The 72089-nt window shown below is 43.8% G+C and overlaps 1 protein-coding gene across 1 annotated transcript; it reads left to right on the top strand.

The window, feature by feature from the left end:
• The first annotated feature begins 37943 nt into the window (after positions 1-37943).
• c1ql1 (complement C1q like 1) lies at positions 37944-40079 on the top strand. The gene is given in 2 exon segments (NM_001386265.1): positions 37944-38469; positions 39792-40079. Coding segments are annotated over 2 exon segments (636 nt in total). The 5' UTR covers positions 37944-38010; the 3' UTR covers positions 39969-40079.
• Positions 40080-72089: the final 32010 nt, after the last annotated feature.

The following is a 72089-nucleotide window of genomic DNA, read 5'->3' as shown; positions in this document are numbered from 1 at the left end:
CAAAGGCGTGGGCGGAGGGAACCGCGACTGCGGATTATAAACTGGGAAAAGCTGGTGGCTGGTAACCTAAGCTACACTAAAACGGAGAAAGGCCCGTAGCCGACACTGGTAATGAATTGTGTGCGTACTCCACCCAAGGGAGCTGCTGACTCCAAGAGGAGGGATTCTGGGAAACCAAACAACGTAACATGCGCTCGAGATCTTGGTTGGCCCTTTCTGTTTGTCCGTTACTCTGAGGATGAAAACCAGAAGAAAGACTTACAGTCGCTCCCAATAAATGACAAAATTCTCTCCAAAATTTAGAGACAAACTGGGGCCCCCTGTCAGAAACCACGTCCATCGGAAGGCCATGAATGCGAAAGACGTGATTAATGACAGCATCCGCTGTCTCTCTGGCTGAGGGTAATTTGGGCAGAGGAATAAAATGAGTAGCCTTCGAAAACCGGTCCACAACGGTCAAAACAGCCATATTGCCACCACATGGCAGGAGACCGGTGACGAAATCTAGCGAAATGTGCGACCAGGGTCTCGAAGGCACTGACAGCGGCTGAAGGAGTCCGGCAGGAGGGCGATTAGAAGTCTTAGAAACAGCACAAACAGAACAGGCCAAAACAAACTCGCGTATGTCCCGTGCCATAGCTGGCCACCAGTTTAACTAAAAATAATGTACGACTCAACCCTGGATGACAAGCCACTTTGGAGGAATGTCCCCATCGAATGACGTCAGACCGAATCCCCTCAGGCACAAACAATCGACTGGGTGGGCATCCGACCGGGGGGCGTTACCCCGTCCAGGGCTGTGCGGACCCTGCTCTCGATCTCCCATGTCACTGCAGAAATACAAATCCTCTGGGGAACGATGGGCTCAAGAGACGTATTGCGCTCGGAAGAATCAAAAAGACGGGATAACGCGTCGGGTTTGATGTTTTTGGAACCCGGCCGAAAAGAGATGGTAAAGTCGAAATGTCCGAAAAATAATGCCCACCGAGCCTGCCTGGAGCTGAGTCGTTTGGCGGACCTGATGTATTCGAGGTTCTTATGATCAGTCCAAACGATAAAGGGAACCCTCCAACCAATGACGCCACTCCTCCAAAGCGAGTTTGACAGCCAACAACTCCCTATTACCAATGTCGTAGTTTCGTTCTGCGGGAGATAATCGGTGAGAGAAAAACGCGCACGGATGAATTCTGTCATCCGAGGCGGCGTGCTGGGAGAGGATAGCGCCCACCCCCACCTCTGACGCGTCAACCTCCACCACAAACTGCCGAGAGGGATCAGGTGTCACTAGAATGGGAATCTGAAACAAAGCGGCTCTTCAGTTTGGAGAATGCAGCCTGTGCTGTGCTCGACCACCTGAAGGAAGTTTTGGAGGAGATTAAGGACGTCAGAGGAGCGACGAGCTGGCTGAAATTGCGAATAAAACGCCGGTAAAAATTGCCAAAGCCCAGAAATCTCTGCAGGGCCTTACGAGACTCCGGAATTGGCCAATTTACCACAGCCTTAACCTTCTCTGGATCCATGCGCACCCCCTCGACTGACACAATGTGGCCTAAAAAGGGAACAGACTTTGCATGGAACACGCATTTCTCCGCCTTGACAAAAAGCCCATTCTCTAGCAGCCGCTGAAGCACTCGCCTGACGTGTTGCACATGTTCCTGGAGAGAACGAGAAAAAATCAGGATGTCATCCAGGTAGACATAAATAAACTGATCTATCATGTCTCGCAACACGTCATTTACGAGTGCTTGGAAAACCGCAGGAGCATTAGAAAGCCCAAAAGGAAGAACACAATATTCAAAATGCCCCCTGGGGGTCAAGAACGCAGTTTTCCACTCATGACCCTGCTTCATGCGAACCAAATGATTTGCGTTGCGGAGATCTAATTTTGTGAAAAACAAAGCCCCCTGCAGACGCTCAAACGCTGAAGACATCAGCGGCAAAGGATACGTATTCTTCACCGTGATGCTGTTCAGCCCTCGATAGTCTATGCAAGGTCCAAGAGACCCATCCTTCTTTTTCACGAAAAAGAACCCCACCCCCGCCGGTGAAGAAGAGGGCCGGATGATCTTGGCCGCTAGAGAATCAGAAATATATTTCTCCATGGCCTCCCTCTCAGGAATAGAAAGAGAGTATAACTTGCCTTTAGGCGGAGAGGTACCTGGCAATAAGTCTATTGCACAGTCATAGGGACGATGAGGAGGCAGAGAAGCAGCTCGAGACTTACTGAACACTTTCTTTAGGTCGAGGTACTCACTGGGCACGTTTGACAGGTCCATGCGCTCCTCCTGAAACACAGAACAAGAAACAGCAGAACGAGCAGACGTAAGACAAGACTCATAACAGTTCTCACTCCATGAAAATATTGTATTAAGACCCCAGTTAATATGAGGCTTCTGGAGAATCAACCAAGGATGACCTAAAACCACTGGTGTGTTAGAACAGTCTGTTAAAAAAAATGAAAAGTGTTCAACATGATTTCCAGATGTGATAAGTTTTATGGGTTTGATGGAGTGAGTGATAGTGGGAAGGGAAAGTCCGCTGAGGGTGCGTACTGCAATGGGTTGTGATGGAGCGATAACTGGAAGTTTAAAACTGAAAGCGAAACTAGAGTCAATGAAGTTTCCCTCTGCCCCGGAATCGACGAGCGCCTGTGTGTTTTGAGTTCCAGAACCCCATGATAAGGTGACGGGCAGTAATGTAGCAGACGTAGAGGATTTGTCCAAATTAATTTCACCCATCAGTAACCTCTTACCTACTGATGGGTGTTGTCTTTTACGGGAGTCCACCCGGATGGCCAAATCCACCAACTTGTCGAGAGTTTTGGGCAGATCTAGGGAGTAGATCTCGTCCTGGAGACGATCAGAAAGGCCATGAAGGAACATATCCTATTGAGCCTCCGCGTTCCAGCCGGATTCAGCAGCCAAAGTGCGGAACTCAATAGAATAGTTTGCCACTCTCCGATTCCCCTGGCGGAGCTCAGCAAGGACTCGAGCGGCTTCTCTCCCAGAAGCAGCCCGATCAAAGACCTTCTTGAGTTCCTTAGAGAACAGGTCGAATGAGGAACAACATGGTAATTTTCTTTTCCCATGCTGTGGTTCCCCATTGAGCCGCCCTTCCCGAAAGGAGGGTGATGACAAACGCCACCTTGGACTGTTCTGTAGAGAACAAAGACGGCTGCAGGGAGAAGTACAGAGAGCATTTGGACAAGAAGGACCGACATAAGTGAGGCTCTCCAGCATAGCAGGTCGGTGGAGGAAGGCGAGGCTCAACTGAGCGACCAATGCTAACATTAGTAGTCACTGGCGCAGGCATCACCTCCGGGGCTGTTGCAGGCTCCGCTTGTGCTGCTCCGGAAACCAGCTGTTGGACCTGTGTAGTCAGTAGTGATACCTGACCAACCAAGGCCTGAATCGCCTGTGCTGTCGTTGCCAAGTCTCATCCTGGCGATCGATCCTGGCGTTGCTGGTTGTCAGGAACTCTGAGATCTGCGACGCACTCGCTGGATCCATGTAAAGGTCAGTTCGTTTTGTCACACGTAAATAATGTTCTGGTGAATCCAAGTGCGAGTGATACAAATAATAATTTATTAACAAGGTCAAAACAAAAGCAAGGAATGATACGGTGCTAGAACTAGGAGAAACAGGGCAGGAATCAGGCAGGAAACAGGATCCAGTGAAAACTCCTCAGGTCCCGAGCACAGACAAGAAGCACCATAAGCACACGTAACGAACTGACAATGAACACTGAACACATAGCAAATATATAGGCACAATAATGAGTATCAGCTGGCGAACAATCAATCCAGCTGAGTACCTGTCATGACATGTAACCAAAACAAATACACGTGGGCCACAAAAACAAAACAAACCCACATGATCAAACAGACACTCCGGAAGAGCGCACAAACCTGCAACCGTGACAATAATGCTGCGCTTTATTGACAGTAACAGTAATGCCGTTGTAATGGGAAACAGTGATTTGATAAATAAAATTCCGTAAGTAACAGTGTGTATTTATAATGCTGTTATTCCCATCACTGGTTACAAATATTCATATTAATCACAGACATACTGAAATAACTGTTTATAGTAGAGGGGAAACAATCACTGATGTCTACAAAAGTGATCAAAATCACTATCTGTGATCAACTTGAAGGTTTAAATGAAGGTTGCAATTGCATTATTTTGGTTTGTTCAAGTACTATGTTCAAGAGATGTGTTCAAAAATAATAATTCATCCAGTAATGATGATGTGAAGTCTTTATGAGTAAGTTATTTAATGCTGATGCCTCAATGCATGATTGCCAGCTGGTGGATAAACTAATTACTGTGAATGTTAAATACACGTAAATAATAGCGAAGGTTGTAGCGGTTACATTATTTTGCTTTGTTCAAGTTTGTTCAACATGCTTCTTCAAGTAATGATAATGTGACGTCTTTATGAGTAAGTTATTGAAAACTGTTTACCCCAATACTGATGGATAAACTAATTACTGCAAATATTAAACACATGTCAATATTAGCATAACATGCACTGTAGGTTTTGTCAAAATTTGCCAATTAAAGTGGTTTGAAGCCAAATATCCTAATAGTCCTTTTTCAACAGCATTTAGTGTAGTTTTGCTTCTATCAGAGGAGAACCTAAAGCAGTTGCTCTACATTTTGTTCTTCATTATCTTGGGTGAGATTATTTCATAATATTAGTTATCCCTCAGAAACACTATATTCATGAAATGGTGCATACATTTCGTACATAGACTATTTTGGAGTTAAAAAGTCTGAGCAGAGAGCCTTTATTTTTTTTCTAGAATCTTTTCATTTCTTTGTGTCTTCTGCCACATTTTCCTCTGGATGCTTTAGTGAATGTTAAAAGCACCTTCTTCAAGCTCTTAATGAGATCCTTTGGGGATATAAAATAGCAGAAAACTCTTCCTCGCTAAAGATCTATTTTGTTAAAATGATCATGTTTAATTCGCTATTCCTAAAGCAGTCTTTAGACAAATGGCCTTAATTGATGGCATCTAATTAAATCTTTTGGGGAAAATTCTGCTGAAAGATAAAAGTAACATGGTGATTGTTAAATGTACAGTATTATAGAGATTCTCTGTGATGGCACTGTATAGCATTTATTCAATGTAGCTGGAGTGAAAAATAAAAGAAAATGTGTGCACTCTTACAGGGCCTTGCAGAGCTGTTTTCAAACAGGTTTATAATGTGAAGTTGCTTTACTAGAATGTTTTAACATTACAGAACTGAAACCATGAGGGTTTTGGGGAAATGGGAAATAACATGTAAAAGTCAATGCATTCTGATAATGCACAACATTTTGTTTTTCAGTAAGTCAGTAAGTTTCAGTTTTTCATGTGAGTCAAGGTTTCCTCATTATCCTGACAGAAGGAACAAGTGTCTGCAATATCAGTAAATTTTGAGATAAATGCATTGACGGTATATTTTGTAGTCACAATCACCAGCGACCTTTAACAACCAGAGGTCGCTGAAAAACATTCTCTCATTCTAACTACATATCCGCCAGTTTATGGACTACAACTGCATACATGCACTTCACCCAGACACACATGCTTCCACATATAGACTGAAAGATTCTGATAGACATGAGGATTGTCAGAGACTGATTGCACACACTATTTACAGTTTTTTTGGATTGCTTAAGCACGATTTTCAAAACAGGGCCCGTGTTTTCAAAACAGTACACACAATTAGCACAACCACACACCCAATTAGCAAAACATTACAGATCCTTTGCATAATTAAACACTCTTATAAAAACTATAGACTTATGTTTAAAAACACTTTTTTACCATAAGAAACACACATTTTCACATTTACTATACTCTGTTTGCACGAGTTACACTCTGCTGTGATAAACCTAAAACACTTTTAGCACTTCTGCTTCCCTATGATTAGAGTAAGCTACCATCAACAAAGCACAAATATAAAGTAAATTCACCAAACACTACTCAAGAACAATGCTGCACACCGAAGAAACTCATTTATTCCTCAACATGTCCAACATGTTGGCATAAAGATTCAAAGTACTGTAACATGTCACTTTACGTATTGAACTGTAAGTTAGACATTGTCTCTTCGCCTAGCTGAATCTGGCATGAGAATTATCAACATTGCAATGTTGTCCTTAGCAAGACACCTCGGAAAGAAATGTCTTGAATGTAAAATCTTGTATTGCTGCTATCTCCATTTGGTCACAGGCCTCCTCCATTGCTTGGATGAGGGGTACCTCAGCCTGAAGACGGAGATCATATACCATCCACCACTATGCCGAGAAAAACTCTTCTATAGTGTTGAGGAATGGAGAGAATGGTGGAAGATATAGGACGGTGAAATGTGGATGTTGCTGAATCCAGTTCTGAACCAGAGCAGAACGGTGGAAAGACACATTGTCCCAGACAACAATGTATTGCGTATGATCGATTTAATTTGCTGCTGTTATGTTGTGCAATTGGTCCAAGAATGTAAGTATATGTGCTGTGTTGTAACGGCCCATATGGTCATGGCAGTGGAGGACCCCATTCTTTGTAATGGCGGCACAGAGTGTTACTGTATATTTCCCCCATGTTGCACTGAGACATTGACTATAGCTCTGTGGCCAATGATTTCTTCTACTCTGTGTTATCATCAGGTTGAGCACACCATCATCTACGTAAGCAAACTCATGCTAGATCTCCTCTCCATCCATTCGTAAAACTACCTGAAGAACAGTGTCAGGTGAAACTGAAGTAAGACATATTCCATCAAGACATACTTTAAATTGTGTAGTTCAGTTTAGAGTAAAAGATAATGAGACAGAATGCCAGATCACACTGCTAAAGTGAATACATACCTCTGCATAATAATGCAACAGTCTTTTCACCCTTTCAAAATTGTGCTGGAAAGGCACTCCATAAAATTACTTCATGTAAATATTTTAATTTTTTTTTATGGTGTGTGCCAGAGTTATTATTGAGACCTGATGATTTTCATTGAAACTGGCATTTTATAGTGCTTAAACACCTGATTGTTGTGTCTACAAATAATCAAACAAGTGTTTGCACACCTGTCAACTGTGTTGAACAAGTTGGTTGGACGGTGCAGTAATTTGACAGTCAGTGCTTTGGTATTGCAAGGAAGTGACTTCATAATAGATTTTAGTGTATAATGTATGTTAAGTGTGTTTATTGTTTTGCAAATCACTGTGTGTAGAGATTTGCAACAAGTGTGAGGTTGACAATGTGCTTATAGTAGTGCAAATATGGGCTGATGTTTTGATACTTGTGTGTAAGGTTTTGCTAATAGTGTACTACTTTTAATTTTAGTGTGTATGCAATCCAAAAAAACTGTAAGCTGCACACCCATTCACTTTGCCGAGTCTTGTTATCTACCACAGTGACACTATAACGCGGTTTCCTAGCCTTGTTTCCGGAGTACTTGCCTAGCCTTTTTTATTTAGTTATCCCTGTCTGCCGCCTGCCTTTTGACCTCTCACTTATTATATTGACTACGATTCTGGATTTTTCTTTATAAATCTGTTTGCACCTGTGTAGACCATTACTTGCCTGACCACTGAATAAACCTGCATGTGGATCCAACCTCAGTTGTATGTGTCACTTCCCCGAGGTTACATTTGTGTAGAACTTAAAAATGGATTTCCTTTGCTTTGTTTGGGATTACATATTTATATGGGAGAAGCCATGTTCTTTTCCAATCAATATCTTCTGTTAACACTGAGAAGGTCGCTGGCGTTTCTGTGTGGAGTTTGCATGTTCTCCCTGCCTTGGCGTGGGTTTCCTCCGGGTGCTCTGGTTTCCCACACAGTCCAAAGACATGCGGTACAGGTGAATTGGGTAGGCTAAATTGTCCGTAGTGTATAAGTGTGTGTGTGTGTGTGTGGATGTTTCCCAGAGATGGGTTGCGGCTGGAAGGGCATACACTGCTTAAAAACTTGCTGGATAAGTTGGCGGTTTATTCCACTGTGGCGATCCCAGATTAATAAAGGGACTAAGCTGACGAGAAAATGTATGAATGAATGAATGTTGGAGAATTCAAAGAATAAGTTTGTTGTTGCATTTCTTATCATATACACTAATTTATACATGAAATGGGAATTTTTGTTAGTAGTAATAATTATTTTGGGATAGTATTTACAATAATGTTAAATTTCTTAAATGGGATAGGAAATTGATGAATTTTGATTAATTGTTCATAAGATAACAAGTTCCCCAAATCATCAAAAAAGGAAAATAAATGTAATATATCCCTGTCGTACCAATTAGAAAAAAAAAATAAGGACTAATTCTTAACTGTAATATCAGTGTTGTTCCATAAAAATGTTTTATGTGGAGAAAAGTTATGGAAATAACATTTTACAAGCCAGTAATGGTAAAAGTAATGGTAAAAGTTGGTTAATTCTAAAGAGTTTATTTAGAGCAAAATTACATTTTAAAATAAAAGGGAGAACGCCAATTTTATTACAGTTTTTTACAATGGCTATGACACTTTTTTCAAAACATTTAACAAGTTTGCTAAACTCTTAACGCAGCAACACACCTAAAATACACAATTGGCAAAACAGTTATTTTATGCTCAAAATCACACATTATAAACGAAACCTCTAAACTACTTTTCAAAATACAATAATAAACGAACACGCTACACCATGTCTAACAAAACACTGCAATCATGTTTCAAAATGAAATTATTGTTCAAAACACTAACACATGTTCTCTTCCAACATAAACATTCAGTCAATCAGAACACACTGACAATAAAAACACTATCATCAGCTGACATTACAGAAACTCCATTAGTTTATGTGTCAGCTCTGCCCTTATATTTGAAGTCTCGTTACAGTTTTGTTTCATTGGGTTAAGTAAATGCATGCATTTTCTTTCGTTTACGGCAAAAATTCTATACAAAACGAAGAAAAAAAATTGCTTCATAAAATTTACAGTTTATGTAAAAAAAAAATACAGACACAGAATTTCTGCAGTACAGACATTTTTTGCAGAAGGACATCACTGCAAACAGAAAAAGCACCACAATTATAATAAAATAACAAAGTAATCTTCTATACTGCCCGGTCTTTTGCCACATGTTCTCATCCACATTATACTTGATATCTTCTGTGGCCCGGCACAGTAACTGTGGCCCTTTGGCCTAATATGTTTTTCCTACGGCGACATCCCCAGCCTTGTCAACATTGAAAATTTCATGTGGTACTTGATTGGCCTCTAACTTCATGACTCTCTGAAAGTAATTAGACACAGTGTATGCAAATGCTGTACTGTATATGTACTGTATGTACTATTAAAGTCCAGGTTTAAAGAGTAGTTTACTGCAAAACACACTGTGTATAGTACAGTAATGACTGTATTGCATAATCTTACATGAACGTATTGGTGACAGAGTTCTTTGATGTGCTCACTGTTCCTTTTAAAAACCTCAAGAGTCCTCTATTAGAACATATGATCATGTGATTGGAAAAACCAAAACAAGACATAAGTGTGCTTTCTAGATGGGAATCAGCTGTCAGATATATAAATATATATATATATATATATATATATATATATATATATATATATATATATATATATATGTGGCCAATAACACCCTACTTTTATCAGGGAAATAACACAGCCAAAACATCTATAAGAAAAATGGATTCTTTTATTCTGGACTGAGCCTCAAGGAGACACAGCATTAACTTACTTTGTTTGGGAAATAAGCAGCAAGCTTTAAAACAGGTCCAATCAATAAACAAAGTTGGCTTTATGACAAAATAAAAAAGGTCAGCAACAGGAAAAATAAATGTATATATAACTATAAGAATAAATTCTTTGACAGTATTCAAAACATCCAATTCAAAATCCCTATGTGACTTAAAGTAGTTCAAAACCACGTTAATAAACTATTTAATATGTGCAAAACAACGGCAGTGGCTTATCTATGCCTAATAAAGCAAACAAAAACAGAATAAATGAGCAATCAGCACATTCCACTGCATACAATACATCACACATATGATAATTCACATAAAAAGGCATTTTTTACATAACGTAATGTGTTCAGGACCCACACATAAGTTTACATGTTACACTGAGAACAAAACTTTCATGTCTTACACATAATCACACTCCATTAAAATAAAATGAGCAAACTCACTCGTTCTGATTCTCTGAAGCACACGTGCGATTAGCAGTTAGCACCTGTGTGATCTTGTTTACTGCTCTTCTCCCCTCTAACACAGCATAAGGAATAACAGTTATTGTATCAACAGCTTATATAGAGAATAAACAGCGTTATCAAACATTTTGGAACATTATCAAACTCTTAAAACATTTATTAAGTTAACTCACGCTCAATCTCCACTAGCGTGCTCTGAATTCTCCTTCCTCACCGAGATTTCTCACATGCAGGAACAATGATCAGCTGAGCAGCAAATTAAGCCAGCAGATATACAAACTCACACCACCTGCATCTGCTACCTGCTCCCAAGTTAACACAAAACTGCAAACTTTCTCTCTTAAACAGTTGTATCAACTTTCTTTCCCCCTGTCTGTAACTGCTTCACACCGCGCTCTCTGTATCTGACGTGCACCTTTTTTTCCGCGTTTGTGTGTGCGTGAACTCTTAAAGGGGCAGCGCTTAAAAACAAACAAAACTAAATATGGTTGTATAACTGGGGAAATTAATTAAATTTCAAATGAATATTACCCCGGTTACACTCTCCCCTGCCAACTGTCAACGTCCTCGATGACTTCAAACCCCCTTAATCATCTACTTCTTGAAGTTTCTCAGATGTGTACAGGAGTATACCTGCTAAAACCTTGGACAGAATATCAGGGCTGAGGCTCACAGCATTGCAAACTGACTTTGGCAATTTATTTGGATTACTATGAACACCAGCAGTTGACCGCTGAGTTCTGCGTGGTGATGGACAAGGTGCATCAACATGAGTACTCTCTGTCTTAGGCTTTCTGGGAACTGGCACTGGTCTAGCACTCACCGTTTCTATCGGTGAACCAGTTCTTTCAGGGTTAGGCAGAGAAAGCTCTTCAATTGCGCTTACTTCATTAATCACTCGATCCTTACTTCTCTCTTGTGCTTCCTCCATCTCATCCATAGCACCACTATCTGGATCCAAGTCCAGCTGACTCTGCACTGACTCCTCCCGTACTGGATTTGCTGAGCCACTTTCATGCAATCGGGTGTTCTCCACAACCACACACTCTGCATCCAATGAAGGCATACCTTTTATGGAGGTAGGTACTTCTTCCACTGATTTAATTTTTCTCCGTGGCATTGGGACTGGTCCCGGACAGGGTCTAATGTCAGACCTATGTACTCGTCTTGCCGGGCCACCTCCCACTGGCTCCACAGTGTAGGTTGTTCCATGCACCTCGATCACCTTATAGGCTGTGGGTGCCCAAGCATCCTGTATCTTGTTCCGTCCCAGGGGACGATGCCGTAAGTACACATGTTGACCAACTGCAACTTCTGGACAGTATAACTCATTATGGCGCTTAGCAACTCGATCTGCTGCCTTCTTCTCAGCGTACTCACGTGCACGTGTGTGAGCCTCCTGGAGTCGCTCTTTATGGACTGACAACCAGGCTGGCTCCTTCTCACTCATGGGTTCCTGACCCAACAAAGCATCCACTGGTAAATGCGGTTGTGTACCAAAGAGCATATAATGAGGGGAGAACCCGGTGGAGGAATGAGGAGTGACATTATAGGCGTACACTAGCTCAGGTAGGTACTCGGGCCACCTTCGTTTTTTGTCAGGCGGTAGGGAGCGTAAAAGATCATGCAAGGTTCGGTTGAACCTTTCACACTGTGCATTTCCCTGTGGGTGATGTGGTGTAGTGTGAGACTTCCTTACCCCATATAGCTTACAGAGCTCTGCAACAACAGCACTCTCAAAGTTCCTCCCTTGGTCTGAATGGAGACGCTGGGGAACACCATACTTGAGGAACCATTCTTTAAGTATGATCTTGGCTGTTGTATCTGCCTTCTGATCACGAGTAGGGAATGCCTGGCTGAACTTAGTGAATACATCGGTCACCACCAAGACATTCTCTCGCCCATCTGATGCAGGCTCCAGTGTGGTGAAATCCATCGCAACCACCTCCAATGGATGAGAAGCTAAGAATGGGGTCCAGGGTGCCTTTATTTTGGGCTGCGGCATTTTTGATAGCACACACCGCTGGCACTTTTTCACCCACTGATCCACAGCATTATACATTCCAACCCAGTAACAGCGCTGTCTGAGCAGACCCAAAGTCCTTTCTACCCCCTGATGCCCCATGTTGTCATGGACACTTTGTAGGACCCGTTCAACCAGACAAGCTGGAAGCAGCAGCTGTTGACATTCCCCATTGAATACATCATCAATGATCCTGTACAGCAGTCCATCTTTCTCTTGTATTCTGTCCCACTGTTTTAACAATGCCAGAACTGATCGGGACAAGCTCACTCTCTCATTTTTTGTGGGTTTCCTTTTTTGGTTCCAGAAATGTCTAAACAAGCTAATAACGGGATCTGCCTTTTGGAACTGGCAAAGCTCATCCTTGGTGTACCCAGGCAATGTTGGAGTGTTCTCCAGAAAGTGTTCATCCTCCATAGCTTCCTGTAGCTGCCCTGTTCCTTCCTCTCTAGATCCTGCCACTTGTTCTGCAATGCTGGCCTCCACTAAAGTCCCTACCCGAAGCTCACTGCAAACAGCCACACAGCCATCGTACTCTGAATCCTCAGTCACTACCTCCATACCTTCCATTCCTGGTCGGCGAGATAGGGCATCCGCTGCAGTGTTGCTCCGCCCAGGGCGGTACTACACTTCAAAATCGAATATTGCCAACTGTGCGGCCCACCTCTGTTCAACAGCACCTAGCTTAGCTGTGTTGAGGTGGCAGAGGGGATTGTTATCCGTTAAGACAGTAAACTTGGAACCAAGCAGGTAACTCCTAAACTTTTCCACTACAGCCCATTTGAGTGCCAGGAGCTCCAGCTTCATACTACTGTAGTTCCTGTCATTCCGCTCTGCACCCCTCAACCTCCGGCTTGCATAGGCTATCACAGTCTTATGTCCCCTTTGCTGTTGGTATAGCACAGCACCTAATCCAAGGTTACTGGCGTCTGTCTCTAACACAAAAGGTATGGTAAAGTCTGCGTATCCCAATGTAGGAGCACAGGTAAGCTTCTCTTTGAGCTTCTCAAAGGCTTGCTGGCACTCCATGGTCCAGGAGTCCTTGAACAACTTGTTGGCCTGAGCAACACTTTTCTGGTGAACGCATGTGTTGACAATATCATGAAGCGGACCTGCAACTCTGGAGAAACCCTCAATAAAACGTCGATAGTAGCTGCAAAATCCTAAAAAGGATCGCAGCTCTTTTAGAGTGTTAGGGACTGGCCACTGGTTCACTGCACTCACTTTTTCCGGATCTGTAGACACTCCTTGAGCAGACACAACTTGCCCTAAGAACCTCACCTCAGATTGCAAAAAGTGACATTTGTCCACCTTAATCTTAAGTCCTGCCTCCCTCAACCTCTGTAACACAGTCTCAAGTCGCACTAAGTGTTCCTCAAATGTACTCGAGTACACAAGCAAATCGTCCAAATATACAAGTACCATTTGAAAGACCAGGTCACTCATTATGGTCTGCATGAGACGCTGGAATGTCGCTGGCGCATTACATAGGCCAAACGGCATACGCTGGTACTCATACAGGCCAAATGGTGTAATGAAAGCTGTTTTGTGGCGATCTTTCTCATGAACTGCAACCTGGTGATAGCCGCTCGCAAGGTCAATGGACGAGAACACCTGTGCCCTACCCAAAGCATCCAAACTTTCATCTATTCGTGGCAATGGGAACGCATCCCGTCTAGTTTTACAATTTAACTTCCGGTAGTCAACGCATAAACGAAGACTCCCGTCGGTCTTTCGAACTAACACCACTGGAGATGCAAACGAACTGGAGCTTTCTTGGATGATACGCTTTTTGAGCAATCCAGCTATATGGTCCTTTACTTCCTGAAACTGATTTGGAGGTATTCGCCGGTACGACTGTGAGACAGGGAATTCGTCATTTAAAGGGATCTCATGCTTCACTAGTTCAGTGTAACCTAGGTCTTCCTCAGTGACTGCAAATACATCTAAATACCTTCTGAGAAGTGACTTCAACTCTGCCTGTTGTGCCTGGGTACCACCAATCTGTACTCTTTCTAAGGGACATTGCAGATCTCCACTAACTCCCTTCATTGACCTCTGATTAACCATCACCTCCTCATGATCAACAGAAATTTGGTGGAATCTAACTTCACAGGAGCTACTCTCGACATGACCACCATGGCCAAGTACACCTAGCTTCACTTTGGGTGGCAACCATGCGCCTTCAGGGGATAGATTTACTACCTGTATCGGGAAGACCCGCTTTGCAGGTGATACCAAGGTAGGGATCAAAACCAAACCACCTGGCAATGAAGACTGGCCTGGCTCAAACAAACATAAGTCTTTACTCTCAGGTAGTATTTTAGGTGTTCTGGCCTGAACTGTAGCCACAGAAGCTGCAGGTATATACAATTTATGTGTGCTGGCTACCCGGACCAAAGAGTTTGCTTCTACTGCGGCAGCTTCTTGTACTTTGTTGAGGGCAGCTCTCCATTCAGCATCCAAATGCCCCTTCAAAGCATTGTCAAACTCAGCTAAAATTAATTGTTTACAACGCTGTGCTATATTCATACCAAGTATGCCTGGGGGCGCTGAGTCAATCTCCCCTTCCTTCTGGTCTCGTATCACTAAGAACCCACACCCAGGTAAAGTCAAACCCATAACCTGGATATCAAGTTCAATGTACCCCTGGTAGGGAAGAGGCAACCCGTTAGCGGCAGTAATCTTTAACCACTTGCTTGTGCAGTGCATATCTTTGTCTTCCCCGTGAAGATGTTCTTTAAAAAAGCTCTCTGTTAAAGTGCTCACATTACTGCCAGTGTCTAACAGGCACCGGATTGCAACTCCCCCAGCATGAATTTCCACTTCTGGGCACTTGCCCACTGCGCGCTCCAGAAACTGCTCTTTTGTGAGGGTACCAGTCTTTGAGCCATCTGTGCCACCTCTCACTGCTCGGCTCTTCGCAATGGAGGTGCACCGTTTCCCGCAATCAGTGACTCAGACGTAGTAGGTACAGGGTTTTCCTGGGAGCGCTGCCCAGTGCAATGCCTGGCTATGTGCCCAACACTCTCACATCTCAAACAAATGGGTTGGCCACCCCGGGTGTATCTCGGCTTAAACTTGGGCTTATTCGATTTCTCAAGAGCTGAGTCAGACCTCTGAATTGTCAAATCACGCACAGCATTGGTAAGCTCCCCGATTGCTTTCCCTTGTTGTGTAATTACTTTAATTACGTCTTGTAGGGCTAGTGTTAAGTCATTTGTTACAGTGGCTGTCATCTGTGCATTTTCAGCACTTTCTTTCACACTCACTAGATTTCTGTTTCGGGCTACATTTGTTGAACGAGGCCTCTCTTCTGAGCACCACAAAAGGGCTTCCTCACGGACTTCAAATAATGTAGCATCAGGTCGCTCTCTAACCACTTTACGGAGCTCCCTGCGGAGTGCTAAATCCCTCACCCCCTCAATAAACTGGTCCCTTAGTGCCCGTTGCACATTTGGAACACATTGTGGTGCTTGTTGCAGAGCAGCATTTAACATCAATGACAGTGCGTGTGAAAAATCACGAAAATCCTCACTGTCTAATTGTTTGCGTGCATAAAATGTGTGCAGTAACTGAGAGGTGCTACGCTTTTCCCTAAAAGCTGCCCTCAAATATGAGAACATGTCTTCAGCTGACTTATCCTCACCCCCCATGCACAACTTGACTTCATCGAGAGCTGAACCCCTTAAGTGCGAGAGGATAAAATCTACCTGATCCTCGGAGTTTAAACCTCTAACCCTGATTACCCTTTCCAGCTCCTCAATGAATTCATCAACATTCTGGCAGTCTTTACCTAGATCCCCACTAAAAGGTACAATCTGTTTTTCCCTTGGGATATACACATAGGATCTAGTATGGACATTGGTCATGTTAGATAGAGCTGACATGACTTGATCATGCCTACGTCCCAACTCCAGGATCTGGGACTGAAGCTCTGAAATGGGATTACCTCCTTCAGCGTCCACTCCTGGTGCCGCAGCACCTGCACCTTCAATGTCCTCTGCCATTGCGTCAGCATTGTCCATGTCCCTCTCAGCATCCATTACCTTGTATCAGAGTTTCAAAATGTCTCGACCAGCCCACAACAGTCAGATCGACGAGCACTGTCCTTCTCAAAGTCCTTGCAGACAGCAGTCCTGGTGCGCTGGCCCCTTTATCCTGCAGCTGCTTCCGTCAGAATGGCACTGCAGGTCCTTCCAGCACTCAGTCGTGTGTCACCACTACCGTTGTTTGCACTCTTTGATTTTTTTTTTTTAGTTATTTATTTTTATTTTTAGCCCCAAACAAACAGAATCCCACGTCTGACACCAAAATTAGATGTGGCCAATAACACCCTACTTTTATCAGGGAAATAACACAGCCAAAACATCTATAAGAAAAATGGATTCTTTTATTCTGGACTGAGCCTCAAGGAGACACAGCATTAACTTACTTTGTTTGGGAAATAAGCAGCAAGCTTTAAAACAGGTCCAATCAATAAACAAAGTTGGCTTTATGACAAAATAAAAAAGGTCAGCAACAGGAAAAATAAATGTATATATAACTATAAGAATAAATTCTTTGACAGTATTCAAAACATCCAATTCAAAATCCCTATGTGACTTAAAGTAGTTCAAAACCACGTTAATAAACTATTTAATATGTGCAAAACAACGGCAGTGGCTTATCTATGCCTAATAAAGCAAACAAAAACAGAATAAATGAGCAATCAGCACATTCCACTGCATACAATACATCACACATATGATAATTCACATAAAAAGGCATTTTTTACATAACGTAATGTGTTCAGGACCCACACATAAGTTTACATGTTACACTGAGAACAAAACTTTCATGTCTTACACATAATCACACTCCATTAAAATAAAATGAGCAAACTCACTCGTTCTGATTCTCTGAAGCACACGTGCGATTAGCAGTTAGCACCTGTGTGATCTTGTTTACTGCTCTTCTCCCCTCTAACACAGCATAAGGAATAACAGTTATTGTATCAACAGCTTATATAGAGAATAAACAGCGTTATCAAACATTTTGGAACATTATCAAACTCTTAAAACATTTATTAAGTTAACTCACGCTCAATCTCCACTAGCGTGCTCTGAATTCTCCTTCCTCACCGAGATTTCTCACATGCAGGAACAATGATCAGCTGAGCAGCAAATTAAGCCAGCAGATATACAAACTCACACCACCTGCATCTGCTACCTGCTCCCAAGTTAACACAAAACTGCAAACTTTCTCTCTTAAACAGTTGTATCAACTTTCTTTCCCCCTGTCTGTAACTGCTTCACACCGCGCTCTCTGTATCTGACGTGCACCTTTTTTTCCGCGTTTGTGTGTGCGTGAACTCTTAAAGGGGCAGCGCTTAAAAACAAACAAAACTAAATATGGTTGTATAACTGGGGAAATTAATTAAATTTCAAATGAATATTACCCCGGTTACACATATATATATATATATATATATATATATATATATAAATATATATATATATATATATATATATATATATATATATATATATATATATATATATATATATATCAATTTATTTATTTATTTATATAACCGCAATATGCTGATTCTCATTGGCAATTGAATAAAATACAGGGAATAAACTTGTGTTTCAATTCACAATTAGAAAAGCTGTTCACTTTGACTTTATCCTATATAATTTCTGTTTAGAACATGGTGTTATCTGTTCTGACATATTGTGTTAAAGCATTTGTAAATTTGACTGTAAAATTACAATGTTTTGTTCTTGGTTGTGCTTGTGTGTAAAAGAAGTTAAAGCATTTTTAATTTGTGTTAACTGGATGCATTTTGTGTCAAAACAACAAGAAATGTGTTAATTGTATAGCCCACGAAGACGGATGTTGTGCTAATTGTGTTAAGAGTTAGGGAAACTTGTTAAATGTATTGATAAAAGTGTCATAGCAATTGTAAAAAACTGTAAACCAATAATTTGGAATAAATAAACCATACTGAATTTGAACTGTTTATACATATTTTAATCCAATTGCCCCTGAAAGCATTTATAGAATTTGTTACCTTAGAATTATAAGGTTCAATCTGCATTCTGAAAGATTTTGAGATATTAAGCTTCAAAGTTATTGCATTCCATAGCAAACAGTGTGTGTGTAACAATTTTTTTAAATAACAAGTTTTAAAAGGCAAACAACTTAAAAAAAAAAAAAAAACATATCATAATGTAAATAAGTTGTCATTTAAAAATATGACATTATTATGAGGCCTATTTTTCCAAAAAAAATTTAAAAAAAATATTTATTTATATTTTTCTTTATTATATAAGAATTCTACCATATGGATAGATCCCTCTGCAGCCATAGATTGAGGATATTCAGAGTTTTTTCATTCTAGAAGAAAAATGTAGTTTTTGCCTTTCTAAGTTATTTTTATTAATATATATATACCCAAATATTTAACAGTTTTTGCTTTTTTTACTAGAATACCATTTAACAGCAAGCCATTGCAGTCATACAGCGTTAAGATTTCACATTTATACAAGTTAAAATGAAGACCTGAAGCATCCAAAAATGTTTTTATTGATTTTATGGCTTCGGTAATTTAAGAACAGTCTTGTAAAAATAAAGTGGTGTCATCCGCCAGTTGAGAAATTGTTATTTCTCTTTCAAAAATATCTATGCCTTTAAAGTTTTGGTAATTAATAAGAGATATAGAGAGTAATACTGTAATTAAAATAAATAAAAAATAGGGAAATAGGGCAACCCTGGCGGACACCTCTTTCTAATGTAAATCTTTGAGTCGTAAACAGGTTAATAATAACCAAACTTGATATATCTTTACAAGACATCTCTATTATATTAATGAATGTTGAGCCAAAGCCAATCTTTTTGAGAGAGTGGAAAAGAAATGTATGTTATATTGTATCAAACGCTTTGTAGAACTCAAGAAAAAAAAAAAAAAAAAAAAAATATATATATCTTTAGATTTAATAAAATTTGCATAATCAATTAGATCCAAGACCAATCCTATATTGTTAATAATGCCGACTATTTAAGAAGCCAGACTGTGATTCTGTAATCATGTGATTTAATTTAGTTTTTAATTTATGAGAAAATACCAATGCTAATATCTTATAATCTACTGTTAATAATGTAATAGATCTGCAGTTGTAGATTAAAAGTGAGTGCTTTTCTGGTTTTGGAATTACCGATATGATTCCTTGTTTCATAGTAGTTGTTATTTCTTTTACAGTAATACATTCAATACAAAGCATTAATGATATGTCTTGTATTAAGTATCAGAAGTGGGTATAAAATTCTACCGAGAAACAATCAATGCCTGGGGATTTTTTTTAAATGTTTTTCATTGAGCATATAGCAATTTGTATTTCCTTTTTAGTTAAATCATCATCACAAAATTTGGCAAAATCTTTATCAATCACAGGTATGTGTGTACCACATACCTGTGTGTTAAAAAATTCTTCGCATTTATGAACATAAAATTTTGATGAGTAAAGTTTTTTATAAAACGCTGACACGAAAGATGAGATTTTACAAGGATTTGTACAGGTTGAGCTTTCAATATTAAGAGCAGTAAGCAAATTTATTGTATAATTTCTTTTCTCTGGCGCAATAAATAAATAAATAAATAAATAACTTAAGTTAGATTCACCATCTGTAAGCAATTTAGCCCTTGATCTGATTAAAAAAAAAACCTTTAGCTAGGTCTAAGAAAGCATTATCTAATTGGGCGTTTAAACCTTTTAAGAGCAAATCTTCATTAGGGGTCAACATTTTTTGCAACAGTGAATTTACTTTGTCTGAAAGATTTTGAATGTTTTTAATTTTATTTATTTTTAAGGTCTTCTTTTAATTGCCATTCGCTAGAATGGCAATTAAACTAAAGAGAAACTCAAGAGAGTTCAACTAAAGAGAAACTCACTTCTCATTGTCCCCGCCCCTATCATGTAGCTGACGGACATGTCGCAAAGTATACAAATCGTCTGGCGGTCAGCCATTACAGCACCTCCTCCAAGAGTGAAAGTAAAGCAGGAAGAGTTTCGAGCCTGTGCGCTGGTCGAGGCATCAAACAAACACTCACGTGCGAGCAGTTAGGCGTCAGCATGTACACAAAGGCGTCCCGTCTTGAAGGATGAAGGCATCCACTCCACACAGTCACCTAACGAGTCACTCAGCCACGCAGTATATATAACCAACAGTACCGGATATAACCAACAGTCAAAAGCGTGACCACTCCAAACAACCTGCTGCACACTGGAGGTGCTCTCAGCAAACCCCCAATGCTGTTAGAGAAACAATGAGGTTGGTTTTAGAGCTCACATTACACTTGCACTATGCTGCTAAACAGAGAGGGAACATACCTTTATGGATACTAGTGATGGGTCGTTCAAGAACGATTCGTTCATTTTGAACGAATCTTCAATATTCATTTATCCACGCGTGGTATCATTAATTTCAAGTCTTTTGAGTTGTTCATCGCGGATAGTCCTCAGGTTTGAGTCATTCTGTCACATGATGAACGAATGACTCCAGAACCAGAAGACTTGAAAGGTGAACTAATTATCACGGATTCTATCGACTCAGACTGTGTACATTGGTTAAGATTATATGTGACTTTCAGACATGAACGAACCACTGACATTTGAAGACATGAAGAGGTGAGCTGAGCACAGAGACAACAAAACCTTCATAGACAAAAGAGAAGGTAAACATTGAGTTATTATTTTCTACTTCTACTATAGTATTTTATTTAAGACTTATTTGTCGTGTGATCGACATTTTGGGCTAGTTGTAGATGTGTTTGGAAGCAATTCGTAACATTTTAATAATATTTTGGCAAATTGAACCAGATGAACGAAATGACTTGAAAAAAAGATTAATTCATCTCGATGAACAACACTCAAAGATTCGAGTCAGTAAAATGATCTAAACTTCCCATCACTAATGGATACTATAAGCTTTACGCAATTACTCACTTCCTTGGTTACATGCACAATTTCTCCAGTCTCTTTGTCCACACTGAGAACACAGAAAGCCTCAACAAATGCAGCCCAACTATTAACAATAATGCACACTAGTAAACAACTCCTACCTGTCTTTAGACCAAACGATACGCTGAACAACGTCCCGCGAGGTTCCCCTGGACGTATGGTTCAAAGCTTAAAGCAACGTCAGTTTATATGCTTCAAAAGTAATGAAAGGGGTACACCCCCTAATCTCGCAACACGTGTGGCGAATAACCACATATTTTTGCTTCTCACATGCAGGGACCTATAGCCCTGGGGCTATAGCAAATCCAAGGGGCCCCCCTTCTAATTTTTTTTTTACCCCACAAATGCGTATATATATATATATATATATATATATATATATATATATATATATATATATATATATATATATATATATATATACAGTATGTCACAAATTAAGTACCCCTTCCTACTTCTGCAAATATTTATTCATAACTTTTCATAGGACAACACCCTTCGGAGAGGCGCGCAACCATAGAGACCGAATCCAGCTCCGGCCCGAGATAAGAGATTCTCTGCACAGGGCAAAGTTTGCTCTTCTCTCGGTTGACCTAAAACCCCAACTGGTTGAGGTGCCGAAGCACTTTGTCTTTGTTTATAAACAGCTGTCGCGATAGTTTAGTATGCGGATGCCCACAAGGCGCAGGGGCGCTAGGGCACCCTCCGCAAGCTTGGTGAAAACCCGCGGAGACAGAGAGCTCGAAGGGGAGGACTTTGTATTGTCACACTCATCCTTCGAACACAAACCGGAGAAAAGGGCGGTGGCGTGGAAGAATGGACACGTAAAAACATGCGTCCTTCAGACCTATGGCTGCAAACCAATCCTGTGGACGGACGCTCTGAATCAAGTGTTTCTGCGTGAGCATTCTGAAAGGCATTTTGTATAAATGATAGTTCAGTCTGCACACAGTTAGGATTGGCCTTAACCACCCGCTCTTTTTGGGCACGATGAAATACGGGCTGTAAAACCCGGACCTCATCTCGGCTGGAGGGACCTGCTCGATTGTACCTTTCACCAGGAGGACAGCAATGTCTTCTTGCAAGACAGGGGCACTCTCGGGGATTCCCCTCGTGAAAAGGACACCCGTGAACTTGGGAGGGCGAAAAGCGAACTGAATCGCATAGTCAAGTCTGACAGTCCGTATGAGCCACCGCAACGCGCTGAGCGGCGCTAACCAAGCCAGCAGAGCGCGCGCTAATGGCACCATCGGAGCGATCGCTGATGTGCCAGCGGAGGGGTAGCTTGGGATGGGAGTGCTCATCCCGGGAAGCAGTGTGTCCCGAGGAAGAGCTGAAAATAAGAGAATTTCTCTTACCTTCCTCCCTGGATCCCACGGTGAGGCCGGAGTGAGAGAATGGAGTCCTTTCTGCTGCACTCTGAGGGCCTGAGGCGAGGGGTCCCGGCGTTGCGAGCTGGAAGGCAGAGCATCCCAGACTGACAGTGCTCGGGTTTGCGAATCCGGAGAGAGAGGGAACTGCTCTTTAGGAAATTTGGTTGCCGTTGGCCCGGATACCAGCAGCGATGAGTTTAGAGTCGCAGTGGACGGATGTAATAATCCTCTGCCCCCACCGAGGAAAGAGCAGGTCCCCTCTTCTCCGAATGGCCCCTCCCAGAAATGATTCGCGGTCCGTTTACCAGACTTAACGGCGCCCTGGGGCGGTGGCGTCGCAGTTCCGCGGGAGGTTCGGCGTTGCCGCATGGCCGGTGGAGCAGGCAGCAGAAGTGGAGCGGATGTTGAAGCCGTGGGTGGATGCCCTCGGCGAGGAGCTGCCACAGCGGAAGGGGCAGCGGGAGGAGCAGTTTTCCGAGCCTGCTGATAAATTACATTACCCATCGCCTTGGACTGCTCTTTCACCATGGAGAATTCCTGGGTGAACTCCCCAACAGTGTTGCCGAACAGGCCAGCCTGGGATATGGAAGCGTTAAGAAAGCGATCTTTGTCAACGTCACTCATATCAGCCAAGCCCAGCCAAAGGTGGCATTTCTGGACCACTAATGTGGCCATCGTCTTTCCCAAGGCACGAGCAGCTGATTTGGTGGTCATGAGAGCAAAATCGGTTGCCGTGCGGAGCTCATGCAGCAAGCCTGGGGGAGAACCTCCAGCTTCTTGGCTTGGTAGCGTGGATAGGTGGCCGGATCTTCCTCAGAGCATGTCATCCCGCCCTACGATGCAGCAATGGACGTCACGCCCCCGGTGTCATCTAATGAAAGTGCAGCCAGCCTGGAGGATGAACCAGCGCTCACACTCGAAGCAGAAACAGAGAGCACTGGTGAGGAGCAAGGGGTCCGCAGGCTCGAAGGCGACGGATTAGCCCCCACTGTAACCCTCAGGCCTGCCCGAGTGCTAACCGCTTGGGGGGGAGCAGCAGGGGTGACTTGGCCTAATAAAAGAGCTCGCCGCAACCTCAGTTTTAGAGTGTAGGCTATCGTTTTATAGCCTAGGCCATCTTTATGTAAGGCAACAATTTGTTTTTCAGGTTTTCTAAGAGTTGTTTGCCATGAGGGGCAATGTCGAACTTTCAGTGGCCTGGTTGAGAGAGTGAAAGAGCTTTTATACCAAATTTAACTCCCCTTCTATCTGTGGATACCCGAGACAGTGTAACACTGATGTAGCCCTTATTAAAAAAGAGCTTACTTAAACCCACTTGCACCTAAAAGCAGAGCATATTATATTTTTATACATAGAAATATACAGATTATAATTATATTTTTCATATTATGGTAATCTAATAGATATATAATATTAACAGACCACTATTCTGTTAAGAAAATGTATTTTTAGTATGCATACTATTATAGGACTTATATGGTATGTTTCCCTTTAAGTAACTCGTTCGCTACATTTCAGTGTTTGGTTGATTTGCACTTGGGTGAAAATGTGCTTTTTGCTATCAAGTTTGTGTGTTAATACCTGATTGGGTCTATACCAATTAGTCCCCGCCTCTCTTATAGGTGAATAAACTATTATTGGTTTATCGTGAGAGCTGATGGGAAGATCGAGAGAACGAGACCGCAGAGGCTTGTCTCTGAGAGAAACTTAAGTATTATAACTGCAAATCGTGAGTTATATACAGTTTATATTGATTTAAAGTGTTCTAAAGTTGTTTAAGAACTGTAGTGTATGCATTAAGTGTTATAATTGCGAGTATATTGAGACCGTTTGCGAGCTGAAGACCTTGACGCTCGTGTGAGATCATATCCTCGTGTTTTAGCCGTCTGCTACACTAGACTGACGCAGTGTTTTAGCGAGTGAATGCGCCAGGATGTCAGAACTGAGGGGGCATTTTAAATCCACAGGGGGGCACTAGACCTGGTGACTGATTTTAGTCTTTTGTTCCTTTCATTTAGGCTATTTATTCACAATTACTATTTATTACTTTGCATTACTGCCTAAGTTACTGACCTAAGGCAGTAATATAGGTTTTAATAGTAATAATAATATGCACAGTTTCGCTATTACTGATTTTATTAATGACGGGAATTCAACGATACCGCTTAATGCAGACGGATCATGGCTTTAGTGCCAAACGAGTGCTTTAAATCATATGTTATTCTCCCTATTTATTTCCGTTTTATTTCAAATAACAGGCCTATGAATGTTTACAATTTAGGAAAAAGACGTCAAATTATGCCTACACATGCAAACTGACCCACGATCAGACTATTCGTAACCGGTAAATAAATATAGTGAAATCAGCTTAACCGAGTCATCCCGCTTCACATAGCCTATTACCCAACCAACATCATTGTTAGGGAAAAGCTAAATGTTACAATCTAATGACATTTAAAACAATTACTTAGTTACATTTTAAGGCATTAGTTTAACCAGAAAAATACCTTAAAAAGATACCTAAATTCACAGTTATTACCGTGAAAATTGATTAAATTTTGGCACGGATAACCAAAAGGCTATAACTTTTTCATCATTTTTAATGTAAAAAATAAAGATTTATCTTAGGCTATCATAAGTGTGCTTTTTTCTTGATATTGTCTGGTTGTTGTTTGTAAACCATCATAAACCATTAAGCTAGGCCTACCCGTCATTTTATTTATTTATTTTAATAACTTGTTTTCAGGTTATATTCATTTTAGGGCCATGAGGCATGAGCTACAAGTCAAAACAAACTTGATATGCTGACTGTATTTTAGCTCTTAAAATAGATCTACAATATATTTTATGTTGTTTAATTTTGCATGAACAAATAGCAGTATAGCCTAAATTACATATTTTTAAAAGATTATCATTCAGCCTACCTGCACCATGTGAGAGGTTTCTCGGTTGATCCGCGGTAAATCCACTTAAGCACTATATTCCATTTATAACACTGCAAACTTGACTTCGCAGGCATCATTAAACGCAAAAGGCATTTATTAAGTGTTATACCTTGAATGCTGCTGCATAATGGGATGTTTCTCTACACAACTGTAAAAGTGCGCTTTTTAGCAAATGAAAGCAAACATTCAAAGGGTTCTGCGTTTTGTCAATTTTAGCTTAAATGTAGGCTAATAATAATAATAATAATAATAATGTTAATGAATAAATTTAAATATTATTTATAGTGTAGCCTGCTGTGGGACTGTGCAGTGAACTATTTTTTTTTATTAAAACATTTTTGTTAGACTACATCTTCCCGAATAACCAATGTGAAAATAACTTGCAGTTGATTCTCTGTTAAAATTAAATTAACAGCAAATTTCTTCTGCGTTTTTTTTTCCTTTTAGAGCTCAAGAGAGTTGTGTTTAAAGAATTAGTTAACCAAAACATGTTATGAATTAAGCTGCTCCTCTCATGTCACTCACTTTTCTCCCTTGAGAGTAGAGTGCGCCTCCATCGCCCTGTGCGTGTTTTAAAGGCTATTTACGGGCGCACCTGACCTGACGCGGGACCGGATCTCTGGACTAGGACTATAGCTTTAATCTCACAATTTTCATAATTTAATTGCTATGTCATATATTTTAAAATATTGAAGGTTGGAACGACGGGAGTGTTAGTAATTAATGACAGAAGGAATTTTCAGTTTTGAGTGAACAATCCTTTATAAAAACTGGGGGGGCACAAATTCTTTCTGAGGGGGCATTGCCCCCCTTTGCCCCCCCGTAGCGCCGGGCCTGGAGTGAACTGTTAAGAGAGTGAAGCTCGTTCAGGAGGACAGATTCATTGCATCGGCGGGAGTGTTCATGCTGTGTGCTGACGCTGCATCGGACTGACGGTTCGCGGTGGAGGACATCGATCGCGGGACGGACGACGATCGTGACGGCTGCAGGAAAGCCAGGTACTTTTGCAGTGTTTTCTTTTTGCTCTTATAAGAGTGAAGAGGCCATTTTGCAGTTTCAAAGGCCACTACGCACCCGAGCAACATAACAGGCCTGCATCGAGGGTGGGTGAGACTGTATATGTGTGTGTGTGTGTGTGAGAGTGGGCCCACTTTCAATATTTCAGTGTTGCAAAAGTGTTTATTTGCTGTTAACGGTTACAAGAAAGAGAAAAAGGTGTTATTTTTACATTTATTTAGAGAATATTTGCTTTGAGATTCTATAATCTGAGATATGAATGCACTAAATAATTGTGAGTAATCTAAATCATTCAAGGGTGAATTTACAGTTTTAGTAAGGGAGCGTCTAAAAAGTGCACCAAGTCACAAAAGTGTAAAATGCTTATTGCTTAAGTGATTGGGGTCCAGTTGTTGGATACTCAAACGGTGTTTGCTTACTGAAGGTTAATAACTGTTTCTCTTTACAATTAGTGTTTTATCTATTGTGTATTGATATAAGGTTGTATTAATAATTCATATCTTATTATAAATAGCATTATAATTATATTTATACCTATAATATCACCTTTATAAATAACAAATACCTCTATACTCATCTTTATTTTAATTTGTTTATAAATAAATTTCTATTTGTTTATAACTTAATTTGTTTTGCTTACTTATTCATTGAAGTTCTCTAAAAGTGGTATCTGATTAGGGGGAGTGAAATAATAGTCGAGAGGCTGAACTGTAGGAATCCGGTGCTCCACCCTATAGAGCTTAGGTCAGGACAAAGCCTAAGAGGGCAGGGGGCGCTACACTTATGAGTTACATGACACAGAGATGGAAAAATTACTAATTCTGCTCAATTTTGTCATTTTCACTTAGGGGTGTACTCACTTTTGTTGCCAGGGCTTCAGCTATTATTAGCTGTATTTGTAGTTATTTTGAGAGGACAACACATTTACACTGCTATAAACACCTTACACTGACTACTATTCATTGTGTCATAGAGTCATTTCTGCAGTGTTGTCCTATGAAAAGTTATAAATAAATATTTGCAGAAATGGGAGAGATGTATATATATTGTAGCGAGGCAGAGGGAAAACACAGACACTGTCGCATAAGTTACAAACAAGTCCCCGGAGGGCGCTTTATTTACAAAGTAAATGGTGTGCAAATACGGTGCTCTTCTTGATTGTGGTGCTCTGGTGCTCCGGGGATAAGGTGAAAGATAGTGAGAGTTCAGGTGCTGGATCGTCATGAGCTGGAATACGCTGTGGGAGAGACAGAGAGACACAAGCATTAGCACAGGGAGTCATCAGTGAATGAAGCTCGTCTTCCTCCTGTGTGGGGTTGGCTTTTATGCCTCTCCGGCTAATGAGGTCTAGCTGTGAGCGATCCGGTGCTGATGAGGTGCCAGCTGGGGTGAATATGAGACCAGGGTGACGGGGCATCAGTATACTTGCTACAATATATATATATTTATATATATATATATATATATATATATATATATATATATATATATATATATATATATATATATATTAGCGAGTCTGCTGATACCACGTCGCCCTGGTCACAAATCCACCCCAGCTGGAAAACTCATCAACACCGGATCGCTCACAGCTGGACCTCATCAGCCAGGGAGAGATATAAGCCAGCCCCACACAGGAGGAAACTGAGCTTCATTTCCACATGACTCCCTGCGCTAACGCTTGTCTCTCTCTGTCTCTCCCACAGCCGAATCCAGCTCGTGACCGATCCAACACCAGAACTCTCACCAGTCTTCACCATCTCCCCGGAGCACTTGAGCACGCACCCTTAAGAAGAGCACTCATTCACCACCTTTTCACTTGTAAATAAAGCACCCTCCGGGGCATTGTTTGTAACACCAGCTAACTGTGTTTGTTGTTTCCCTCTGCCTCGCTACAACTGGTGGAGAATGCAGGCATTGCAGAGGGAAAAATTCAGAAGAAACACTTACCAGTAAGAAGAAATAACCGCTGAATTTTTCTTTGTGTTTGTTACAGACAGGCATCCGCTCTCTCTCTCTCCCACGCTTCCTCTTACTCGGCTGTCAACATCCCGTCGCCATGTCTCTGGAAGAGGTACTGCTCCACCTAGCGGAGATCTCCAGTAAACAGAATTCCATCTCTGAGCAACTTACAGCCAGACAGGATCGACTGGAACAACAGCTCCGCCAGGCGGCCAGATACCATCCGACTCCCGAAGTGAGTGCGCATCATCATCTCACTAAACTCAGCGACCTGGATGATATTGACGCATACTTACATACTTTTGAAGTCATTGCCGAGAGAGAAGGCTGGCCGAAAGAAAACTGGGCGAGAATGTTGGCTCCGTTTCTCACAGGAGAAGCACAACGAGCATATTTTTCACTAGAGACACCCAAAAATGAAGACTACAAAGCGTTAAAAAAGGAGATATTAGCCAGAATGGGGCTCTCCACAATCAGCGCAGCACAACAGTTTTCCCAGTGGTCTTATGACGAGAAACAGCCAGTACGGACTCAAGCAGCTCAACTTTCTCGCCTAGGAAGACTATGGTTATTAGGAGGAGATCCTTCGGCGGTCCAGGTCGCTGAGAAAGTGATTATTGAGAAGATGATGCGAGCTTTACCCCGACGTTTGCGAACACTCACCAGCATGCGAAATCCTGAGTCACTGGCCACCCTGGTGGAGGCGATCGAGCTGGCTGAAGCTCACATCGCCAGAGATAATGGGGAGATAGCGACTCTGCCACCCCGGAGGGTAAGTGCACCATGGCGACCGGTGGAGGGTACAGCACGACCAGGCGGCAGACCAGTGGTCCCCCTTCATGTCCCGGTTGATGGCAGACCTCTGTCACCTCCTCAAGGTAAAACAAATAAAAACCTCAGTATACCATCCACAGACTGACGGCCTTGTTGAGAGGTTTAACAAGACTCTGAAACAGATGCTCCGACGGGTGGTGGCAGAGGACGGGCGCGACTGGGACCTCATGATCCCGTACGTGTTGTTTGGAATCAGGGAAGTTCCCCAGGCCTCCACAGGTTTTACCCCCTTCGAACTGCTGTTTGGCCGACAACCCCGAGGGCTATTGGATGTGGCTCGTCAAGCCTGGGAACAGGAGCCAGCCCCCCAGCGGTCGGTGATTGAACACGTACGGGACATGAGAGAACGCATTGAGAAAGTCATGCCCATCGTCAAACAACACCTGACCGAAGCCCAGCGCACCCAGCAGAGATTGTATAACCGGCCCGCCCAACCCAGAGAGTTCCACCCAGGGGACAAGGTGATGATACTCATACCTACCACAACCTCGAAGTTCCTCGCATCCTGGAAGGGACCATACACGGTGGTAGAAAGGGTAGGGCCGGTAAATTATCGAGTCCGTCAGCCGGGACGAAGACTGGAAGAACAGCTATACCACATCAATCTCATGATGAAGTGGGTTGCAGCTCCAGGTCATCTCGTTGCCTTCACTGAAGAAACTCTTCTGGTTGTCCACATAGGTGAGCAACTCTCACCAAACCAGAAGGCGGAGCTGCAAGCCTTGGTTGGTCAGTTCAAGGATGTGTTCTCGGAGAAACCGGGCCGAACCACCATCATCCAGCACAACATTATCACTCCACCTGGCACCATTGTCCGGCAAAGGCCTTATCGAGTTCCAGAGGCTCGCCGGCTGGCTATCGACGAGGAGATCCAGAAGATGAGGAGGTTAGGTATCATCGAACCATCCCGTAGCCCGTGGTCCAGCCCAATAGTGATGGTCCCCAAACCCGATGGCACCCTCCGTTTCTGCAACGACTTCAGCAAACTCAACGAGATCTCCAAGTTCGACGGATACCCCATGCCTCGGGTGGACGAGCTGCTGGATAGGCTGGGTGGAGCCCGATTTATCTCCACCATCGACCTCACCAAAAGCTACTGGCAGTTACCACTAAGTGAAGACGCCAAGGAGAAAACCGCCTTCTCCACACCCGGTGGGCACTGGCAATACCGGGTTCTTCCCTTCGGGCTCCACGGGGCCCCAGCCACATTCCAAAGAATGATGGACATCCTGCTGAGGCCCCACCAGCCATATGCAGCAGCATACCTGGACGACCTCATCGTCCACTCAGAGTCATGGGAGGAACACCTATCCCGGTTACGGAGGGTGCTCTTAGATCTTCGACGGGCTGGGCTCACAGCTAATCCCAAGAAATGCCACCTGGGTCTAGCCGAAGCCAGATACCTCGGGTTCCACATTGGAAGAGGTCTCATACAGCCACAACAAAACAAGGTCAAAGCACTACAAGAAACTCCACAACCCACCACAAAGACCCAGGTACGTGCATTTCTGGAGTTAGCGGGCTACTATAGATGTTTCATACCTAACTTCTCATCCATAGCCAGCCCTCTGACAGACCTGACCAGAAAGGGGCAGCCGGAGAGGATAAGATGGACCAAGGAAGCCGACGACGCGTTCCGAGCCCTGAAAACGGCCCTCACATCCTCACCGGTACTGCACGCACCTGACTTCGGCTGCCCCTTCATTCTTCAGACGGATGCTTCCGACTCGGGCCTGGGCGCGGTCCTCTCCCAGGTCCACGGCGATGAAGAACATCCCATCATGTACGTGAGTCGGAAGCTTACCCCCGCAGAGACCCGCTACGCAACGGTGGAGAAGGAGGCCCTGGCGATCAAATGGGCAATCCTGGAGCTAAGGTACTATCTCCTTGGCAGGAAATTCACTCTGGTGACCGACCACGCCCCGCTACAATGGATGGCTACAGCGAAGAACAATAACGCTCGGGTCACCAGATGGTTCCTGTCGCTCCAGGATTTTAACTTTGACGTCCAACATCGAGCCGGGGCCTCCCCTGAAACGCAGACGGACTCTCACGGCTCTGGTCAGGATGGGCAGGTCTGTCAAAACATTCTACCCCCCCTCTCAACACACTGCTCTTTCTTCGCAGAATACCCAGGACCAGGACGACGCTAAGGGGGGGAATGTAGCGAGTCTGCTGATACCACGTCGCCCTGGTCACAAATCCACCCCAGCTGGAAAACTTATCAACACCGGATCGCTCACAGCTGGACCTCATCAGCCAGGGTGAGATATAAGCCAGCCCCACACAGGAGGAAACTGAGCTTCATTTCCACATGACTCCCTGCGCTAACGCTTGTCTCTCTCTGTCTCTCCCACAGCCGAATCCAGCTCGTGACCGATCCAACACCAGAACTCTCACGAGTCTTCACCATCTCCCCGGAGCACTTGAGCACGCACCTTTAAGAAGAGCACTCATTCACCCCCTTTTCACTTGTAAATAAAGCACCCTCCGGGGCATTGTTTGTAACACCAGCTAACTATGTTTGTTTTTTCCCTCTGCCTTGCTACAATATATATATATATATATATATATATATATATATATAACCTGAACCTGAATACGGTATTCGGAAAGGCACGAATAGCGTGTTTTTACGAATACTTGATTCGAACAAATACTTGAAAAATTATTTGTATTCGGGAGCAAGAAAAACACTATATCAAAAAGCAGCGTTTCCTCATGAGACCACAGTGCATGCCCGCGTGAGTGAGAGAGAGAGAGAGAGAGAGAGAGAGACGCTCAGTCAGTAGTCGGAGGGCGGGGCAGAGAAAAAAGGTGTCTGGCACAAGCTTCTCCACAGCAACAGACACTACTTCACTTCAATACTTCACTGCATAACTATTTTTGTTAAATAGATTTTTGTACCCTAATTGGGTTCCAAAGGCAGTTTTTAAACTTGTAGCGGAGTTGAAGCGGAGTTTGATCGGGATATTCTATTACGCTGCATTATTGACGTCTGCAACCGGGTGCTCTGTTTATGCAACGTTAGCTCTGTTAGCGCGGTAATTTAGACAATAGACTGTTGACAGAGTAACGTTAACGTTCGTTTATAAAGGTTAAAACGATGCTTTTGCAGTTGTGTAGAATAGTATGCACTTATGGGAGTTATATGGTACGTCTAAATAACTGTCTTTTGCAGACAGCAAGATATATGCTATAGGCTAGTTAACCTTAACATAGCTTCCCGTCACTTTTTATTAACTTGAAACTCCTCATACATTTGGGCACCCAGAAAAGGGTTCTGTGTGGAAGCATTTTACAGTCAGTGGTGCTGCAGATAAAACAAAGTAATACTGTATAATGTGTGCAAAAGTGAAATCAGCAGAGGCAGAGAAATTAAACATCTGTCAACATCTTCTATCCATAATCATTCATTCATTTCTTTTCGGCTAAATCCCTTTATCAACCTGGGGTTGCCACAGTGGAATGAACCACCAATTTATCCAGCATATGTTTTACGCAGTGGCTGCCCTTCCAGTTGCTACCCAGCACTGGGAAACATCCATACACTCTCTTTCACACACATACAATAGGGACAATTTAGCTTACCCAATTCACCTGTATTGCATATGTTTGGACTGTGGGGGAAACCGGAGCACCCGGAGGAAACCCACGCCAACATGAGGAGAACCCAGTCGGGCTCGAACCAGCAACCTTCTTTCTGTCAGGCGACAGTGCTACTCACAACCTTCTATGTAATGTATTATCACATGCACTAAAAGCATCCTCTCCTGATACTGTCTGTGAACCCCCCACAAGCATCAATCCCCTCAATCAGCACAGCTATGTTCTGCTAAATCCTCCACAAGCACCAAACCATCAACACAACCACATTCTGCCCCAGCAAGTCAGTTTCAAACATAAAAAAAACAAACAAACAAACTTTGTGTCTTTTTTGTGGCAGGCAGATGATAATAGCAGGGCTGTATCTTTTAGTATTATATAGAATACTTTTGTTCTGCCAGATCTCCCAGGCAGGGTTTATTTAGATTTATTTAGTTAATATTAGTTTTTGGAATTCTGTCCATTGGAAAGAAGTTCTTTCAGAAGAAGAACAGTTTTTTGAAGTATTATTTGTTTTTATTCTGTCTATTCAGTGTCCTTCAACAAGAACGGTGGTGGTGGGGTTCATAATATTCACAATGGTATTTTATTAGTTGTTGGTTTAACCATGGATGAGGTAATGGCTTCTATGTTATTATCTTTCAATGACATTTCTTGTCACATGTTCAAAAACAACAGCCAATATTGCATATCTATAATTTATATAATGGGTATAATTAAACAATACTTTCACTATAACGTAAATTAGAAGTGTAATAGAAAAAATATATATTTTTGCGCCATTTTGAATTTTACTCGAATACAAATACAAATACTTTTCCCCCCTCAACAAATACAAATACAAATACCGGCTGCTCCGCACATCCGTAATATATATACATAAATTGTTGTTGTTTTTGTTATTATTATTATTATTTTATTTAATTTTACACCCTTTGATTTATATTTGATTATTATATATATTTTTATTTTATTAAAAAATGCCTGCAAGTATACAAAACTAAGTAATGTCATAATATGAACTTTAAAGTTCAAACAAGCTGCAAAAATAAACAAAACAAAAAAAAATATATGCAATACTTTCTGAATTAGTGCTTTTTAATAAATACTTTGAATAGAGGTTTACCTTTAAAACGTTTCTTTAGAATGTCTGATGAAAGTCAGCGCCAATATTTCATGGCTCCATATTACTGTCGATTACTGTCACAACAATGACTATTTTGATAACTGCTCATTTAGGCTATTTGATTTGTTGGCACGCTGTCTCAGTTATATTGTGTGATAGAAGGATTTGAGTTGAGTCCATTCAGCATAATTCCGCCTATCACAGCTTCTGTTAATGTGCAAGTGTCTCAATGATGAAGACAATTTGAATTCTGTTTTTTGCTCCACTATGAGCTTGGTTAGCCTACCTTTGAATGGATGGTTCTCGCGGTATTGCCGTGATAAGGGACTGTCCTAGGAAAACTGGGATATCTGATCACCCTTATGGGTGACTAAAACAGGGCTATTCAATATTCTGATTGGGCTACAGCCACTTTGAGCCCCCAGTTTAGCATCAGCATCACTGTTTTTGAACAGCAGTGAACCGAAAGGAATATTTCACATTAATGACGAGAGAAAGCATAACGCATGAGTCGTTTCCCGCGTCATATTGCAAATTAATTCTTCAGCCAATCAAGGGCCCCCTTTTTCCATGTGCCCTGGGGCTTCAGCTTCACCTAGCCCTTATGTTAATCCGGCCCTGCTCACATGAATATTTTAAAGAACATTTAAAGACGGAAAAATATTAAAAAACATTAAGGGGAATTGAGAAGGCAAGATCAAAATGATTTAGAATTATATTCTATAAGTATACTTCAAAAATAATTATGCAATTTAATCTTTACAAAATTTACAATCTATTTAAAGTGTAATTTACTATAAAATGAACACAACAGTTATTTTATGTTCTCTCGTGTGTGTGTGTGTGTGTGCGTGTGTGTGTGTGGTCCTGTTATTAACTACAGTTGGGACTTTATTGATTGATTGATTGATTATTGCTTCCCATGATAAAAAACACCACATAAATTGCACTGATTGAAAAAAATTGTCACTTTCTTCACCTCTCATGTGTTTGCAACACTACTTTAAAAATCTTTGAGACTTATTTTAACTCCTATACATATTTTGTATTGTGGTAATAGATACGGATGTGTCGGTTTGTGTGTGTGTGTGTATGTTTAAATATGCTTGCTGTAGATCTTGACATTCAAGCTGACATTTAGGGAAATTTTATTTTCACTGACATTTCCTGAAAGACATGGTGAGGATATATATTGGGATTTTGTGCATATGGATGTGTAACATTTGCATCGCTAACAAAATTATCTTTGCAGTCTGACACTTGTGAAACATATTTTCCCCTCTATTTTTCATCTCTCACTCTTCTATAAGAAAAAAAAAAAAAGATTTTGCTTAAATGTCATGCAAGCCAGTGTGTGTACATACTCTGTCTCTGCTTTTGAGGCTTTTCATTGTCCTTATTGCTTGCTATTTGGTGTTGGTGGTCTTGATGACCCAGGCCATTTGCACCGTGCTTCCAAAGAGAGGTAAACAATTGGTGATTGAATTATCCTGTAATTAATAGTGTTGATCTACAGTAGTCCTTGCAAGTCCTGAATACAATGATATTTTTGTTTTTGTTAAAAAGTCATATTACACACTTAACCACCATGAGACAAAATTATTTTTGTTGTGATCTGTGGGCTTCAGGTGCCATCATGTCTTAAAAATAATCTTATTAATTTGCTTGTTAAAACTACATAGTAAAAATGAGATTCTCGAGATTTTCCTTGGGACAACTTAATTGTTTTAAGTTCAATCCACCTAAATTTGTTAATCGATTTGTATTGGGACAGCATGAATGTATTGTTTGGAAGCCTACATTTTTTTACAGTGTACAATGTTTACTTGAAATAATTTTTACGTCATCTCAAAATATGTATGTAATAAAAAAAGATTGTTCATTAAATGTGATTCAGCTTTGAGTCAATAAAATGATCTGAACATATACTCATGATCTGAATCAATATCCTACCCTGTTAACTGACTATACTGATAATCAAGTAATACTGGATGCTGTTGAATTTAATTGAGAAAATTGCTTCAGTTTTCACTGAAGGTTATCCATGGTGTCAGAAAGTAAGCCACGTTCACAACACCAGCCACACATTCCCAATTATTTACAGTGGAGAGCTGGGGCCTCATGTCTCAACACTGCGTACCCACACAAAAACTTTGCTTACACCAGGTTTCACGCTCACGTTTGGATTTACTAATGGTGAAAATAACATGAGAATGTTTGTTGGTCCGCACCAACGCGTGGTGGCATTTGAAGGTGTTAGACGAGGAGCACAGATGCTCTTAATTATGAAGGTCATAAATAATATAATAACACTAATACTACGGTAAGGCATTTTAGAATGACCAAAACAACAGTTTAGATGTTTTACACTGTGCTCAGTCTGCTGGTTTGTCCATTCACACACATTTTCATTATCACATGACTTCTTTTCACACAATCACATGACCTTTTTTAATGCGCATACTGAAATTTGTGCTGTAAAAGTGTTTCCATCGTAGTTTATGCGCATCTTTACTTATCGAATAAAAAGATAAGTAACTCAGTTATGCGCATAAGTTCTTTATAAGCATTTTCAAAATTGATGGTTGATTCAAAATTGATTTCCATCAACTCTTTTTTATGCGCATAGGCAAAATGCACATAAAAATAGGTGGATGGAAAATAGCTAATGACCGCTTGATTTCCAAAAGTCAAATAAATTTTATTAAACTATCAAAATTACCATATGTTATCCATATCAGACAGAAGACAAAAATAGTAGTTAATAGTTACAAAAAAACAACAACATGCAAATAAAAACCCTTCAGCCTTCAATTTTTTTTTATTTTTTTTTTATAGAATTTGTGTGTTTACGTTTCTGTCAACACTGCAATAGTGCCAGCTGCAGCAGATTGATTTTATAGCACCAGCTTATACCTTGACACCTTTACGGCAAATACATTAAATATAAATACAGGCCACAACTGAACATTGGGTATGATCAATGTCAGAGTGCTGGTCTCCAAAATTAAACCAAGAATAGACTTGTGCTGAAAACCCTGTGCCCACCAGCACTTTTTAGCTGAGGTTAATATTAAATAAACTAATTACTGTTGCTCTTTTTTGTGTTGTCAATATGCTCGGGTTTACATAGGCCTGTTTATAGGTCACTGACATTCTTATTTTGGGGGCTGTGGGCTAAAAGGTTTTAAAAGGTGGTAGAGGAGCCAATTAAGGACATGATAAAGGATTATTATGAAGTTTTTTTTATTGTTTCATGGATCGTTTATCTAGTTATTGATTAAATCAACTATGGTCAGCTATAGGTTGATAAAACAGGTCTTGCCGACAGTGAATTACTACATTTATGTAATTTAAGGCAAATTCTTTGTTAAATTGAATTAATACATACAACTTTGGGTTCTTTTATTCTGAAATTTTGTCCAGACATTTTTTGGCCAATAACTACCAATAACACAGAAGTGAAGAAAAATGAACAAAACAAAACAAACAAACAAACAAAAAAAAAAATGGGAAGCAGATATTAAATTTAAGAAATGGTTCTGTGCTTCTTGGTTAAAAATTATTTTTATTTTTATTTATTTATTTTTTTTTTAGAATTTAAAGGGATTGATTTTAGTTTTTAGGGTTGCATTTTTCTAAAATAAAGTATTTTAAAATCATCTATGAAAAACAAACTGACTTGGATTTTAAAAATATTGATCCATCACTTACATTTCATTGGTCTGCTTTTGCACAATAGTTTTAAAGGACTTGTAAGTAAATTATTGCAGAACAAAAATGAGTTTTTGCTGATGCTAAAAAATGTCACGCGACCGACAATTTCTTAACTCCACCATGTGACTACTTACATAAACTATCTCAGCCCCCAATCTGTTAGTATTTCATCCATTTGAGTTTCATCACTTCTTTATTTCACCATGGCTCACCGCTGGACAGCAGTTCTTCTCACCCTTCTTTCACTGAGCAGAGCACAGGTCAGCGAGGCCCCATCTGGATCTTGCAGAATCGTCTGTGATCCTTCATCAGACCGTCCAGTTGACCGAAGCAATGGACTGGTTATCCCCCTGTCCTCTTCTGCCGCAGGGGCTCCAGGTCCAGTTGGACCTCCAGGTAAAGCAGGTCCTCCTGGACCCCCTGGGCCCTCAGGTTTGGGCTCCACCAGTAAGGGAGGAGTTGCGTTCAGTGCTGTGCTTCAGGACTCCTTTAGCCAAAATGTAGTGCTGAAGTTTAAAGATGTGATTACTAACATAGGATCTGCTTATGATGCCTCGAGCGGGACATTCACCTGTAAAACAGCTGGAGTTTATTACTTTAGCTTTCACATTGTGAAGACAGGACAAAACTTACGAGTGGACATGCTACTTAATGACAAATCGGTGAGTTGAACTCATTATCGTGAATTACCTTCATGATATTACAATTTAAACTCCAAAAATAGAATGCTTATAGTGTTAATAAAAACAGCTCACTCAAAATGCAGTAAAAACAATAATGTTGTGAAATAGTATAACAAAACAGATTTTATTGTTACACTGTAAAAAGTGCCTGGTTACTTAAAAAAAAGAGTAAACATGTTGCCTTAAAAGCACTTTACTTTTTAAGAATGTCAATAAACCAATTGACTTTTATAATTATGCACATAGTTTGTTGACTTAATAATTATAAAGCAATGAGTTTACTTTAAATGCAAAGCCAACTTAACACTTTTTACAATGTAATACTGATTATTGCTTTAGTCTTTGTCAGTGTCACACAATGCTTCATGATATATATATATATATATATATATATATATATATATATATATATATATATATATATATATATATATTTGCAATTTTAGATTCATGTTCTTGCAAGCAGTGCATATTAAAGCTGAAGTAATGTATTAGAATGCTAAAAAAATAGTATTTACACTACTTTTTATAAATATTTTTTGCACACCGTTAAAAGGGTGTTGATATGAACGTTAAGCAAATTAATTTCTTTATGGAAAAAGGAAAAAGACAACAAATATTATAAAAGCTACTATAACTGTAACCCCTTTTTTTTTCCAGAATTAGATAACAATAAGAATGAAAAAAATAAAAAAATGTCTAATTTTTTGAATGTGTTTAAACATATTTAATTTAAAATGTCAGATAATCCTCTAGTGCTTTTTGGTCACCTTGCGTGTGTGTGTGCATGCTTGTGTGAAAGCAAGCAAACAAATAAATAAATAGATTAAATAAATAGGTTAATAAATAGGCAAATAAATGTAATAAATAAATAGGTAAATGTATAGGCAAATAAATACATAGGTAAATAGGTTAAAAATATTGGTAAATAAATAAATAATTAGGCAAATAAAGAAATAGATAAATTAATAAGTGAATAAATTAATACACAGGTAAATAGGTAAATAAATAAGTTCATAAAATAAATAAATGAATAGGTAAATAAATAAATAGCTAAATAAATTGGCAAATAAATAAACAGGAAAATAAATAAATAGGTAAATAGATAAACAGGTAAATAAATTAATAAAAACAAATAATCAATTATTACATTTAGTATTAAATGAAAATACACACACACACAGACAAAAAACACAAACACACACACACACACACACACACACAGACACACAGCATAGCTGCTATGATAAAATAAGGACACACTTGGGCAGATATAATAAATGTGGTGATTTGTGTTGTAGGTTGTGAGTGCAGTGGCTGTGGACCTTCTCCATACAGACACGGCCAGCAACAGTGTTGTGCTTCAGCTGAAAGCAGGAGATCGCATTTATCTTCAGCTCAACAACAGTGACCTGGGCAAGAGGGACTCACAAAGCCGCCTCAGTTCCTTCTCTGGTTACCTGCTATATGAGATTTGAGGCTAACATCATTCTTTTCTGCTTTAAATTCCTTCTGTCAGTTGTAAAGGAGACCACTTTGCATTCAGACCGCAGCTCCTTTTCTTGAATAAAGAATAAATTCTATGGCAATCTGCCTGACTGAGACTTTTTTCATTGAATGTTGAATCAATTCTTCCATTTTCTAAAGTCGAGACCTTGCTTCACAGGGCACTGGTGCAGATATTACACTTGGACTTCAGGGGCATTGAGGACGACACAGTGAGTAACAACAGAGATATACACACTCAGAAACTGCACCTTGGTCTCGGCACATTAGCAGCAATGAAAAGAAAAAGGCCTTCAGATCAGATTCTGTGTAAGAGAGTAGCGGGACCAAATCCAATCCTGCATTATTGATTTCACTTAACCTATAGAGCAGACTGGATGTAATGCACTTGATATCAATGTGTTATAAAAGCGAGGTAAAATGCATTAAAGATTGTCAGTGTATAGTGAAATATCAGTTGGTTCCTCAATAGACAAGGCCTTTCAATGATTTCAGCAGACTTGCATCTTCTTTTTGTCACGTGACATAAAAGATGAGGAACCCAATTGCAAGAAAAACAAAGTCTTTTAATATAGTTCTCACAAATAGACAGAAAATTGGTGAGTGGCTGGAGGCACTGAACAGGTGAATAATATAGTGGTGGTCTGGTTCGGCAGCACTGATCAAATGTTCATAAAACTCATCAACAGACCAGATAACACATTCGTCATAGAAGAGACCAGGATGTCTCAGATGTACTCCATCAACAGAGCGGATCACACATTCATCAGGAAGAAACAGGAAGCATCAGATACTGCAACATGGAATACAACCAGACCACTCACCACCAGCGAAGAGAGGAGCCTGACAAAACACAAAGAACCGTGAGCAAAACAACGAACTGACAACGTGAGACAGGAACGCTGAACATTTATAGGCACAAAAAATGCGCTACACCTGTAGCGCGCTGATTATCAGCCGAGCGGCGCTACGGAACAGTTCCGGTAACAAAGATCATGTGACCGCTCAGCTGATGACATGAAAACAAACACCCACTGACAGCCACGCGACACCCACATAAACACAGAGAGAGAAAGGCACACTTACTTAGAAACACGTATCATAATAATGAACTGTCACACAACGCAGACACTTCAAATAAGGAGCAGATGAATCCACAACCGTGACATTACCCTCTCCCCTAGGGACGCCTCCTGGCGTCCCCAGACGAGCCTACCTGGCGATTGTAATCATCGATAAGAGAGTGGTCCAGTATGTCCCCGGCTGGAACCCAACTTCTCTCCTCCGGACCGTAACCTTCCCAGTCCACCAAGTACTGAAATCCTCGTCCCCTCCGTCTAGAGTCCAGAATGCGCTTAACCGAATAAGCAGTCTCCCCATCTACGAGACGCGGCGGGGGGGGAACTGGTGTGTGCGGATTAATTTCCGTATGAAAAACGGGCTTTACTTTGGATACATGAAATACGGGATGAATTCTCCTGTACGCTGGAGGTAATTTGAGGCGGATTGCCACTGGACTAATGATTTTAGTGACAATAAAAGGGCCAATAAATTTAGGAGCTAACTTATTGCAAACGGTGCGGAGAGGAATGTTTTTAGAAGAAAGCCACACTTTTTGACCGACAACGTAAACGGGAGGCTTAGACCGGTGGCGATCGGCTTTAGCCTTGGTGCGCGTCCCCAACCGGAGGAGGGTCTGTCTGGCCCTGTTCCAAGTGCGACGGCACCTCTGGACAAAGGCGTGAACAGAGGGAACCGCGACTTCGGATTCCAGACTGGGAAAAACTGGTGGCTGGTAACCTAGACTACACTGAAACGGAGAAAGGCCCGTGGACGACACTGGTAACGAATTATGTGCGTACTCCACCCACGAAAGTTGCTGACTCCAGGAGGAGGGATTCTGCGAGACCAAACATCGCAATGTGCGCTCAAGATCCTGATTGGCTCTCTCGGTCTGGCCGTTACTCTGGGGATGAAAACCAGAAGAAAGACTAACAGTGGCCCCCAATAAACGGCAGAATTCTCTCCAGAATCTAGAGACAAACTGAGGCCCCCTGTCAGAAACCACGTCCGTCGGGAGGCCATGAATGCGAAAGACATGATCAATGACAGCAACCGCTGTCTCTCTGGCTGATGGTAATTTGGGCAGAGAGATAAAATGAGCAGCCTTCGAGAACCTGTCCACCACGGTCAAAACTACCGTGTTACCGTTAGAGGATGGAAGACCCGTAACAAAATCTAGCGAGATGTGTGACCAGGGTCTTGAAGGTACTGACAGCGGTTGAAGGAGCCCAGCAGGTGGGCGATTGGAAGACTTAGAAACCGCACAGACAGAGCAAGCCAATATAAAATCGCGCACATCACGAGCCATAATTGGCCACCAGAATCGTTGTTTGATAACGAATAACGTGCGACTCACCCCTGGGTGACAAGCTACCTTGGAGGAATGACCCCACCGGACAACGTCGGACCGTAATTCCTCCGGCACGAATAACCGACTCGGTGGGCATCCAATCGGGGGCGTTACCCCATTCAAGGCTGTGCGAACCCTCGACTCGATCTCCCAGGAAATGTTCGCTACAACAATCCCCTGGGGAAGCACAGGATCAGGTGATGACGTGCGATCCGACGGGTCGAAAAGACGTGATAATGCGTCAGGTTTGATGTTTTTGGAGCCTGGTCTGTAAGAGATCGTAAAATTAAACCGTCCGAAAAATAATGCCCACCGAGCCTGCCTGGAGTTTAATCTTTTAGCGGATCTAATATATTCAAGATTCTTATGATCGGTCCAGACGATAAAGGGCACCCCCGAGCCCTCTAACCAATGACGCCACTCCTCCAAAGCAAGTTTGACGGCCAACAACTCTCGATTACCAATGTCGTAATTTCTTTCAGCAGGAGATAATAGATGAGAGAAATACGCGCAAGGATGGATCTTGCCATCCGAGGAGGAGCGCTGGGACAGAATGGCTCCGACCCCAACCTCAGACGCATCGACCTCCACCACAAACTGCCGGGAAGGATCAGGGGCAATGAGGATCGGGGCTGAAACGAAGCAGCCTTTTAGTTTGGAAAAGGCAGCTTCAGCTGGACTGGACCACCTGAACGGCATCTTGGAGGAGGTCAAGGAAGTCAGAGGTGCGGCGAGCTGGCTGAAATTGCGAATAAAACGCTGGTAAAAATTGGCAAAGCCCAGAAACCTCTGCAGGGCCTTACGGGAATCTGGGGTTGGCCAATCTACCACAGCCTGAATCTTCTCTGGATCCATGCGCATCCCCTCGACTGACACAATATGTCCCAAGAACTGAACCAACTGTGCATGAAAAACGCATTTCTCCGCCTTGACATAAAGCCCATTCTCTAACAGCCTCTGCAACACTCGCCTGACGTGTTGAACGTGTTCCTGGAGAGAGTGAGAAAAAATCAGAATGTCATCCAGGTAGACATAAATAAACTGATCTATCATATCTCTCAACACGTCATTGACGAGTGCCTGGAAAACAGCCGGAGTGTTGGAAAGGCCGAAGGGCAGAACGCAGTACTCAAAATGCCCTCTAGGGGTGTTAAACGCTGTTTTCCACTCATCCCCGGGTCTTATGCGAACCAAATGATAAGCATTGCGGAGATCTAACTTTGTGAAAAAGTTCGCCCCCTGCAGGCGCTCGAAGGCCGAAGACATCAACGGCAAAGGGTAGGTATTCTTAACCGTGATGCTGTTCAACCCTCGATAGTCAATGCATGGGCGAAGGGAACCATCCTTCTTTTTCACAAAAAAAAATCCCGCCCCCGCCGGTGAAGAAGACGGGCGGATGATCTTGGCTGCTAGAGAATCAGAAATATATTTCTCCATGGCCTCCCTCTCTGGAACAGACAGTCTAAGTCTATAGCACAGTCATAGGGACGGTGAGGAGGTAGAGAAGCAGCCCGGGACTTACTGAACACTCTCTTCAGGTCATGGTACTCACGGGGCACGTTTGACAGATCCACCTGCTCCTCCTGAAACACAGAACAAGGAACAGTGGAACAAGCAGACAATAAACAAGACTTATGACAGCTCTCACTCCATGAAAAAACTGCACTGTGACCCCAGTTAATGTGGGGCTTGTGTAGGACCAACCACGGATGTCCCAAAATGACAGGATTATTAACAGATTTAGTAAGAAAGAAAGAAATGTTTTCAGTATGATTTCCTGAAGTGACAAGTCTAATAGGAGCTGTGATGTGTGTGATGGTTGGAAGAGATAATCCGCTAAGTGCTTGGACTGCTATGGGTGAGGAAAGAGGAGAGAAAGGAATTTTTAACTTATTAACTAAATCAGAGTCAATAAAGTTCCCTTTAGCTCCTGAATCAATGAGCGCATAACAGGAATGAAAACTTGAATTAAATCCCAACTTAATGGGTAGAGATGTGGTATTGGGAGAGTCCTTTCCAGTCATAATCTCTCCCACCAAAAAACTCTTACCATTAGGTGAATTATTGTTCTTGACCGTGCATAAGGCTGCAAAATGCCCTGCAACCCCACAGTACATACACAAACCCCTTGTGCGTCGGCGGTGTTTCTCCTCCGCTGAGAGGCGAAATCCTCCCATTTGTCTGGGCTCGGATTCTGGAACAGGAAGTGTAGCCTCCGAACAACCGGTCTGTGAAGCCAAACGTTGTGAACGAAGCTCTCTGTGGGCACTCCTGCGCTGAAGGCGATTGTCCACCCTTATGGCCAGGTTAATGAGACCGTCCAGTGTCTTGGGAAGCTCCAAAACGTAGATCTCATCCTTAATACGGTCCGCCAGTCCGTGAAAGAACATGTCCCACTGCGCTTCGCTGTTCCACCTGCACTCGGCCGCCAGGGTGCGAAAGTCGATGGAATATTCCGCCACACTGTGCTCCTCCTGACGGAGCTCAGCGAGTCGTCTGGCTGCCTCTCTCCCCGAAGTCGCTGGATCGAAAACCACCCGGAGTTCCTCCGAAAACGCTTTAAAAGACACACAACAGGGAAGTCTCTTCTCCCAGACCATTGTTCCCCATAATGCAGCTTTGTCCGTCAGTAAGTTGATTAAAAATGCCACCTTGCTCGCCTCAGTGGGAAAAGATGAGGGCTGGAGTGATATAAAAAGATCGCATTTGGTAATGAAGGATCTGCATAAATGGGGTTCACCTGAATAACTTTGTGGTGGTGGTAGTCGTGGTTCGGAGGTCCGTGAACTCTCATTAAAAACAGGACTGGGTGGTAGTTTGACTGGAGACACTGACAACGTGGATCCGGCTTGGAGACCCGAACTGAGTTGCTGAACTTGATTAGACAGCTCGGTGATTTGATTAAAAAGTGCTTGGATGGTCTGGCTGGAAACCTCCATACTTGCTGGGTTCAAATCTGGTCAGTTCCTTCTGTCACGTGACATAAAAGATGAGGAACCCAATTGCAAGAAAAACAAAGTCTTTTAATATAGTTCTCACAAATAGACAGAAAATTGGTGAGTGGCTGGAGGCACTGAACAGGTGAATAATATAGTGGTGGTCTGGTTCGGCAGCACTGATCAAATGTTCATAAAACTCATCAACAGAGCAGATAACACATTCGTCATAGAAGAGACCGGGATGTCTCAGATGTACTCCATCAACAGAGCGGATCACACATTCATCAGGAAGAAACAGGAAGCATCAGATACTGCAACATGGAATACAACCAGACCACTCACCACCAGCGAAGAGAGGAGCCTGACAAAACACAAAGAACCGTGAGCAAAACAACGAACTGACAACGTGAGACAGGAACGCTGAACATTTATAGGCACAAAAAATGCGCTACACCTGTAGCGCGCTGATTATCAGCCTGGCGGCGCTACGGAACAGTTCCGGTAACAAAGATCATGTGACCGCTCAGCTGATGACATGAAAACAAACACCCACTGACAGCCACGCGACACCCACACAAACACAGAGAGAGAAAGGCACACATACTTAGAAACACGTATCATAATAATGAACTGTCACACAACGCAGACACTTCAAATAAGGAGCAGATGAATCCACAACCGTGACACTTTTGTGTCCTTTTTAAGCACAAAAGGTTAAAGTGACATTTCACCCAGAAGTAGAAGTTCAGTCAACCTCTTTTTCTGTCAAACCTGTTTGAGTTTCTTTCTTCAGTTGAACAGTATTGGAGACTAGCAGACATTGACTTCGTGTTTTCTCTCTTATTATTAATTTCAATTAAATCCATGTTTTCAAAATTCTTTATAAAAATCAAATTTTGTGTTCAAAAAAAGAAACATCCGATGCTGTGTTAACACTAGAGTTTGTTGTATGGTGCGATGCAAATGGGTTGGATTAAAGAGAATGAAAATGACGTTAAATGCATTGTATGACACAGCGCTAAGTAAAGTGAAATATCGAGCTAAGGCTTAAATCTGAAAGTGCACCGTGTATAAAACTTTTGATTAATCTATAAAAGAGGTGACTCATAGTGGTTGAATCGTAGGGGTAATGAGTCTTTAGCTGGTGTCAGCGTGACATCGATACTGAACTCAAGCCCCGCACAACTAAAGTTTATTTTTGCAAAAATACCTCAGCATTATCACCCTAGCCTTGTGCTGTGTTCCCGGCATTTTTCTCACAAGTGCTTCATCAATCTATACGCTTACAACAATAGGGAATTCATAGGCTGTTTTTTAAAGGAAGGATCAGAAAAGACTTGATGTATAAGACTCTGTCAGAGCTTGACAAAAACTTTAGCAGTACACAGTTCATGGATCAGTTTCTTACTTCATTTCACAAGTGTAAGTGCGATTAAAATGGTTGCCTCCTTGTTTTTTTCTAGCTTGCAAATTATGTATTTAATTGTGTTTTGTTTCTTGTAATTTCCTGTACTGTATCCGAAATGCTCTGAAATGAGACATAGCTGTTCACAGCAAGTGAGCCACAAAACAGATTTTTCAATAGGCTACATTTGTAGCAATATATTTTTAAATGCAAGCTATTATTTAGGGGGGAGCGGAGAAGGAAACAAGGGGAGGGATTGGAGGGTCAAACCAAGGGGGGTTCCGTGGGTCAGGTGCCCTGGCAGGAAGCCAGGGTGTAGCCAGAGGATCTGTCCCAAGTAGTGGTAAGGACCACCAGGGAGGAGCGAGAGGGATGTAGTAGACACGAGGCAGGGGGTTTTAGGAGAGCAGGCGGGACTGGCGGCAGCTGGGCTGGAGCCGGCGGGACTGACGGCAGCTGGGCTGGAGCCGGTGGGACTGGCGGCAGCTGGGCTGGAGCCGGCGGGACTGGTGGCAGCTGGGCTGGAGCCGGCGGGACTGGTGGCAGCTGGGCTGGAGCCGGCGGGACTGGACGCAGCTGGGCTGGAGCCGGCGAGACTGGAGGCAGCTGGGCTGGAGCCGGCGGGACTGGAGGCAGCTGGGCTGGAGCAGGCAGGACTGGAGGCAGCTGGGCTGGAGCCGGCGGGACAGGAGGCAGCTGGGCTGGAGCCGGCAGAGCAAGGAGCCCGAGCGAGGTCAGCAGAGCAAAGAGCCGGACTGGAACCGGCAGGGCATGGAGCCGGACTGGGGCCGGCAGGGCAAGACGTCTGGGAGGTGCCGGCAGGGCAAGACGTCTGGATGGCGTTGGTAATGCCAGGAGCTGGGCTGGGACCGGCAGGGCAAGGAGCCTGGGTGGCGCCGGCAGGGCGAGGAGCATAGGTGGCGCCGGCAGGGCGAGGAGCCTGGGTGGCGCCGGCAGGGCGAGGAGCCTGGGTGGCGCCGGTAGGGGGGGGAGCCTGGGTGGCGCCGGCAGGGGCGAGGAGCCTGGGTGGCACCGGCAGGGGCGAGGAGCCCCTGCGCTCTGGGGCTGGAGCCGACACTGGCGGGCGCTCTGGGGCTGGAGCAGACACTGGCGGGCGCTCTGGGGCTGGAGCAGACACTGGCGGGCGCTCTGGGGATGGAGCCGACACTGGCAGGCGCTCTGGGGCTGGAGCCGACACTGGCGGGCGCTCTGGGGCTGGAGCCCTCCAATTCCTTAACGTAACGCTCAACTAAGCGGTTCCGTTGTTTATAACGATAGTAAACAGGAACAAAAACGGGTGTAGAATCCAAGTGCAGATTTAATAATGTATTAGTGCAGTGAAAAAGACCAAAAATCCAAAAATCAAAGTAACAAAGTAAACAAACAAACAAGGAACTCAAACAGATAAACTAGATCTAGGACTTGACAACTCTGACAGGAAACTAGACAGGAATCAGGAATAACATACCACAAAGACGAACGACGAACTGACAAAAAGAGGTGGAATGATTGAATATAAAGTCCAGGTAATCAACAGGAAAACAGAGACAGCTGTGATTGCAATCAGTGTAGATGACAGACTGGATGTGTGCACGAAAGAATGTATGGAAATGTAGTTCTAAGCCACTGTAGTTTGCTGGGAGTAGCTGACATTAAAGAGCCCATATTATGGGTTTTTGAAAATTCCACTCCATGTAGTGTGTAACACAGCTCTATGTGAAGTGAAGTATCCAGCTAAGGCTTAAATCTGTTAGTGTACAGTGTTGATTCATCTATACAAGAGTCGACTCATAGTGCTTCAAACGAGTCGCCTTAATACCGGTTCATTAGGTGTTTCACCATGACGTACGAACGAAACCAAGCTATTCACGTGCACGCGCAAACCCGGGAGATTTCAAACCTAAGGCCCCGCCCACTGACACAGAAACCCAGACACACACACACACTCACAAACACACACACACAAACATGCCGGTCGATTGAAGTCACACTGCAGATGGATATATTGAGTCTCTACCCAAAGATGAAACCTCAGCATTATAGCCAAGAAGTTGGAAACTACTGGAAACTTCTGGAAACTACATGCTACAAAGAATACTTCATCAGCGTTTGTTAAAGGAAGGATCAGTAACGAGTAACTTACTGATGGACGTCAGGATGGATTTTTCTTCCTCCATTTCTCAAGTGTAAGTATGTGCGATTAAAGTTGTTGCCTCGTTGACTCTAGCTTGCAAATGTATTTAGTTGTGATTTGTTACTTATAACCGCGTGTACTGTATCAGGTTAACTGGCTATATTCTCTTATCGCGTGCAAAGTCACGTTAAAAACGCGACGCGTGCTGCTTTGTTAACAGAGCTCCTTGGACGAGGAGTAGTGTATGTGTGTCTGTGTGTGCGTGTGCGCGCGCTGTCGTCCGGAGGTGTGTGTGTTTGTGTGTGTGTGTGTGTGTGTGTGTGTGTGTGTGTGTGCGCGCGCGCGCGCGTTGTTGTCCGGAGCAGGGTTAAGTGCGTGTGTGTGTGTGTGTGTCTGTGAAAAGAGCAGAGTGAGAAGCTAGGAGATCTCCTCAACTGTTTTTGGAGTTTTTGCTTAATAAAATAGTTAGTCGTCTGAATTTTCAAGTCCATAGTCTGTATTTACATTGACCCACTGGCAGCTAAAATCCATGCCTACACTATCGTGTATGAACTGTGATTACTTTTATATTGCTGATTAGCTGTTTGGCATTTCACTCTCTCACTGAAGGCAGTCGACCAATCGCAACAGACTGTCATTGGTCCAATCAGCGCAGATTAGCTTCGCGCTAAGGAGGGGTTTGGGGACAAATGAATCACTGGACGATTCATACAGGAGTCGCTGGGATAATTAGGTAAAAATAAATGAAGATTATAAGACCATGTAAGTGTTTTTTGACCTTGCATGCATATTAAACTGTTGTTGGAGACCCTTACAACCAAAATATGACCCTATTTCATGTATAATATGGGCTCTTTAATATGTGCAGGGGTGATTTCTTACTATTTGTTTGGTTTTTTAGATGCATGTTTAAATGCATACTATTGCCAGAGGATGTATATTTTTGTTACAGGTATGATAAAATTTTGTAAATAAATAATGTTTTGTTAAAATGACTTTATGTGGCAACACAGCAGAAAATGGTTGCTGAATACAGAAAGGCGATGCATGTTTAAATGCATACTGTTGCCAGAGGATGTATATTTCTGTTACAGAATAAACAATGCAGAACGCAGTTCTCTGTGTCCGCCTGAGTGATTTGTGTCATCAGGAAGAGAAGCATTACACTTGCGTGGGTTTCCTCCAGGTGTTCTGGTTTCCCCCAAATCCAAAGACATGCGCTATATAGGTGAATTGAATAAGCTTAATCGGCCATAGTGTAGGAATGTGAATGTGTGTTTATGGATGTTTCCCAGTGAAGGTGTCCGCTGCACAAATCATATATTGTATTGGTTGGCTGTTCTTTGCGCTGTGGTAACCCCAGATTAATAAAAGGCACTAAGCTGAAAATAAGTAAATAAATAATAATAAATATCGAGGGCAGAGCAATGGCGCAGTAGGTAGTGCTGTCGCCTCACAGCAAGAAGGTTGCTGGTTCAAGCCTCGGCTCAGTTGGCATTTCTGTGAGGAGTTTGCATGTTCTCCCTGCGTTCGCGTGGGTTTCCTACGGGTGCTCCGGTTTCACCCACAGTCCAAAGACATGCGGTACAGGTGAATTGGGTAGGCTAAATTGTCCATAGTGGAGGGGATAAGCATAGGGGGGGATAAGGCTTTTTGTTGGTAGCAAGACCAATGCAATAACTGGCACACTGAAGCCAAATTAACACAAACTATCGCAATTAGAGCTCGACTACGCCACCCAGTACATTACCTGGGACACAAAATACAGGTTTGTATCTCTGACAATAGGAAATGAGACGTGGAAATAGAAATATACAGTTTCTTTTATTACTTTTATTATATCACTTCTCTTTGGAACACAAATATTAAAAAGACAGGCACATGCACTTTAAAATGCACTAGTGGAGGCAATTACAAAAAAAATAAATCTTATCACAGTCGGGCAGGCTAGGCACTGGGCCCAAAAATGACCCACAGATTCACAAGTGCACTTTTTTAAATTCAAAAACACCACACAGTGAACTTCAATGCACACAATGCAAAATGACTAATGAATAGAACAAAAGCCACGACACACAGCGGCCCGACTACCCGTACTTGACACCCCCTGCTCAAAGGGACAAAAAAAATCCACAATTAGAAAAAATGACAAAACCTTGACATACAAGCACAAATTAAATGGGCTCACAGAGGCATCAAAATGGGACTACCTGAGAGCAGCTACCAGCCACTCAGGGGGGCACAGAGGTGACAGGCCCCAGCTGATCACACGGTGTATAATAAAAATTAAAGCACAAGGTCGCTTTAAAGCACCACAAATGCAGCAATTGAAGCAAACCAATGCAGTCCTTGTGACCACACATTTACTGTACATTTCCCATTTTTAGGAGTATGCCCAAAAAAAACTAAGATCACTGAAAACAAATATGTAAACAACAAAACACTGATACAAAAGCAGCAAAAAAAACAAAAACAAAAAAAAACAAATCAAAAACAATCAGAACACAAAAACAAAATTTGAAACAAAACCAAAACAAACAAAAACAAAACAGAAACGAATAGAAACAAAACAAGACAGCGGCATCCAGCATGTGTCAAGAGCAGAAGGAGACGCTCAAGCCGCAGTGCAATCGCTACACAAGATCCATCGCTCCAGCAGAGCAAACCATCCGTACTAATAACTAGCGACCGGGAAGACAGCAGTCACAGGAGTGCGCAGAAGTGTCAATAAAACTGTTATGTATTTTGTATGAGTGTGCTATACCCGTACCTGAGTGACGTCATCATGTTGAGTTCAGTAAATAAAAGAATACTGCATGGAACAGCACGGCTACTCTAGTGTCGTCTTATACATCATTTAAAAATGTAAAATACATAACATGGTGTCAGAAAAGGGATCGAAAACGGAAAGCACAACTGAGAAGATGTCACTACTGCAACCACCATCAGTGTTGTCTCTTCAAGGCAACTTGGCTGAGAATTGGAAGGTATGACTTCAGAAATTTTAATAATACCTTATTGCTAGCGGAGTGGCGGAGAAATCAGAAACTGTACAGTGTGCAACCTTTCTTTATATCACGGGTGAAGAAGCGATCAAAGTTTATAACACATTCCAGTTCACAGCAGAAGTGAACAAGATTGACGCACTTAAAAGGAAATTTAAAGAGTGTGAGCCAAGAAAGAATCTGCCATATATTTGTCACATGTTTTTCACGAGAACACAAAGTACCAGAGAGACAATCGATGCATACGTCACAGATCTTAAACACAAGGCGAAAGACTGTGAATTTGGTGATTTGACTGACTCGCTAATAAGGGATAAAATTATATGCGGGATAAAAGATGACAATGCTCGCGCAAGGCTGTTGCGGGAGAAAGACCTCACGTTGCAAAGACAATAGACACCTGCAGAGCCAATAAAATTACGTCAAATCAAATGAAAATGCTTGCTGAAGAAGTTGAAGTGAATAAAATAAGCAGTTTTAAAAATACAAAAAAAGAGGCAAAACTGTGCAGTTTGAACAGAAAAGACAACAAGCTTTTGAAAATCAGTCCAAAACACACGTGAAATGTTCACGATGTGGATATCAACATGAATACCAGAAGTGCCCAGCGTATGGACAAGTCTGTAAATCCTGTAACAAAAGAAATCACTTTGCAAAAATGTGCAAAACTCAAGTATCAACAAAGAAAATACAATCAATAGATGTAAATGAGCAAAGTGATGATGAACAAAGTGATTTTTTTTGTAGGAACCATTGAACTGCAAACAAATTAAAGAGTGAAAAATGTTCACACTGTTACAACTGAAGCACAAAATCTGAAGGACAACTGGACTTAGAGCTTGAGAATAAACAATAGTATCACATTCAAATTAGACATAGGAGCAGCCTGTAATGTAATGCCCCATAATGTGTTCACAACACTGGAAACACAAAGAAAACTAAAGAAATCTAACTGTCACCTAGTTACATATTCTGGCCACAAGATGGTCCTGTGGGTCAAAAACAGCTTTCTTTAATCTACAGAAAACTAAAGCACAACATTCAGTTTCAAGTAGATGATGGAAACGTACCTGCAATACTTTCACTGAAATACTTTCACAACATGTGAAAAACTAAGAATGGTCAAAAAAATTCATGAAATAAGTGAAAGTGAAAATAAAGATGACCCTTTAAAAGGATTTGATGACTTGTTTTGTGGTCTTGTTTGCTTACCAACTGTGCATCACATTAAAACAGACCCTGATGTGCCAGTGATTCATCCACCAAGAAAGGTTCCAATAGCCCTCAAATACAAAATAGTTGAAGAATTACACAAGATGGAAAATATTGGAGTTATAATAAAGCAGACAGAACCGACAGATTGGGTGAATAGTATGGTAATCGTGGTGAAACCAAACAAAATCCGTACATGTATGGATCCGCAAGACCTCAATAAAGCAATAAAGCATGAGCATTATCCATTACTGACAGTGGAAGAAGTGGTATCCAGCATGCCAAATGCCAAGATATTTTTAGTCCTGGACGCTAATCAAGGTTTCTGGCAAATAAATGATGAAAGCTCCAAACTCTGTACATTCAATACACCAATAGGCAGGTATAGATTCCTTCGCTTACCGTTTGGTGTGTCTTCAGCCAGTAAAGTGTTCCAGCGTGCGTTTGCACAGATGTTAGAAGGTCTTGAAGGTGTGGTCAATGTCATAGATGACATCCTAGTATGGGGAGAAAAAACAGAAGAACATGATCACAGACTCATCAAGCTACTGGAAAGAGCAAGAGAGTGTAATCTAAAACTGAAAAAGAACAAGTGCCGAATAAGAACTTCAGAAACAAGATATCTTGGACATATCATCTCAGAGGAAGGTCTCAAGCCAGATGAGGAAAAAGTAAGAGCTATTGTAAAAATGCCACCACCTGAAAACAAACAAGCACTCATGAGATTTATGGGCATGGTGCAATACCTGTCCAAATTCATTCCAAATCATATGCGATATCAGTGCTCCTCTTAGAAAACTGCTTGAAGAAGATATTCAGTGGCACTGGTAGGAAGAGCAACAAAAAAGCTTCACAAAAATTAAGAATTTGTTAGCAAATGCACCAACACTACAATTCTTCAATGTACAGAAACCTGTCACGCTTTCAGTTGATGCCAGCTCAGAAGGGATTGGAGCAGTTATTCTACAAGACAAAAAGCCAGTGGCATTTGGATCACGTGCGCTAACAGATGCTCAAAAGAATTACGCACAAATTGAAAAAGAGTTGCTTGCTATTGTTTATGGATGTGAAAAATTTCATCAATATCACTATGCCAAAGAAGTGGAGGCTGAAAGTTATCATAAACCATTGGAGATCATTTTTAAGAAATCACTGCACCAAGCTCCACCTAGATTGCAGTGCATGCTCCTTAGACTTCAAAGATACACCCTGAAGGTAGTTTACAAACCAGGTAAAGAGATGCACATTGCTGATGCATTAAGTCGTGCATACCTGAATGAGAGTACAGAAGATTTGCTTGGTCAACAGCTGGAGTTGTCCTGCCAGACACATAGTTACCTGTTTTAGAAGAAAAACTAAATGTTTTTTGCAAAGCTACAGCTACTGATCAAGAAATGCAATTACTGTGCAAAATGACAATGGATGGATGGCCTAAAGAAAAAAGTAAAGTTCAAAAACAGATTCAGACATACTGGACTTTTAAAGAAGAAATAAGTTAAGTACATCTTGGAGTTGTAAAGTGTAAGGAAAGAGCCAGGCATGTTTTGTATTGGCCAAACATGTAGACTCAAATTGAAGAGTTAGTCTCACAATGTCCAGTGTGCAATACACACAAGAACAGTAATCCAAGAGAGCCAATGATATCACATCCAATACCAGGAAGACCTTGGTCCAAAATTGGCACAGACCTGTTCCATTATGATGGTTCAATTTACTTACTTTCTGTTGATTACTACTGAAAATTCACAGAAATCAGCAAACTGTCTGACACAACTACACAGAGTGTAATTATGGCAATGAAGCCAATGTTTGCAAGATATGTAATACCGGATACCGTGATCTCAGACAATGGTCCACAGTATGCCAGCACAGAGTTCAGCAGTTTTGCAAAAGCATGGGAATTTGAACATGTGACATCCAGCCCGGGACACGCACAGTCGAATGGACAGGCTGAGAGAGCAGTCCAAACCATAAAAACCTGCTGAAGAAAGCTCAGTGTGGTAAAAATGATCCTTACATTTCTTTATTGGAATACAGAAACACACCGTTGAATTGTATTGGGTACTCACCAGCACAATTATTGATGGGACGCAGACTCAAATCCAAGATACCTACCTCAGTCACTTTGTTGACACCTGAAAACAACATACAAATTCATCATAAATTGAAACAAAGACAACATAAGCAGAAGTCTTACTTTGACAGACAAACAAGACTACTTCCAAATGTAGTTCTGTAGTTGTAAGTTGAGGTATATCTTCTAAAAGTTCCATAACGCACTGCTCCTTGCATTGGTCTTTTTCGTACAACTTTGTATAGTAGTCCATAGTACATCTTCTCATCTCTTCACCATCTGTTGTTAACGATCCCTCTGGGCATTTAAGACATGTCATATACTGATCTCTCGCTGTCTTTTTCTCCAAATTGAAAAAGAATGTCCAGTGCAATAAGGAGATGTTTGGAAACCTGCAATAATCACAAGAAAACATGAACAACCCAGATCCTTCATCATACAAACTCCAGAAGGTAGTCAATGAGTCTCAGTCACATGAGAACATTACCCGGTCTGGGAGACAAGTGAAATTGCCTTCAAGATACAAAGACTGAAAATCTACAGCATGTTTAGCTCTGATTTGAATTAGAAACTTTATCTCTGTTTACAATTAAAGAAATAAAGAAAGAAAGAATATAGTGTAGATAAAGAAAAGTTCTATTTAGTTTATGCAGTTATTTAAAGCATACATAATGAGTTTACAAATACAGTGTTGTTAAAAAAAAAAGTTTATACATTGCTGAAGATTGCATAGTATTAAACTTAAAAGAAGGGATGTCATGTATTTTGTATGAGTGTGCTACCCGTACCTGAGTGACGTCAATAAAAAAGTTAATAAAAAAATACTGCATGGAACAGTACGGCTATTCTAGTGTCGTCTTATACATCATTTACAAAATGTAAAATACATAACAAAAACCACGAGGGAAAGTTCAGCAACATGAAACGTGACTTTATAAAGCTCACGATGCCCCACAACAGCCACTCTACGGTGCAACAGCAACCGAACAGACACCAGCCACACGCACGGCAGTTACACATCCACCACAGGGAGTCAGCTGGACGATGACGCAACTTGCACTATTCTCAGATGGGCTTTTATATACCTTTTAACAACCCCCAGTTAGTAATGGGCATACACCAAGGCTCAATGCATAACATCTGCTACATATATATATATATATATATATATATATATATATATATATATATATATATATATATATAGAGAGAGAGAGAGAGAGAGAGAGAGAAAGAGAGAGAGAGAGAGAGAGAGAGATTGATTGATAACTTTACATTTATTTCAGAAAATAGTTATCACTTTTTCAACATCATCAATGTTTTAACAGTATTCAAAAACTTAGAAAGATAAAACCAACTCTCCATCACTATCAACAATACACAAGACACTTTCAACAGACCATTTATCCACAAAAGACTTTACATTTTTTGTTACTTTGTAAAATGAATACTCAATTTTTAATCGAGCTTCTACCATTCCCAAAAGAACTTTAAAAACATCTTTTGATCCATTATTTTGAATCTTGTTTTTCCTTGAAATCCATATCGACAGTTTAGCCACTCCAAATACAAAATTTAACAAGACATGTTTTTGTTTTTTCTTAGCAGAATATTTTGGCCCAAAAATGAACAAGGGAAATGAAAAACAATCTCCCCATTTCATAGTCCAAAGATCCAATAGATCAAATAACACTTTCAATCTATCACACCCACAAAACAAATGCATTAATGTTTCAATTTGATTACAAAAAAGGACACTCTGTTTCATGATTAGAATTAATATGTGCAACATGTTTATTGGTCGCTATAGCCCCGTGAATTATTCTCCACTGAAGATCCCCCGTCCGTTTATCTATTGGCAATTTATACAACGATCTCCATCTTCCTTTTACTGTATTTTCTGGACCAATAAAACCATACCATTTTGAATCCTTCATTCCCTTAAAGTATTTACTATAGATTGCTTTTTACACATATCATGTATGCTTTTTTTTTTTTTGTCCAACTCTTCAAAAGTAACAAAAGACACATCCCCAAAAGATAGAAAATCATTTTCTGAAAAAGTCCAATCTTTCACTGTCTCTGAAATATCTACACCAGGAAAAACATATTCATATCCATCTTCCCACTGATTAATCAGATCATTTTCCTCAATGAAATCCCTTATTAAGTTTGGCAAAGCTTCATACACTTCTACGACAATTCTTTTTATTAATCTTTCTGATCTTATTTTCACCAATTGACTCAGAACGTTAATAGAAGACTGTATAGCTTTTAGTAAATGACCCAACTTTGTACAGCCTGCCTCTCTTAATGCCACAGGAATACCAGCAGAATTTAAAGATTTTGCACTCAAAAAATCATTATAAAAAAGTGGCTCCTCAAAGATCCACATTCCTAGAAAGGTGTTAGGATCTCTTGACACTTTTAAAACTTGCCACGCCTGCAATACTGAATCATAAAAAGGTGTTAGATCTGTAATATGTATCTTTTCAGAATTTAGCAAAAAAAGTTGTTTATCATACCCCAACTTCCCTGCCTTCTGTAAAAGCAATTTCGCGGTTTCATGCCATCTCAAACTATTTCCATATAAAAATCTTTGTGCAGTTTTTAATCTAAAAGCAGCTAATTTAGAAGATAAATCAACAAGGCCTTGACCTCCCTCACAGACTGGAATATAGAGTACAGCAGCTTTAACCCAGTGATGCCCTGACCAAAAAAAAATTCAAAATTTCCTTCTGCACCTTTTCAATCAAGTACTTAGGTGGATTTAATACCATAACTTTATACCAAAGCATAGAAGCAACTAAATTGTTTGCTACTAAAACCCGTCTTCGATATGACATCTGAGGGATTAACCATTTCCATTTGGCAAATTTCACAGACATCTTCTCCATTATCCCTTCCCAATTTTTTACTTGAAATTGTTCTGTGCCCAGAAAAACACCCAAAAATTTTATTCAATTCTTCCCCCACTTCAAACCACTTGGTAATTTGGGAATGTTTTCCTCTCTCCATTGACCTATTATTAAAGTTTCAGTTTTCATCCCAGTTAACCTTCGATGAAGAAGCCTTTTCATACACATTTAAAACTTTCACAGTTTCAACAATGTCATTATCACTTGTGATGAATATATTAATGTCGTCAGCATAAGCAGAAACAACTAAAGGTGATTCAATATTAAAAGGTGTTAAACTAAAACCAGCTAAATGCTTTCTTAAATGACATAAAAGAGGTTCAATGCATAAAGAGTAAAGCTGTCCTGAAATGGGACAGCCTTGTCTTATTCCCCTTCTTATTGTTATAGGACGACTAATACCTCCTCCTATCTTAACCATACAGGAAGCATTATTGTAGAGAAGACTTTGTAGAAACAGACCAGCCAACCATGGAATTCTCCCGGTCCTCCCGATTACCCAATCAGGGCCTGGTGCGCTACATTTTTTTGTGATAATTAGTCTTCCATTATTACTGAAATATGTATAATAAGCATGGAGCTGATTGGTTGGGTCTTGTCCAAAATCAACTCTCAGTGCTGTACAAGCATCTGGAAAAAGTGAGCATGTCACACTGTGTGTGTCGAGACTGTCACTTTAAATTTGCGTGCGTAACCTGTGTGTCTATATTTGAAACAACAAACTTGACTATGCAACAGACACAATATGCACAACATTATTTTTTAAATACGTAAAAAGCAAATCTTCTGATTCAAATATAAAGGCTTTTCATTGTCTCCTTAAGAACTTCTGTAGAGTCCCATTGCCATATATCTTGTTATGGTATCGTCCGGATGTTTGGTACTGATCTGTGCCAAACTCCTGAGTGGTGGTGCTGTAAATTCTGCCACTCCTGAAAAACTGCTCTTTTTATCACCCTGAAGCTGTTTTCACGTTCTTGTTCGCCACTGCGGCGCTTTAAAAAGAACCGTCGACTACATCTGCTGTAGGGATCAACAGTTTCATCTTTCTGAAAAGGAGAAGCGCATCCCATCCAAATGTGGTCAACATCTTCTAAAGGTTTCTCTGCTTGAAGTGTGTAATAGAGGTGTTTTTTCTTACCATTTCTTGCCCAGGTGCCTCTGTGTTGGGTTTGAGGAGCATTCCTGCCTTCCTGTGTCATCAGTGATGTGGAGCCTTTCTCTTTTGGTACTCCAGAAGAAGATGAGGAATAGACCTGATTGACAAGAAAGGGCGGAGGGGATTAGTCTGCTGTTTCTTAGAATTGTTGTGAAAATGTTGTGAAAAATTGTACTATGGCTGCTGGGAGATACTAGACAGTAAGTGAGGTACCAAAACTAATAATATATATATATATATATATATATATATATATATATATATATATATATATATATATATATATATATATATATATATATATATGGAATAGCCTAATATACACAAATATACACAATTTCAAGTATGAATAAAATTTTCCATCATTCAGCTTAACATATTTGTGTAAAAAAATGGAAAAAAAATACAGATCAAAAGTTTAAAGTCAGGAAGAGTTTTAAATGTTTCTAAAATAAGCTTATCCTGCTCACCAAGACTGCATTTGTTTAAAAAATAACACAGTACAAATTGTAAAATTGTGAATTGTTATAGCACTACAAATTAACCATTCAAAGTTACTTTCGAAGTTAATTTAATCATTTATTCAAGTGATTTTAATGATCAATTTTCAGCTTCATTACGCCATTCTTTAGTCACATTATCCTTCAAAAATCACTCTAATAATAATTAATACAATTATTATTTTTATAATTAATATTTTCATTTGAAACTACATAAAATAGAAAAGCAGTAATAAAAAAAAAAAAATATATATATATATATATATATATATATATATATATATATATATATATATATATATATATATATATATATATATATATATATATATATATATATACATATTTAACAATTTACAAATTTTCTTTTTTTACATGTATTAAATGCCACCTTGGCGAGGCTGTGGCGCAGTAGGTAGTGCTGTCGCCTCACAGCAAGAAAATTGCTGGGCCGCTGGTTCGAATCTCGGCTCAGTTGGCATTTCTGTGTGGAATTTGCATGTTCCCCCTGCCTTCGCGTGGGTTTCCTCCGGGTGTTTCGGTTTCCCCCATAGTCCAAAGACATGCGGTACATGTGAATTGGGTAGGCTAAATTGTCCGTAGTGTATGAGTGTGTGTGGATGTTTCCCAGAGATGGGTTGTGGCTGGAAGGGCATCCGCTGTGTAAAAACTTGCTGGAAAAGTTGGCGGTTCATTCCGCTGTGGCGACCCCGGATTAATAAAATGACTAAGCCGACAAGAAATGAATAAATGAAGCCTTGATAAACAATATATTATCTTTAAAAAGAGACCACAAACTTTTGATGTGTAATTCTGACTTATGCTTATAAAAAATTCTGATTATACATGAGATTATACTTTACATCCATTTATATTTATTATATTGAAATTAATAAAATTTAATAAAAATAAAAATAAACAATTAAAAATAATAAAAATAAAATAATAACAACAATAAAGTACTTTAATGCAATTTGATACTTTTAAAACGTTGTAACAATATAAACAATTACAGCTTGTCTTTAAATATGGCAATAAAAAAAGGTTCATAAAAACAATTAACAGGATGCATTCTAATGTGTGTGCAAAAAAGGAAATTAAATATTACATTTATTTGTATGTTTTGATGAATGTTTTAACCAAAATTATTTAGTTGTCGTATATATATATATATATATATATATATATATATATATATATATATATATATATATATATATATATATATATTATACCTGCATACATACATACATACAAAGTATAAAGTAAAAGTAAAATCTTTGTGACTCTCCTTGGGCTTGCAGTCTGGGCTCCTAAGGGCCCATTTGCCCTCCAGCTCCATGGTCTCTGGCCCCAGCGAGCTGTCCAGGGCCTAGCTAATCTCCCTGGGCTTGCAGTATGGGCTACTTAGTGCACTCTTGCCCCCCACCTAAGGGGTCCTTAACCCCATCGAGCTGCCCAGGGGCCAACCTCTCTCCCTGGGCTTGAAGTCTGGGCCCCTGAGGAACCCCTTGCCCTACAGCATCATGGTCTCTGACCACTCTCCTTGGGCTTGAAAACTGGGCTCGTTAGGACCCCTTTGCCCTCCACCTAAGGCAGGGGTGTCCAAACTTTTTGGGCCGAGGGCCAGATGCAAAAAAACAAACGTTGTCGCGGGCCAAATTTTACATACATCACACAGACACACACACACACACACATATATATATATATATATATATATATATATATATATATATATATATATATATATATATATATATATATATATATATATATATATATATATATAGTTGAAGTCAGAATTGTTAGCCCCCCTAAATTATTAGCCCCGGTTTATTTTTTCCCCAATTTCTGTTTAACGGAGAGAGGATTTTTTAAAACATAATAATAAAATTTCTAAACATAATAGTTTTAGTAACTCATTTCTATTAACTGATTTATTTTATCTTTGCCAAGATGACAGTAAATAATATTTGACTAGATATTTTTCAAGACACTTCTATACAGCTTAAAGTTACATTTAACGGCTTAACTAGGTTAATCAAGTTAACTAGTCAAGTTAAGGTAATTAGGCAAGTTATTTTATAACAATGGTTTGTTCTTAAGACTTAAGGGGCTAAGAATTTTGACCTTAAAATGGTTCATAAAAAAATTTAAACCACTTTTTATTCTAGCCGAAATAAAACAAAAGTCTTTCTCCAAAAGAAAATATATTATCAGACATACTGTAAAAATGTCCTTGCTCTGTTAAACATCATTTGGGAAATATTTTAAAAAAAGAAGAAATAAATCAAAGAGGGGCTAATAATTCAGACTTTAATTGTGTGTAGATAGATAGATAGATAGAAAGATAGATAGATAGATAGATAGACAGACAGACAGACAGACAGACAGACAGACAGACAGACAGATAGATAGATAGATAGATAGATAGATAGATAGATAGATAGATAGATAGATAGATAGATAGATAGATAGATAGATAGATAGATCATTACAAGAACTGCTGCTTAATTGAATGCATGTAATAGCAACACCCGGTGGTTATTTATTGAATTACGTTCATTTTTGTATAGCGGGCCAGATTCTATTGATATTTATAAAAAGCCTCGCGGGCCGCCACAAAACTGATTGCGGGCCGCAAATGGCCCGCGGGCCGTAGTTTGGACACGCCTGACCTAAGGGGTCCTTGACCCCAGAAAGCTGCACAGGGGTCTACCTCTCTCCCTGGTCTTACAGTCTAAGCCTTAGAGGGCCTCCTTGACTTCCACTTCCAGAAGCTCTGACCCCAGCAAACTACCCATGGGCCACCCTTTATCCCAGGACTAGCAGTCTGGGCCCCAGAGGGTCCCTTGCCCTCCACCAAAGGGGTACCTTACCCTAGCAAGCTACCATGGGGCCAACCTTTCTCCCAGGACTTGCAGTCAGAGCCCTATAGGGCCCCTTGTCCTCCACCTAAGGTGTCCCTGCCCCCAGCAAGCTACCCAGGGGCTACCCTTTATACCAGGACTTGCAGTAGGGGCCCCATTGGGTCCCTTGCCTTCAGCTAAAGGGTACCTGTCCCCAGCAAGCTATCTAGAGGCCAACCTCTCTCCCTAGACTTGCAGTCTGGATCCCAAAAGGCCCCTTGCCCTCCACCTAAAGGGTCCCTACCACCACTAAGGTACTCAGGGGCCAACCTCTCTCCCAGGACTTGCAGTCTGGCCCCCAGAGGGCCCCTTGCTCTCCAACTAAAGGGTCGCTGCCATCAGCAAGCTACCCATGGGCCACCCTTTATTCCAGGACTTGCAGTTTGGGCCCCAGAGGGCCCCTTGATCTCCACCTAAAGGGTGCCTGCCCCAAGCAAGCTACCCAGGGGCCAACTTCTCTCCCAGGACTTGCAGTCTGCACCCAATAGGGTCCCTTGCCCTCCACCTAAAGATTGCCTGCCCCCAGCAAGCTACGCAGGGGCCAACCTCGCTCCCCGGACTTACAGTCTGAGCCCCATCTAGCCCCTTGCCCTTAAACTTAAGGGTCCCTGCCCCCAACAAGCTAGCCAGGGGCATACCTCTCTCCCAGGACTTGCATTCTGGGCCCCAGTGTGCCCCTTGCCTTAACCTAAAATGTCCCTGCCCCCAGCAAGCTACCCATGGGCCACCCTTTATCCAAGGACTTACAGTCTGGGCCCCAGAGGGTCCCTTGCCCTCCACCTAAGGGGTCCCTGCAAGTCCAGGGAGAGAGGTGGGCCCCTGGGTAGCTTGCTGGGGTCAGGGACCGTTAGTTATAGGGCAAGGGGGCCCATAAAGGCCCCGTCTGCAAGTACAGGGAGAGAGGTTGGAGCCTGGGTAGCTTGCTGGGAAATGGGACCCCTAGGTGGAGGGCAGGGGGGGAATTTGTGGCCCAGACTGCAAATTTAGGGAGATATGTTGGCCCCTGGGTAGCTTGCTGGGGTCAGAGACAACTAGTTGGATGGCTAGGGGGCCTTCTGTGGCCCAGACTGCAAGTCCAGAGAGAGAGGGAGGTGGGCCTCTGGGTAGCTTGCTGGGGACTGAGTCACCTAGGTGGAGTGCAAGGAGGCCCTCTGGGGCCTAAACTGCAAGTCCAGGGTGAGAGGTGAGCCCCTGGGTAGCTTGCTGGGGTCAGACACCCCTAGGTGGAGGGCAAGGGGGCACTCTGGGGCCCAGACTGCAAATCCAGGGAGATAGGAGGGCCCCTGGGTAGCTTGCTGGGGTCAGGGACCCCTAGTTGGAGGGCAAGGGACTTTCTGGGGCCCAGACTGCAAGTCCAGGGAGAGAGGGGGGCCCCTGGGTAGCTTGCTGAGGTCAGAGACCCCTAGGTGGAGGGCAAGGGGGCCCTCTGGGGCAAAGACTGCAAGTTCAGGGAGATAAGTTGGCCCCTGGGTAGCTTCCTGGGGTCAGAGGCACCAAGATTGAGGGCAAGGGTGCCCTCTGGGGCCCAGAATGCAAGTACAGGGAGAGAAGTGGAGCCCTGGGTAGCTTGCTACGATCAGAGAACCCTAGGTGTAGGGCAAAGGGGCCCACTCGGGCCCAGACTGCAAGTCCAGGGAGATGGGTGGGCCCCTGGGTAGCTTGCTGGGGTCAGAGACCCCAAGATGGAGGGCAAGGGTGCCCTCCTGGGCCTAGAACACAAGTCCAGGGAGAGAGGTGGACCCCTGGGTAGCTTGCTTGGGTCAGAGGCCCCTAGGTGGAGGGCAAGGGGGCCCTCTGGGGCCCAGAATTCAAGTTCAGGGAGATAGGTTGGCCCCCCGGACAGCTTGCTAGGGTCAGACACACCAAGATGGAGGGCAAGGGTGCCCTCTGGGGCCCAGACTGCAAGTACAGGGAGAGAGGTGGACCCCTTGGTAGCTTGCTGCGATCAGAGACCCCTAGGTGTAGGGCAAGGGGCCCTCTATGGCCTAGACTGCAATCCCAGGGAGAGAGGCTGAACACTGGGTAGCTTGCTGGGGTCAGAGACCCATAGGTGGAGGGCAAGGGGACCCTCTGTGGCCCAGACTTCAAGTCCAGGGAGAGAGGTGGGCCCCTGGGTAGCTTGCTGGGGTCAGGGGCCCCTAGGTGGAGGGCCAGGGGGAACCCTGGGGCCTATACTGCAAATCTAGGGAGAGAGGTGGACCCCTGGGTAGCTTGCTGGGGTCAGAGGCCCTTAGGTGGAGGGCCAAGGGGCACCCTGGGCCCTATACAGCAAGTTCAGGGAGAGAGGTGGACTCCTGGGTAGCTTGCTGGGGTCCGAGGCCCCTAGGTGGAGGTTCAGGGGGGACCCTGGGACCTATACTGCAAGTCCAGGGAGAGAATTGGACCCCTGGGTAGCTTGCTTGGGGTCAGGGACCCCTAGGTGAAGGGCAAGGGGGCTCCCAGGGGCCCAGACTACAAGTACAGAGAAGAAGGTTGGACCCTGAGTAACTTGCTGAGGTCAAGGGCCCCTAGATGGAGGGCCAGGGAGCACTTTAGGTTCTAAACTGCAAGTCCAGGGAGAGAGGTGGACCGCTGGGTAGCTTGCTGGGGGCAGGGGCCCATAGGTGTAGGGCCAGGGGGCACCCTGGGGCCTATACTGTAAGTCCAGGGAGAGAGGTGTACCCCTTGGTAGCTTGCTGGGGTTAGAGACCCCTAGGTCTGGGCAACGGGGCACCCTGGGGACTATACTGCTAGTCCTGGGAGAGAGGTGGACCCCTGGGTAGCTTGCCGGGGTCAAAGGCCCCTATGTGAAGTGCCAGGGCGCACCTTGGGGCCTTTACTTCAAGTCGAGGGAAAGAGGTGGACCCCTGGGTAGCTTGCTGGGGTCTAAAGCCCCTAGGTGGAGGTTCAGGGGGCACCCTGGGGCCTATAGTGCAAGTCCAGGGAGAGAGGTGGACCCCTGGGTAGCTTGCTGGGGTCCAAGGCCCCAAGGTGGAGGGCCAAGGGGCTCCCTGGGGCCTACATTGCATTTGAAGGGAGAGAGGTGGACCACTGGGTAGCTTGCTGGGGTCAGGGGATCATAGGTGGAGGACCAGGGGGCACCCTGGGGCCTATACTGCCAGTCCAGGGAGAGAGATGGACCCCTGGGTAGCTTGCTGGGGTCAGAGGCCCCTAGGTGGAGGGCCCAGGGGACACTTGGGGCCTATACTGCACGTCCAGGGTCAGAGGTGGACCCCTGGGTATCTTGCTGGGTTAAGAGGCCCCTAGGTGGTTGGCCAGGGGGCACCCTGGGGCCTATACTGCAAGTCCAGGAGAGAGGTGGACCCCTTGATAGCTTGGTGGGATCAGAGGCCCCAAGGCAGAGGTTCAGGGGGCACCCTGGAGCCTATACTGCAAGTCCAGGGAGAGAGGTGGATCCCTGGGTAGCTTGCTGGGGTCAGAGGACCCTAGGTGGAGGGCCAGGGGGTACACTTTGTCCGATACTGCAAGTCCAGGGAGAGAGGTGGACCCCTGGGTAGCTTGCTGGGGTCAGAGACTCCTTGGTGGAGGGTCAAAGGGCACCCTGGGGCCTATACTGCAAGTCCAAGGAGAGAGGTGGACCCCTGGGTAGCTTGCTGGGGTCAGGGGTTCATAGGTGGAGGGCCAGGGAGCACCCTGGGGCCTTTACTGCAAGTCCAGGGAGAGAGGTGGACCCCTGGGTAGCTTGCTTGGGCCAGAGACCCCTAGGTGGAGGGCCAGGGGGCACCCTGCGGCCTATAATGCAAGTCCAGGGAGAGAGGTGGACCCCTGTATAGCTTGCTGGGGTTTCAGGGGCCCCTAGGTGGAGGGCCAGGGGGCACCCTGGGACCTATACCGCAAATTCAGGGAGAGAGGTGGACCAATGGGTAGCTTGCTGTGGTCAGAGGCCCCTAGGTGGAGGGCCAGGGGGCACCCTGGGGCCTATACTGCAAGACCAGGGAGAGAGATGGACCCCTGCGTAGCTTGCTGGGGTCAGAGGCCCCTATGTGTAGGGCCCAATGGATACTTGGGGCCTATACTGCACGTCCAGGGTCAGAGGTGGACCCCTGGGTAGCTTTCTGGAGTCAGAGGCCCCGAGGTGGAGGTTCAGGGGGCACCCTGGGGCCTAAACTGCAAGTCCAGGGTCAGAGTGGACCCCTGGCTAGCTTTCTAGAGTCAGAGGCCCCGAGGTGGAGGTTCAGGGGGCACCCTGGGGCCTATACTGCAAGTCCAGGGAGAGAGGTGGACCCCTGGGTAGCTTGCTGGGGTCAGAGGCCCCTAGTTGGAGGCCCAAGGGGCACCCTGGGGCCCATACTGCAAGTCCAGGGAGAGAGGTAGACCCCTGGGTAGCTTGCTGGGTTCAGAGACCCCTAGGTAGTGGGCCAGGGGGCACCCTGGGGCTTTTACAGCAAGTCCAGGGAGAGAGGTGGTCCCCTGGGTAGCTTGGTGGGGTCAGAGGGCCCAAGGTGGATGGCCAGTTGGCACCCTGGAGCCTATACTGCAAGTCCAGGGAGAGAGGTTGACCCCTGGTTAGCTTGCTGGTGTCAGGGGCCCATAGGTGGAGGGCCAGGGGGCACCCTGGGGCCTCTACTGCAAGTCCAGGAAGAGAGGTGGACCCCTGGGTATTTTGCTGGGGTCAGAGACTCCTAGGTGGAGGTTCAGGGGGCACCCTGAGGCCTATACTGCAAGTCCAGGGAGAGAGGTGGACCCCTGGGTAGCTTGCTGGGGTCCGAGGCCCTTAGGTGGAGGGCCAGGGGGCACCCTGGGGCCTATACTGCAAGTTTAGGGAGAAATTTGGACCCCTGTGTAGCTTGCTGGGGTCAGAGGCCCCTAGGTGGAGGGCCAGGGGGCACTCTAGGTTCTATACTGCAACTCCCGGGAGAGAGGTGGACCCCTGGGTAGCTTGGTGGCGTCAGAGAACCCTAGGTGGAGGGCCAGGGAGCACCCTGGGGCCTATATTGCATATCCAGGGAGAAAGGTGGAACACTGCGTAGCTTGCTGTTGTCTGAGGCCCGTAGGTGGAGGGCAAGGGGGCACCCTGGGGCCTATACTGCAAGTCCAAGGAGAGAGGTGGACCCCTGGGTAGCTTGCTGAGGTCAGAGGCCCCTACGTGGAGGGCCAGGGGTCACCCTGAGGTCTCTACTGCAAGTCCAGGGAGAGAGGTGGACCCCTGGGTAGCTTGCTGGGGTCAGAGGCCCTTAGGTGGAGGGCCAAGGGGCTCCCTGGGGCCTACATTGCATTTGAAGGGAAAGAGGTGGACCACTGGGTAGCTTGCTGGGGTCAGAGGCTCCTAGGTGGAGGGTCAGGGGGCACCCTGGGTCCTATACTGCAAGTCCAGGAATAGAGGTGGACCCCTGGGGAGCTTGCTGGGGTCAGAGGCCCCTTTGTGGAGGGTCAGGGGGCACCCTGCGGCCTATACTGCAAGTCCAGGGAGAGAGGTGGACCCCTGGCTAGCTTGCTGGGGTCAGAGACTCCTAGGTGGAGGGTCAGGGGGCACCCTGAGGCCTATACTGCAAGTCCAGGGAGAGAGGTGGACCCCTGGTTAGTTTGCTGGGGTCCGAGGACCCTAGGTGGAGGGCCAGGGGGCACCCTGGGGCCTATATTGCATATCCAGGGAGAGAGGTGGACCCCTGGTTAGCTTGCTGGGGTCCGAGGCCCCAAGGTGGAGGGTCAGAGGGCACCCTGGGGCCTATACTGCAAGTCCATCGAGAGAGGTGGAGCCCTCGGGAGCTTGCTGGGGTCAGAGGCCCATAGGTCGAGGGCCAGGTGGCACCCTGGGGCCTATACTGCTATTCCAGAGAGAGAGGTGGACCCCTGGGTAGCTTCCTGGGGTCAGAGACTCCTTGGTGGGGGTCAAAGGGCACCCTGGGGCCTATACTGCAAGTGCAAGGAGAGAGGTGGACCCCTGGGTAGCTTGCTGGGGTCAGGGGATCATAGGTGGAGGGCCAGGGGGCACCCTGTGGCCTATACTGCAAGTTTAGGGAGAAGTTTGGACCCCTGTGTAGCTTGCTGGGGTCAGAGGCCCCTAGGTGGAGGGCCAGGGGGCACTCTAGGTTCTATACTGCAACTCCAGGGAGAGAGGTGGACCCCTGGGTAGCTTGCTGGCGTCAGAGGACCCTAGGTGGAGGGCCAGGGAGCACCCTGGGGCCTATATTGCATATCCAGGGAGAAAGGTGGACCACTGCGTAGCTTGCTGGTGTCTGAGGCCCGTAGGTGGAGGGCAAGGGGGCACCCTGGGGCCTATACTGCAAGTCCAAGGAGAGAGGTGGACCCCTGGGTAGCTTGCTGAGGTCAGAGGCCCCTACGTGGAGGGCCAGGGGTCACCCTGAGGTCTCTACTGCAAGTCCAGGGAGAGAGGTGGACCCCTGGGTAGCTTGCTGGGGTCAGAGGCCCTTAGGTGGAGGGCAAAGGGGCTCCCTGGGGCCTACATTGCATTTGAAGGGAGAGAGGTGGACCACTGGGTAGCTTGCTGGGGTCAGGGGATCATAGGTGGAGGACCAGGGGGCACCCTGGGGCCTATACTGGCAGTCCAGGGAGAGAGATGGACCCCTGGGTAGCTTGCTGGGGTCAGAGGCCCCTAGGTGGAGGGCCCAGGGGACACTTGGGGCCTATACTGCACGTCCAGGGTCAGAGGTGGACCCCTGGGTATCTTGCTGGGTTAAGAGGCCCCTAGGTGGTTGGCCAGGGGGCACCCTGGGGCCTATACTGCAAGTCCAGGAGAGAGGTGGACCCCTTGATAGCTTGGTGGGATCAGAGGCCCCAAGGCGGAGGTTCAGGGGGCACCCTGGAGCCTATACTGCAAGTCCAGGGAGAGAGTTGGACCCCTGGGTATCTTGCTGGGGTCAGAGGACACTAAGTGGAGAGCCAGGGGGCACCCTGTGGCCTTTATTGCATATCCAGGGAGAGAGGTGGACCCCTGGATAGCTTGCTGGGGTCAGGGGCCCATAGCTGGAGGGCCGGGGGCACCCTGGGGCCTATACTGCAAGAGCAGGGAGAGGTTGACCCATGGGTAGCTTGCTTAGGTCATAGGCCCCTAGGTGGAGGGCCAGGGGGCACCCTGGGGCCTATACTGCAAGTTCAGGGAGAGAGATGGACCCCTGGGTTCCTTGAGGGGTCAGAGGCCCCTTGGTGGAGGGCCCAGGGGATACTTGGGGCCTATATTGCACATCCAGGGTCAGAGGTGGACCCCTGGGTAACTTTCTGGAGTCAGAGGCCCCAAGGTGGAGGTTCAGGGGGAACCCTAGGGCCTCTACTGCAAGTCGAGGGAGTTGGGTGGACGCCTGGTTAGCTTGCTGGGGTAACAGGCCCCTAGTTGGAGGGCCAGGGGGCACCCTGGGGCCTATACTGCAAGTCTAGGAAGAGAGGAGGACCCTGGGTAGCTTGCTGGGGTCCGAGGACTTTAGGTGGAGGGCCAGGGGGCACCCTGGGGTCTATATTGCATATCCAGGGAGAGAGGTGGACCCCTGGGTAGATTGCTGGGGTCCGAGGACCCTAGGTGGAGGGCCAGGGGGCACCCTGGGGCCTATACTGCAAGTCCAGGGAGAGAGATGGACCCCTGGGTAGCTTGCTGGGGTCAGAGGCCCATAGGTTGAGGGCCCAGGGGATACATGGGGCCTATACTGCAAGTCCAGGAAGAGAGGTGGACCGCTGAGTAGCTTGCTGGGGTCAGAGGCCCCTAGTTGGAGGCCCAAGGAGCACCCTGCGGCCTATACTGCAAGTCCAGGGAGAGAGGTGGACCCCTGGGTAGCTTGCTGGGTTAAGAGGCCCCTAGGTGGTGGGCCAGGGGGCACCCTGGGGCTTATACTGCAAGTCCAGGGAGAGAGGTGGACCCCTTGGTAGCTTGGTGGGGTCAGATGCCCCAACTTGGTGGTTCAGGGGGCACCCTGGAGCCTATACTGCAAGTCCAGGGAGAGAGGTGGACCTCTGGGGAGCTTGCTGGGGTCAGAGGCCCCTAGTTGGAGGTTCAGGGGGCACCCTGGGTCCTGTACTGCAAGTCCAGGGAGAGAGGTGGACCCCTGGGTAGCTTGCTGGGGTCAGAGGCTCCTAGGTGGAGGGTCACGGGGCACCCCGGGGCCTATACTGCAAGTCCAGGGAGAAAGGTGGACCCATGGGTAGCTTGCTGGGTTAAGAGGCCCCTAGGTGGTTGGCCAGGGGGCACCCTGGGTCTTATATTGCAAGTCCAGGGAGAGAGGTGGACCCCTTGGTAGCTTGGTGGGGTCAGAGGCCCCAAGGTGGAGGTACAGGGGGCACACTGGAGCCTATACTGCAAGTCCTGGGAGAGAGGTGGACCCCTGGGTAGCTTGCTGGGGTCAGAGGACTGTAGGTGGAGGGCCAGGGGGCACCCTGGGGTCTATATTGCATATCCAGGGAGAGAGGTGGACCCCTGGGTAGCTTGCTGGGGTCAGATGCCCCAAGGTGGAGGTTCAGGGTGCACTCTGGAGCCTATACTGCAAGTCCAAGGAGAGAGGTGGACCCCTTGGTAGCTTGCTGGGGTCAGAGGCCCCTAGGTGGAGGGCCAGGGGGCACCCTGGGGCCTATACTGCTAGTCCAGGGAGAGAGGTGGACCCCTGGGTAGCTTGCTGGGGTCAGAGGACACTAAGTGGAGAGCCAGGGTGCACCCTGTGGCCTTTAATGCATATCCAGGGAGAGAGGTGGACCCCTGGGTAGCTTGCTGGGGTCCGAGGCCCCTAGGTGGAGGGCCAGGGGGCACCCTGGGGCCTATACTGCAAATCCAGGAAGAGAGGTGGACCCCTGGGTAGCTTGCTGGGGTCAGAGGCCCATAGGTGGAGGGCCAGGGGGCACCCTGGGGCCTATACTGCAAGTCCAGGGAGAGAGGTGGACCCCTGGGGAGCTTGCTGGGGTCAGAGGGCCCTAGGTGGAGGGCCAGGTGGCACCCTGGGGCCTATACTGCTATTCCAGGGAGACAGGTGGACCCCTGGGTAGCTTGCTGGGGTATGAGGCTCCTAGGTGGAGGGTCAGTGGGCACCCTGCGGCCTATACTGCAAGTCCAGGGAGAGAGGTGGACCCCTGGGTAGCTTGCTGGGGTCAGAGGCTCCTAGGTGGAGGGCCAGGGGGCACCCTGGGGCCTATAATGCATATCCAGGGAGAGAGGTGGACCCCTGGGTAGCTTGCTGGGGTCCGAGGCCCCAAGTTGGAGGGCCAGGGGGCACCCTGGGGCCTATACTGCAAGTCTAGGGAGAGAGGTGGACCCCTGGGGAGCTTGCTGGGGTCAGAGGGCCCTAGGTGGAGGGCCAGATGGCACCCTGGGTCCTATACTGCTAGTCCAGGGAGAGAGGTGGACCCCTGGGTAGCTTGCTGGGGTCAGAGGCTCCTAGGTGGAGGGTCAGGGGGCACCCTGCGGCCTATACTGCAAGTCCAGGGAGAGAGGTGGACCCCTGGATAGCTTGCTGGGGTAAGGGGCCCCTAGATGGAGGGCCAGGGGGCAC

Source organism: Danio rerio, chromosome 20 (assembly GCF_049306965.1).
Source record: "Danio rerio strain Tuebingen ecotype United States chromosome 20, GRCz12tu, whole genome shotgun sequence".
Lineage (NCBI taxonomy): Eukaryota > Metazoa > Chordata > Actinopteri > Cypriniformes > Danionidae > Danio > Danio rerio.
Note: the sequence above shows the minus strand (reverse complement) of the source record. Positions and strands in the feature narration are given on the sequence as shown.